The 72,089-nt window shown below is 43.8% G+C and overlaps 1 protein-coding gene across 2 annotated transcripts; it reads left to right on the top strand.

Annotated features, from left to right (window-relative positions):
- Nucleotides 1–25,485: 25,485 nt before the first annotated feature.
- Nucleotides 25,486–71,455, top strand: RAB22A (RAB22A, member RAS oncogene family). 2 transcript variants are annotated; one of them, XM_068987232.1, is made up of 7 exons: nucleotides 25,486–25,577; nucleotides 26,573–26,652; nucleotides 57,087–57,168; nucleotides 65,397–65,468; nucleotides 65,561–65,667; nucleotides 66,216–66,325; nucleotides 70,531–71,455. In XM_068987232.1, the coding sequence occupies exons 1-7, from the start codon at nucleotides 25,542–25,544 to the stop codon at nucleotides 70,626–70,628; spliced, it is 585 nt and encodes a 194-aa protein (XP_068843333.1). In that variant the 5' UTR covers nucleotides 25,486–25,541; the 3' UTR covers nucleotides 70,629–71,455. The 2 variants fall into 2 exon arrangements, with proteins under 2 accessions (XP_068843333.1, XP_068843334.1); XM_068987233.1 differs by lacking the exon at nucleotides 70,531–71,455 and adding an exon at nucleotides 66,782–66,822.
- The last annotated feature ends 634 nt before the right edge of the window (nucleotides 71,456–72,089 follow it).

Here is a 72,089-nt window from a genome sequence, read left to right as displayed (position 1 = left end):
GTGATAAGAAGTACACAAAAAAATATAAAGTATTGTTTTAAAAAAAAAAATTGAAGCAGAATCTAATCAAGTCTCCAGGTTTAATTTTCAGTTTACAGAAAATACAGAGAACAAAGGAACACATTAAATTACACCATGAGAATAATGATCACAAATCCAGAATGTGAAAAATTCTGCAAGACTAATGATCCCCTCAACAAATAAGTGATGTAGGGGGAAGATGAGAGGGAGAATCAATGAGAGAGTAAAAGAGATTTAATATCAAAAGGAAAAAAAAAACTATAAACAAAAAATAAGACTTGAGAGACAACATCTATGTAATGAAATGTGTGGACTTTATTTGGATCAGGATTCAAATCAACCAACCATTAAAAGGCGTTTTGAGACAGTCAGGGGAAATTGGGATGCATTACTGTTAATTTTGCGGACTGTGATAATGATATTACAGTTAAATTTATGTCTTTAGTTGGATAAAATTATATACTATCTAAGATTTGCTTTAAAATGCACTGAAAAATTCCATGGACAGAGGAGCCTGGTAGGCTACCATACAGGGAATGCCAAGAGTCAGACACTGCTTAGTAACTAAACCACCACCACACTAGCAAAAGAACATAAAAGTTCTACAGAAAAATGATTAAAATTTTACTGGAACATTAAAGGAAACCTAAGTAAATGGAAAGATACACCATGTCTATAGATTGGAAGTCTAAATATTGTACTGTATTGAGGGCAATTCTCCCCAAATCGACATAAAGATTCAATGTGAGCCCAATCAAAACTCTAATAGGTGTTATTTTTGTTTTGCTCTATTAAAAACTGATGAGCTGATTTTGGAGTTTATATGGAAATGCAAAGGACCAAGACTAACAAGTTATGTCAAAGAAGGAAGACAAGGTGAGAATTCTTTCTCTATCAAATATAAAGACTTACTACAAATCTATAGTAATCAAGACGGTGTGGTTCTGGTTGCAGGGGAGACAAATGGACCACTGGGAAAGGAGACAGTCCAGACAGTCATGAACAGACATCAGATCATAACAGGCGGCACTGGGGAGAGGACGTATAAAGTGTTATTGTGACAAGTTAAGATGAACCAAAGAGCTTCTTGAGGAGGGTGAAAGAGGAGAGTGAAAAAGCTGGCTGAAAACTCAACTTTCAAAAACTAAGATCATGGCATCTGGTGCCATCACTTCATGGCAAACAGAAGGGGGAAAAATATAAACAGTGACAGACTTTATTTTCTTGGGCTCCAGAATCACCACAGACGGTGACTGCAGCCATAAAATTAAAAGACGCTACTCATGGGAAGGAAAGCTATAACAAACCTCAACAATGCATTAAAAAGCAGAGATACCACTTTGCTGACAAAAGTGTATAGTCAAAGCTATGGTTTTTCCAGTAGTCACGTACAGATATGAGAGGTGGACCAAAAAGAAGTCACAGAACAATTGATGCTTTCGAATTGTGGTGCTGGAGAAGACTCTTGAGAGTCCCTTGGACAGCAAGGAGATCAAACCAGTCAATCCTAAAGGAAATCAACCCTGAGTATTCACTGGAAGGACTGATGATGAAGCTGAAGCTCCAATACTTCGGCCACCTGATGCAAAGAGCCAACTCATTGGAAAAGACCCTGATGCTGGGAAAGATTTAAGAGAAGGGGACAACAGAAGCTGAGATGGTTGTATGGCATCACCAACTCAAAGGACATGAGTGTGAGCAAACTCTGGGAGACAGTGAAGGACAGGGAAGCCTGGAGAGCTATAGTCCAAGGGGTCACAAAAGAGTCAGACACAACTCAGCGACTGAACAACAATAAATTGTGACAATTAGGAAAATGAGACTTTCACAGTTTCAGACCTAAATGTGAAAGGAAAAAAAAAAAAAACAACTAGAGACTTTAAAGCAATATGAAAGAACATGCTTATGATCTTCCGGTAGAGGAAGACATTTTAAGGACACTTCAAAGTGCATTAAAGATAAAAGAAAACAATAAATTTAACTACATTAAAAGGAATAACCTCTGGTCACCAACAGAACACCATAACGAAAGCTAAAACACAAGTCACAGAATGAGAGAGGATGTCTGCCATACACAATTGAGAGAGGGTTGAAATCTAGAATACACGAAAAACTCCTTTGTCCATTCACTAGATGACAGTACTATATCAAACTTAAATTTTCTGATTTTGATAACTGTCCGGGGATTATGTAAGTGAGTGATGAATGTCCGTGTTGGAAAAATTCACACTGAAGGATCTAAAGGAGAAGTAACAAAAAGTATACAACTTACTCTTTTATAGCTGAGAAACAGAAAGGAAGGATAGAGATATGAATCAAATGTGGCCAAGCGTTAACAGCTGACAAATCTGGGTAAAAGTTACACAAGAATTCTTTCTGCTGTTCCTGAAACTTTCCTCAAAGTGTGAGGTTATCTTTGAAACTTTAAAAATAATCTCCTGGCAAAACAGGAATATAAAGAGACACAAATCAGAAATACAAATTTTCTTAAGCTGATGAAAGGCAGCTAACAAAGAAATAAAACAAGATAGGAAAGGAAGAAATAAAACCATCATTTTTCACAAACATCACTGTAATCTGTAAAAAACCCAGAGAATCCACAGGGAAGTTCTTAAAGTTAATAAGTGAACTTAACATAATCAACGGAGACAAAATCAGAATATAAAAATCAACTCCATGTTCATAGGTCAGCAACAGTTATAACTTCTAAGAAAGGATACAATTTATATTAGCATAAAAGACCAAACACCTAGAACTGAATTGAACAAGATATGAAAGATGTCTACAACAGAAAACTATGTATTATAGCTTTACAGTTGTTTATGTGGATGTGTTATACATATGTGTATATACATGTATATATACACAGAGAAAGAAATTGAAGAAAAGCTTAAAAAATGGAAGGAATAGAAAACTAAGTATGGTAAAGATGCTAATTCTCTACATACTGATTTACAGATGCAATGCAATGAGATGAAAATTGAAGCACATTTTTTGTTTTGTTTTCTAAAATTGACAAACTGGTACTAAGATACATTTGGAAATGCCAAGGGCCAAGAGCAGTCAGGATAACTTTGTCCTTCCATGAAGCACTTCCTCTACCTGATACCAAGCCTGGGACGACACAGCTGCAGTGATGAAGGCAGAGTGCTCCTGGTGCAACCACAGATAAATGGCCCGATGCAACTGACAAGGGAGTCCAGAAAGGGACACCTGACGGAAGGCAAAGGGGGCAAGCAACAGGGCTCAGTGAGCAAAGCACTTTCAATAAAGAGCACTGGATTAACTGGAGACTGTAGAGGGAAACGAAACTTGGCTCCCTCCTTGCATCAGACAGGAACAAGAAGAGCAACTAAAGGTGGACGGTGGATCTGGTGGTGAAAGGGAAACGATAAAGTTTCAGGGTGAGAAAATACGCTAGTGCCTTACACGGGATGTGAAGAGCAGCAACGCTAAAAGAAAAAGCTGTTAAATTGTGGACCACGTTTCAGTGAAGAGCGGCTCATCAAGGACACGGCTCAGAGTACCCTCATTTTCCCATCTGTTAAATTGGGATAATAATTGTGGCAATTGCTGCGAGCCTTCTATCATTTAATAGATGTAAAGCAGAGAATATAATTTTTTAAAGAGTAGCAGAAATAAGAAAAGACACTCAGTGAACAGAGTAGGAACCAGTCTTGACAGAACCTGTCCTTCAGGGAAGATGCGGGAGGCCCAGGTGGACCCAGAGGACTGTTCCGAGTGAGAGAAGTGGAAGGAAAGGGCTGGTAGAAGGGTGAGAAGGAGGAGACAGGAGCCGGGGGACAGAGCTGATGCCAGGAACCTGAGCACACCCTCCTCTCTGAGGCGGGGGCAGTGCTGGCAGACGTAGGTTTGGGCGGACGGTGAACTGACAAGCCATGTCTCAGCTTTCTGATACAACAGTCAGGGTCAGCTGCTGAAGGGAAGAGGCATGGGCTGAGCCCGGGGGGACGGTCCTGCCAGCACCGTGAGGAGTGACAATGGAGCGTGCAGGACAAGCAGCACGAGGGTCCCAGAAGCCTGGTGCCATCAGGACACGAGGCAGGTGAGCAGCACGCCCACCGATGCGTCCCCCTTCCTGGTTGTTTAAACCCCATTACATTCCATCACTATCTCCTTTCCTGGCTTACCAGGTGGTCAGTAAGACAGTGACAAGAATAATCGGAGGGCCTAATAACAAGAATCCCAGCATCCAGGAAGAGCCTGTAGCCTTCTTCCTCCACATGCTCCCATGAGGCTGTCACAGACACGTGGCCACCAGTGGCCACCTAACCGTGCGGAGGCCGGGTGCAGCTTACCAGTTGAAGATGTGACTGCTGAAAAAGCATACTTTTGCAGATGAGCGAGGGGAAGCAAGTTGTCCTGGCCTGGAATGTCCAAGAAAGCTGTCACCCTCATGCCATTGCAGTTTTTGAGGGCCATACCCCTCAAATCCATCTGGAGGGGAAGAAGGGGACCACACTGTAAGTTCGCATGAGTGGATGGGTCACACCTGGGTAAGATGTGGCCACTTGCATGCCTTCTGCTCTCGCAGGTCTTTCCAGCTGAAGCTGCTGACAATTCGTTGGGGATGACACGGGCAGGTGTCTAACCAGAAGAAGGTGATAAGACCAGAGCTGTGGCACAGGGCCGGACGCCACCCCTCTGGGCTGCGGGTCTGATGTCAAGTCACCTGTCACTGCTGTGGAGGGGACCCTCCCCGCCATCTGGGATGCAGAGAATGTTCATTCACAAAGTATTCACCCCTGTGAAAACTGGCCACGGAGCTCTACACAAACATGATGGTTTAAAACAGTCAAAAGAGAAAGAAGTCTGACACCTAAGCAAGAATCTGAGGGCAAGTCCACAGCACCATATCTTCTCTCAGTCTGAAAGTCCCACCATGCAGCTTCTCCCACCCTGTGACATCGATCCCCATCAAGTAAGCCCTGGCCTGGCAGCCCCCAACCAGACCCCCCTACATGGATGTCAACAGTGCCTCCAGCTCACCCTGGTCAAAAAGGAGCCTATGCATGCATGCTCAGTCGCTCAGTTGTGTCTGACTCTTTGCGACCCCATAGACTGTAGCCTGACAGGTTCCTCTGTCCATGGGGATTCTCCAGGCAAGAATACTAAAGTGGGTTGCCATACCCTCCTCCAGGAGAAGCCCACTGTCACGCTGACTCTTCCTCTTCAACCCTACTCCCCCTTGTCCCCACAGCGAGGCAGGCACCCCCTCCCTCCAATGTAGCGGGGTGGCTGAGCTCAGGGGCTCTTGAACCAAATGTTCCTGGAATGGAATGAATCCGCCAACTTCTATGCATCGGCAGTGTGACCAGAGTGACAGCCTGTCTACATTCCCATGTTCTAATATGCAGGGTGGGTGTTACACCCGACCTGGCCCTGTCCGGATGCTGGAACAAGTGAGTTCATGTGTGTCAAGACGGTGAGATCTGGCCCCTCAGGGTCCAGCCTTGAGCCTGGCCACCAACCTCTACGAACCCACGCTTCAGCGGTGGAAAGGCTTCCTTCCCTTCCCCAGCACAGCAACAGCTGAGCAAGAAGCACCATTGGAGCAAAAAAGCAGGGGATTCCTACCCAGAAGACAGAGAAACCCTTAGGCAATAACTGATCAGACTTGAGAATAAGAAATGACAAGTTTGTGCCTAGGTGCTTACTGTTCTTTGAAACATTTTTTTTTCTTAAAGATTTTTATATGTGGACCATTTCCAAAGTCTTTAATTTGTTATAGTACTATTTCTGTTTTATGCTTTGGTTTTTTTGACGGGGAGGTACAGGGGATCTTAGCTCCCTTGACCGGGGATCAGACTCACACAACCTGCATTGGCAGGCAAAGTGCTAACCACTGGACCACCAGGGAAGTCCCTCTTTGAAACATTAATCACATTTTTTTCTGAACTAATTCTTTTAGGCTAGTAGTTAGAGCCTATTAAAAAATCACACTGTGTAATAGTGACCCTGAGCACTCTATTAAAGAATTATAGGTTTGGAGAAATAATGTGTGTGACACCACCAACTATGTCATTTCTCTGCAGGATCCCTGATGGGGAGGACCAGCCCCCCAACCACAGGTGCTTTGCATGAGCTTTTTTCAGTGCCTTTCAGGGACCAGGAGGAACATGCCAGCCTGTGTCCCACAGGCGTTCACAGAGCACTGCGGACTCGGCCTGGAGTGGGATTCAAGACACTGAGTTTAAAGCAGAAAGCTTTGGGACCGGATGATGTTCACAGACACACACACACTCTTTTCAAACACAACTTTTCATAAGGATCAAGTTTCAAAAGATTCTCTAAGGCCCAATTGTGTGCTTAATGGGTTAAGAACTCCTGTTTTAAAAGTAACAAACAATATCTAGGTTTTCTTCAGAAAACTCTATTTATCAGAGAACTAGAGAACCTAGCAATTAGTTCCACAAAAGAATAGTTGTTATTAGAGAATATTAATGATTCTACTAAACTAACTATATAAAACTATACAAATTATATACATGGGAGTAAAAGCCATAAGCCATAAAATATCAGATAATAACTAAACTTTATTGGTTACTTCCTGTAAGCCAGGAACTGTGCTAAGAGCTTTCTGTAGAGCAGTAGTTCACTGAACCCTGACAATACCGTATTAGTTTTGTTAAGGGAACTGAAGCTCAGCGAGGCTAAGAAAGTTGCCAAAGGTCACACAGCTAGAGAGTGACAGAGTCAGAATTTGAACTCAGTCAAACCCTAGACACTGCACTGTGTTGTACTACCAGAGAGGAAACCAAAATTTTAATTTTAATTTTCAAAGAAGTCCCTCCCTCCTCCCTATTTGGGATTCAGCTAATGAGGCGTTCCCTTAGTTCTTCAAATGCACTGAAGGCTTCATCTCAATGATTTTGTCCCACTGCCTGAGAAACTATTGCTTCTTAATCCCTACACCCTACCCAAGCCTGGGCAGTGCTATCCAAAACAGCCTTTCCCCGGCCTCTAGGGGAAGGCCAGTCTCCGGCAGCAGCCCCTCCTGGAGCTGCAGCTCTCCTGTCCTGACCCCTCATCCCAAGAAAGCTGCTGCACCAGGATCTGTGACTGCTTGTGTTCATCCTCCAGCAGCTCTGCCCGCTCCAGGGAGGGGCTGTCAACACAGCACCTAGTATGGCACCTGACAACTAACAGGTGCTCAATAAAAGTACTGAAATGAAGAAACACCAAAAGAAACTTGAATGAAAACAAATATTAAATTAAAAAAAAAAAGAATGTTATAATATGGAATCATAAAGAAGCAAGAAGGGACCTTAGAACATGCCTTGATAAATTCCCTCATTTAAGATTCAGGGCCCCCATTGCCAGCAGCAAAAACTGGGATTCTTAGAATCTAAATGTTTTGCATTCCAGCCCAGTGTTATTTCAAGAGATGAGCAGAAAAACCTACAGAGATGAAGGCTGACAGAACAACAAAGCCAAAGGGAAGGGTCACGGCTTCTGAGGCGACTGAAGCAAGGAAAGAAAAGACTTTGCTTCCATTAGGAAGGTAAAAAGACCTGCTAGGTTAACACAAGCAGAAAGCGAGGGGCGGGGGGTGGGGTGGGGAGGGGAATCAACGAAAGGAAAGTTTTCAGGTGCTGGACAGCAAGCAGCCCAGTTCGAGGATACCTGAGAGAAGGTCTCTCTCTCTCCTTGTTTGTGCCCAGGGCGGTAGCAGCTGACCGCCTAGAGGGTTTCCAGCCACCGAGCAGGAAGTGAGAGGAGGCTGGGGAAGGGAGGGAGCCACAGAGATCAGCAAAGCAGCCCCCTGGAAGATAACTATTTCTGCGTTGCTAGGAAACAACTGCTCAGCAAAAGCTGACACCCTACGGTCAACATTTAAGACCTACACACAGGTAGGTCTAAGGCAGTAGACTTCTGGGGATAAAAGAGAGGGGTGGTCAATTTGAAGCCAAGCCTCCTGTAGAAGACAGCTGTGGAAAGAGGATACAGTTAAGGTGGGAACAAGGTAAAGGACAGTCGCTCCTGAGAAATCAAAACCACAGCCTCGCACGACCCATGGGAGCAGAGACCAGACCGACCCAGCCTACAGAGCATAGGAACCTCTCTCATTGAGCAATTGGGAGGCTCACTGTCCAGAATTAGTCCAACACCAAGTATGTCTGTAGACGCACCCAAGCTGTTCTAAAGAGACTTCCACAATTCAGTAAGCATGTGCCTTCATCACATGATTCTTGCTGAAGATAAATATGCAATAAAAAAAAAAAAACCTTCAAACTATCACCCAGAGGAAGAGAGAGCAGACACAACGAATGAGAACTTGCACCCCAAGATGAGAAATATGAGAAAAAAAAATCTGAAATAGACTATCAAAATAATTATGCATAGAATGAACAGGATTTTAAAGTAGATATCATAACGGAAAAAGAGGAGAGCGAGGGGTAGGAGGAGCAGGCGCGTTTGAAAAAGAACCTAGTGGAGATGAAAAATAGAGACAATTTAATTAAAAATTCAGTAGCTGGCTTAAATAGCAGTTTAGACACAGCTCAAGAGAGAGTTAGTGAGCTGGAAGATTGAGCTGACAAATCACCCAGAACTCTGCACAGAGAACTAAAGGCTGGGAAATCTGGGACAGCAATTAAGACACCTGAAGAATGGAATGCTCAGGTCTAAGATAAGCCCAAGAGGAATTCCAGGAGGGATTAGTGAAAATAGGGAGAGGCAATAGTCAAAGAGATAATGGCTAACAACCTTCCAGAATGGGGGAGGGGGGAGGGGAAGTGAATATTCAATTTGAAGAACTACAGATCCTGAACTGAATGATTAATAACAAGTCCTTACTTAGAAGCCATGTAGAACACCAATGGCCAAGAAAGCCATCTGAAGAAAACAGAGAAAAAATTAAAGATTAAATCCTGGGCCTCTCACTTAATAGACATCAGAGGCATAACGTATGTTCAATAGGAGAATGAGTCAAAATACCTGATCTGAAACCCAGCTCTGCCTCTTAGAAGGTCCATACTCCAGATAAACAGCTCACCTCTCTGATGCATAGTTTCTCACTCTAATAAAATGTATGCCTACCAGTGATGACTATTGTAGTGTCGATTAAAAGACAGTAGTAGATAGTTAGATACAGTTATATAGCATATGACATACATACACACTTTGAAAATGTCAGCTGCTATTATTATTACTAAATCACTGCATACACTATATTATTGACATTGTGTATGCTTTTATCTCCACAGTTTAGGGCAACCACAGCCACCAGAAAGTGTGTGTGTGTGGGGTAGGAGTTGGGGGTGGGGAGAACCAGAAAGGAAAACATCATAAAGGGGAAGTCTTCGCATTAAACTGGCCTGGCCCCTAAACCATGCATTTGTGTGGCAAGCTCCAGCACAGCTAAGACTAAGGGAATCGAACTGAGATTGGGGGTACTCTCCATTACTGGAGAGACAATGGGAACAGGTGGAACTGTCAATCTGAATGCCTAATGAAATAAAACAAAACAAAGAAATCAACACTCTTTGGAGGCATACAGCAGAATCCAGGGACCTTTTTACAGTACAGGCTATTCACTATACCTAGGGTACAATCCAAAGTTACTCAGTAAACAAAGAAAACATAAACTAGCTAACAGAGAAAAAAGTCAAAGCAGACTCAAAGGATCCAAATGTTGGAATTATAAATATTTTAAAACAACTATTATAAAATGCTTATGGATGTAAAAGAAAATATGCCTTTAAGGATGTCCCTGGTGGTCCAGTGGTCAAGATTCGGGCTCCCAATGCAGCAAAACCAGGTTCAATCCCTGGTCAGGGAGCTAGATTTCGCATGCCACAACTAAAGAACGAGCCCTCGTGCCACCACTAAGACCTGAAGCAGCCAAATAAATACAATTTTTTTTTTAATGAGAAGAAAATATGCCTATAATGACTAAAAAAGCAGTAAGTCTCAGCAAAGAAATGTCCACTATAAAAAGACACCAAATAAAATTCTTAAAATTGAAACAGTATCTCAAATTCAAAAATTCACTAAGCAGACTTAACAGGATAAAGATGACTAAATAATGTCCAAGAATTCCCCAAATTCAATGAAATAAATAAGTACATAAATTCAAGGATCTCAGCAACATCAAGAAGATAAATACAGTTGCCCCCTGAACACGTCGGGGTTAATCCGAATAGAACTTGAGAGTCTGTCCTCCAAATGAGAGGTTCCTCTGCATCCACAGATTCAACCAGCCACAGACCATGGAGCCCTGGAGGTTTTACTACTGAGAAAAACCTGCCTATAAGTGCACCTGAGCAGTTCCAATCCAAGTTCTTCGAGGGTCAATTGTACTCGGAAAACTACAGCTAGACACATCACACTCAAAATGCTGATAACCAAAGGGAATCTGGAAAGCAGCCAAGAAAAAAACAAAAAATGACGTACAAGGAGTGATGGTCGGGGTGTCTCCTGACTCCTCAGCCAGAAACAGTGGAGGGAGAAGACCATGGAAGTAAACCGCTGAGGCACCAAAAGAGAAAACATCGATCCAGAACTCGACATCCAGTGACACGGCCTTCAGGGAGGAAGATGAAACAGAGACGCCATCAGACAAGAAACAGGAAAAAGCACGCACCGAGAATTTATTTAATACATCCTCTTAAACATTGCCAGCTAATGCAGACTGCAAGAAACACTTGAGGAAGTTCTGTAGGCTGAAGAAGAACGGGATCACCTGGAAACTTTACCTTCAGAAAGTAAAGAGTGCTGGAAACGGTGTATATATATGGGTAAAAGTTTTAAAAACTATTCTTCTGCCTAATTTCTTCAAAATGTACATGATGGTTTAAAAGCAATACGAACCAAACCTTATAACTTGGTATCGTAGAATTTATAATTTACACAATGCTATCCTTTAAATGGATAACCAACAAGGTCCTACTGTATAGCACAGGGAACTCTGCTTAATGTCATATGGCAGCCTGGATGGGAGAGGAGTTTGAGGGAGAATGGATATATGTATGGCTGAGTCCCTTTGCTGTCTACTTGAAACTATCACAACACTGTTAGTCGACTATACTCCAATGTAAAACAAAAAGCTTTTTTTTAGAAAAGAAAGAGAAATAAAGAGATTATCAGACAAAAAAAAAAAGAAAAAAAGACTCTGCCTTAATGCAGAGGGTGCGGTTCAATCCCTGGTTAGGAAACTAGAATCCCGTCTCACGATATGGCAAAAAACAATTTAAAAAAAGAAAAGAAAGAAAGCAAGCTTCTTTTCACACTGGTCTGTTTTAAACTGGCTCATCTTCCTTTCGAATACAGAGCAGATCTCACACTTAGATCTTTACCAGACAACTGTGTCTATCTAGAGTTTTATCATGTCATTTTACTTCTGTCTTATTCCCTGATGGCTCAGTTGGTAAAGAATTACCTGCAGTGCAGGAGACGCAGGCTTGATCTCTGAGTAGGAAAGATCCCCTGGAGAAGAAACTGGCAACCCACTCCAGTATTCTTGCCTGGAAAATCCCGTGGACAGAGCCTGGCAGGCTACAGTCCATGGGGTCACAAAGAGTAGGACTCATACAAGTTTCTCAACATGTTTTTAAACAAAAGAAATTAGCTGATATAAAGACAATTACAGGTAGTATATAGATAAAGCAGAAATAAGAAAAGTGGTACATAAATGACTGACTCCTGACAATTACTGGATTTGTTTAATCCAGGGAAAATATTCCCACTAATAGGATCACATTCGTATGCAAACAATAGTATCTTTTATTCCAAATTCCAAATGTAGGTGAACATTTTCTTTTGTGTGGATCAACATGCTGGCCCTTTTCAAAAATCCTACTTGAAACCATATCAATGAGAGTATTACTATTTACTTGTAAATAAAGTATTTAAATTGTTTAACTACTCCATAAAAGCAGCAGAGTTTACTGAGAAGAACATGCAAGGCCGATGTGGAACCCCTTCCCATAAAGGGAATGAAAAGAGCCAGCAAGTTCAGTGTCAACTCTGATGGCATTCTGACCAGACACTGGGATTAATAACTTCTTCCTATGACATTTTAGGGCTTCCCTGGTGGCTCAGAGGGTAAAGAATCTGCCTACAATGCAGGAAACCTGGGTTTGATACCTGGGTTGGGAAGATGCCCTGGAGAAGGGAATGGCTACCCACTCCAGTATTCTGGCCTGAAGAATTCCATGGACAGAGGAGCCTGGTGGGCTACAGTGCATGGGGTCGCAAAGAGTCGAACATGACTGAGTGACCTTCATACTATGACATTTTAATTTTTTTCTAATTAAGTCTTCAAAGACAAAATCAACCAACAGCGGATGACCTATGTAATAACAGAGCAGGGTTTCTCAGCCCCGGCAGGAGTAGCGTGGTCAGTCTCGGTTGTGGGGCTGCTCTGTACGTCACAGGACACCCCGTAGCTTTCCTGGCCTCAACTCACAGGTGCCCAGGAGCACCCTGTCCCCACTCTGAAAATAAGAACGTCTCCAGACATTGCCACAGGTCCCTAGTTAAGAACCACTTTGAGAAAGAAAGACATGTCAGGTGTCGTTACCTGGGCAGCCCCTGGTTGAGTGGATGGTCCCATAAGGGAAGGGGCTTCAGGTCAGCAGGAATGCCCCCTTGGCCCTCCTTGGCCTCTCAGACCTCACCTCCCACTACTCCTGCCCCCACCCCCACCCACCCTGTCCTCCAACCACGCAGCTCCTCACTGTTCCCCGACTCTGGTCACTTCCCTGGTGTGGGGCGTCATTACACGACCCGGGGCTTCCCTCCGCCCAGAGGTCTGCTTCCCAAGGTGTCCTCTTTGATAAAGTCCTTCTTCTCAGTTAAATCTCTGCTCCCTCATCTTCTCACTGAGGTCCGCCCTGACCACCTGATTTTGAAACTGCACGCCTCCCGCCTATGCCCCACCCTACCCTGATCCACTTCTCTATTTTTTCAGGGACTGGATCATCTCCTGACACAGAGAACATTCTCCTCCTACATCTGCTGCTTATGGTGGGTCCACCCCCACAGCCCCGCCGCTGCACCCAGGGCAAAAATCTGTCACTGACTCTTTGACATGCCTGGCACACAGCTGGCAATCGGTAGAAGCTGCTGAATGAACGAATGGATACATGGTAAAGAACTGTCGAGCTAGCCTGCTGTGCCTTCCTGACAGTGCCAGTAACACACAAAATGGCCCCTGCTCAGAAAGAATTTTCTAGGATGTACATTTCTAGCCACTGCCCATGGAGCAAACTGTCTGGCAACTGTTCACGGGAATAAGAAGTAAAGGTCTAATGGACACGGTGACACCAGGAGCAGCTGATTATTCTGAAGCTCCACGAGTCCAGGTCACCCAGAAACATCAGGAATCTCAAGCATTCAAGCTAGAAATGAAATATGAAGTCGGGTATGAATTTGTTCAAATTTATACTTTCTCACATTTGAAAAAAAAAAAATTTACCTACCCCATTCATGAAAGCTTAAAATAGTATGGAAAAGCAAAGACTTCTTAAGAAAATAGACTCTAATAACTTCAAGGCTTCTTGGTCCCATGTAAAACATTTAAAAAACAACACTGATCATGACTGGCTTCATTTGCCATCTATGCAATGACTTTCAAGCAGCAGCTGCTAAGTTTGTGCCATGTGTTAGATTCATTGGCAAGTCTACACAGGACCACACTGACTTCTTGGGCTCTGATTCCTGGTGGCTCAGACAGAAAAGAGTCTGCTGCAATGCAGGAGACGCAGGTTCAATCCCTGGGTCAGGAAGATCCCCTGGAGGGATTGGCAACCCGCTCCAGTATTCCTGACTGCAGAATCCCATGGACAGAGCAGCCTGGTGGGCTACAGTCCACAGGGGTTACATGGAGTTGGACACGACTGAGCGGCTAACACCTTCACCTTCACTGATTTCTTACCAAAAAATGACAAAGAATGACAAAGGCTGAAGAGCTAAGAAGTGGCTCTTTGCCTTGTAGGGGTGAGGGCCCCCTCCCACCACACCTTCTGCTCAGCACCCTGTCCCCCACTGCACATCTCCATACCCACATGGTTCCTGAACTATAGGGTCCATGTTCCCATGACTCTGGTGCATATCAGCCAGTAGCTGTGGTGGCTACCTGCCCTCCAGTGGAATGGTCCAAGTTTAAAAACCCAGCTGACCAACTAAGAGATATAATGCTCATCCAACCAAAGCCAGAGTGGCTGTGGAGCAGTAGTCTTAAGCTCACACAACCAGAGATGAGGTTGGCTTCTCTTCAGTGAGGTCCCGGTCAGTTCACGAATTATAATAGCACTATTACCCTTTGACCCTGGTGCTAGGTGACTAAGTAGAAATAACAAACAAAACTCTTTTCTCATTAACTATATTTCTGAAAGTTATAAACCTGGGGGCTGGGGTGGGAAAAGGGGTTTATAGCCTCTTCTATACTAACTGGTTACTCAAGGGTCATCTACCAAAAATAATACACACTGTCAGTATATTCATCTTTTAAAACAGGCTGGGGCAAAGAATACATTGGATGAGGCAGCTCTGGCCAAAACACACAGTGGACATCTGCGTGTGCATCAGTGCTTTTCAGAAGACACGAATCTGTCTTAAAACAGGCTGAGTGTGAACTAACACTTCAAATATAATGTTAGGTGGATGTGACGTACAGGTTCAAAGTACATTAGGTACAAGCTAATAAAAAGAGGGAAAGAAAAGGAATGTTACACATCATTTCCCATCAAGAAAAGGATTAGAGGATCTAGTACAAAAAAAACAGAAGGTGTGTTCACAGCAGACCCATTGCAAGCACCCTCTTCTCTATCCACCGTGGTTGACTTCAGGAGACGACAGTAAACCATAATTCAACAGAGTACTGGAGATTCAGAGATGGCAAAGGCATGGTCCCCAGACTCCAGAGGCCCCCCAGGGAACAAAGACCTTCCCACATGTAACAACACACAATCCCCCTGTGACAAGAGCCATGGAGTCCAGGTATAAACAAAGCAGGGAGGAGACTGGCTCTGCTTACAGAAGGAGGTGAAAGGAAGTGTTTCCCTAGGACAGAAGGGTATTTGAGTTGGACTTTGAAGATTGAGTAGGAGTCCACCAGAGAGGAAGAGAGAGGGGATCTGGGAAAGGGAGAGATGATTCTGGATGAAGGGAAGAGCACAGCAGGGGGAAAAGAAAGGCTGTTGCTGCCTCGGAGTGGCTTGGGAAGCCAGAGACTTCCCTCGAAGCGACCAAACCCTGGCTGAGCAGCTACCCCAGAACTGGTTGGAAGCAGAAAGGTGAGAAAAAATAAACACAGTAAAACATGCCCAGAGAGATAACTTTATTGGCCCAGACATGAACAGGAGTAGAAATGGAGGCAGGATATTAGAGCATGACTAGCCCAGTAAGTGTTTTCATTAAGCGTTCCTTCTCCAGACATGCCCAGAATTTAGGGTTCTCCATTCAATGTGCCATCTTGTCACTATGACTCAGTGAGACAGGCCACCCTGGGCCAGCCCAATTAGCCACCCAATCTCAATTTTCCATTCCTTAACACAGCACTCGGGGACACTAGTTGAGAGAAGATGACAGATGGGCCCCCGTCTGTGTCCGTTTCAAAATGTGAGAAGACTGGTTGATGACGGCCGACAAGGAGTCTAGCCTTATTTGCAAAATGTGCACTTAAAAAAAAAGGGGGGAGAGAGTGATAAAACTGAATTAATGTAGAACTTACATAATTGATAATTCTTGCGCTTCTCATTAGCCACTCTTCAATGAACAATAACTAAGTCTCTGCAAGGCCTTAAATGATTTGGGGGAAGACAAGAGTAAACCATCCATTAATGTATTATTTAAAGTGGCTTCATCCTTCTTGCTAACAGGCTTATAAATACTAATGCGAATTCTTAAATTGGGACTATTTCTAAAAGCTAGACTAGACAAACCCAACCCATCTGAAAAAGAAAGCGAATTCTTGATTCTTCACTGGCTTTGGGGGAGGCGGGAGAAGGATCGACCCCTGAACACTGCAGGTCCTTGTTGACTTAACTAAATTTCAACAGCAAGTTGCTCAGGCAAACTTTCTCTGTATAAATGCCATTCTCTAACAAGACCCACACAGATTTATTAGCTCCTGTATGAGCAGATCCGTCTGATGCATAATATTCTCTATCACAAATCTTGGAGGGCTACTGATGGTTGTTACTACTAGCACTATGGGTTGGCTGAAAAGACCAACCCAACTCACAAGACGCTGGCCTTTCTACACCTTGCATACATGGAAATTCCTCTTTGATTTGTGGCTTTAATCACAGCGTCCAAAACTTGGCCATTATTTATGAGTCTGACTTTTACACCGACAGTCAAGGGGACACACTGACTCAGGTTACCTGACAGGCAAGCCCTCTTTAGCTCCCAGCTGCCATGGGCTCCACGGTGATATTACACATCTCAATTTTCCTGCCGACCCACCTGGCTGGGGATAGAACTGGAGGAGGTGGGGGTGAGGGGGCCAGAGTCTACACAGCGTTAATGAGTGCAAGAGTGCTGCTATAAAATGCAGTGATTTTCCCCCCCCAGACATGAGGCAGATTTGAAAAGGAAAAAAGGTTGGAAAAGAAAAACAACAACCTCGGGGGTGAGTGTTATGGGTGGGTGCATGTGTGTGCCGAGTCAGTTCAGTCATGTCCAACTCTTTGTGACTCTATGAACTGCAGCCCGCCGGGCTCCTCTGCCCATGGGATTCTCCAGGCAAGAATACCAGAGAGGGTTGCCATGCCCTGCCCCAGGGGATCCTCCTGATCCAGGGATCCAACCCGAGTCTCTTATGTCTCCTGCACTGGCAGGTGGAGTCTTGGCTCTATTTTCTTGCTGCTCAAGATACTTGATGCAGTCAAGCAATGCGGGCCGACATTACACCACTTTCCTAACAGTCACCTTGGCCAAGTTGCCAGGAGGGTCACCTTTCTCCTTGTGGAAAGAAGCACACTCCTCTGAGGATGTGCTAGTTTGGATGCGCGTTTGGATGCACGAGTTCCATGCCCAGCTCACATGTCCTGCCCTGCCCTCACCTGCCCCGCTTGCTCTCCACCATCTTCCTCTTTGCACTGACCCTCTCCCCCCAACCCATGGCTATGCTCTCCCCTGTGCCTTTCATTAAAAAGCAATGCTTTTCAGAAAAGTGTATAGCTAGTAAGTGATCCACATGACAAACTTTTAAACTGAATATACTCAGCTCAAGAATCCTTCCAGCTTCTCCAACCTGCCCTCCCCATCCCATTCTCCCTCCCACTTTCTGCCTTACATGTGTTGGGGGGGTGGGGGCACACTCTCCTGCCTTCTTCATCAGATTACAGAGATTGCCGTGCCATTTCTGCGCTCTGTGTAAATAGTCATGCAGTCTCTACCTTTTGTGTATGGCTTCCTTCACCGACCACTATATGATGTTCATCCGTCTTACTGAGTGAAGCTGGAGATCACTCACTCTTACAGCGGCATTGTTTCCATCGTGTGAACATAACTACACTTTATAATCCATTGTACTCAATGAGGACATGTGGGTGGGTTCTAGTTTTTAACTATTAAGAACAGTGCAACTATGACCCTGTCTTCTTTCCTTTATTGGCTGTGCTGGGTCATTTTGGCATGTAGAATCTTGTTTCAGCATGTGAACTCTTAGCTGTGGCATGTGGGATCTAGATCCCTGATTAGGGATTGAACAGGGATCCCCTGCATTGGGAAAGCGGAGTCTTAGCCATTGGACCACCAGGGAAGTTCTGACAGTGACTTTTTGAAAACATGTGTTCACATTTTGTTGGGCAAATAACCAGGCTGTTGATTTTTTTTTTTTTTATAAGATTCTCAGAATAGATACAAATAACACAAATCTGTTCTGGGCTCTTCTATCTAAGAAGAAAAGCTAATGATTTCAACCTCTCTAACCTCTCCAACTGCTTCTTCTGGAAAGGGTCTGTTTTCCCTGCTAGACTGGGAGCTCTCCAAAGCAGTGACTATTCCTCAAAATGCCCAAAGGCCAGCCAGCATCTGGAATACAGTGGGTGCTCAATGCATGATCACTGAGCTACAGGACTGCAGGCCAACACTGCCTCAACCCCTGGAGCCTTCCCAACTCATTCTGGCCTGGCTTCTGCTCCTTGGCTTCATTGGGAAGTTCTCACTGAGGTCATTTGCCCATGGCCCTCCTGGGCTTGAGCCAAATCAACCGGCACCTCCCGTCTGCGCCATCGCTACTCTTGCCTGCCCTCTAGGTGGGAGCAGCTCTGGGATGGAGCCCAGGGATTCTTCATCCCTCTTCCCCCAGCACCTCCCGCAGGCTGGTGCCTGGGAGGTGCCGGAGGAACTCTATTACCCAGATGATTTTCCACACAGGGAAAGTGAGCACCTGCCCTCATCTCTAATTTTTTTTTCCCCAATCAGGTTAAGGCTAAGTGATGTTCTGAAGCTCAGAATTGCTTCCTCTTTCATTAGCTAGACTTTGTTGCAGAAATTTCTGCTTTAAAAAAAATCTTAATTTGTGGTGTAGAAAGCCATATAAAACTCTCTTTTTAAACAGAGAAGATTCCAGGGAATCTCTGGGGTTCATCTGTTTTTCTCACAGGAAATGGAAAATACAGAACAACTGGAGTAAAATGCATTACGATTATCAGACAGGAAGCAAGGCTGACTCTGCTCCCACCACACTGACTCTTACAATAGCCTATGACGGGAAAGAATCTGAAAAAGAATATCTATAAGATAAATATATAAAAGATTTATATACATACATAATATATATATAACTGAATCACTTTGCTGTACACCTGAACCTAACGCAACATTGTAAATTACACTTCAATTAAACCACCCCCTCAAAAAAGGGGGGTAAAAATAGAATCAAGTTTGATTTAGAGCAGAAGGCCAAATCCAGCCCACTGCCTGTGTTTGTAAATAAAACTTTATTAGCAAACAACTATGTCCATTACTGAACTGAACTGTGGGTGCTACTTGGAGAAGGAAATGGCAACCCACTCCAGTATTCTTGCCTAGAGAACCCCATGGACAGAGGAGCTTGGTGGGCTGCTGTCCATAGGGTCACACAGAGTCAGACACGACTGAAGCGACTTAGAAGCAGCAGCAGCAGCAGTGGGTGCTACTAGACTACAATGGCAGACTTGAGTGATTGCATTAGGACTTCAGGTCAGCAAAGTCTAAAATGTTTACTGTCTGATCCTTTATGGGAAAAAAAAATGCCCATCTCTGATTTACAGACCAATCTAATGCCTGGATTTCATTCTATTTCCCAACTGTTAATACATTCAAGTTCCTGTTCAAACTAGTTCACTCAACAGGGAGGTTTTTACTTAAAAATTTTTTTGACAATCTTTGATTCAAGTTTATGTAATAGTTCAAGAAAAAGTTCAGTGGTTTGGTTTGGGGCTCAAATTAATATAGTTTCTCCGCCTGGTTGTGGTCCTTGAGCACAACGTTGTTACAAACCTGACCAAAGTGGGCAGGTGAAACAGAATGCTTCCTTCCTGCTCTAGAGGGTGTCTTTTATTCAAGCTTGAACATACTCCACTCCTTCTATTCCAAGAGTCTATCTGTATTCCTCAAACTTAGCTAATCCTATTTCCAACAAAGAAACACACACCATTTGTTGGCATCTAGTTTTCTTCATCAATAGGAGTATACCTTTTTCCAACTTCTTTCATAGCTACCTCTTAAAACCTGAACATTTGGAAAGAAATACACTGTCCCGCAAATACTAATACATTTTCCAAGTCTGTCTTTTGAAGCTAAATATATCTTACAATAACATGGCGGCTGACTTCAGAACTGAAATCCAGCATTAAACTCTTCATATAGATGTTTGATCATATATGAAACTTTCACCTAATTTTTTTAAACTTTTTATTAAGAAAGTTTTCAAACATATGCAAAAATATACTAATATAATAAATCCCCACACCCTTAACCAGCCAGTTTCAACAAGATAAATAGTCTGCCTATTTTTCCCACTCATCTTTCTTTCCAACTTGTTGATTATTTATTGTTTGCTGCAGTATTTTAAAGCAGACCTCACAGATCATATTGTTTTACCCACAAATGCCTATTTGCTTCTGTTAAATAAGGTCTTTCTCCTTCAAACAAAACTATGACACCACTATCACATCTGACAAGATTAATAATAATTCTTAATATAACCTAATACCTGGGTCAAGTTTAATTTTCCCCACTGCCTCAATAATGTCTTTTTATAGCTCGTTTGTTCGACTAAGGATCCAAATATGACCATATATTATATTTTATTGATAGGTCTCTTTATATCTGCAACAGAGTCCCCTCACTTTTTTTCACCCACCACCAGTACACATTTAAATTCTAATTGGTCAAGCAAGCCTTACCTGGAGTGACACCTCTTTAGTCCCCACATGCTTTAATCAACCCAGCCACTGACAGGCTATAAGCCCTTGAGGGAGAGATGCGTCCAGCTCCACCTTCCACGTGCAATCTACCACCAGGACCACTGTGTCTGGCCATCTCACACATTTTTTGCTCTCAAGAGAAGGAATTTGGGTTGCTTCAGCAGGCTAATTCATTAAAATTAAGTCTTTTTTGTGCTCCAATGGCCTGGAGACTGAATGATTTTGAAAAAACATGGCAACCTTTCCTGATGGCTTCTTTTTGAAGTGAGCCAATTTAATCAAGAAATCACAAAGTAAATCAGACAAGCCTTGTAATCCATCTTGGTTACCAGTAATGACATTAATTGAACGCCTAGATCATGGAGGACACTAGGTTATAAAAAGGATGAGCAGTGTCCCTGCCCAAGGAGACTTACAGCCTAGATGGAACGGCTATCCCATCATTTAGACCAAAAAAAGTCCAAGGAGGACAACAGATGCAGAACCCACCCAAACCAACAAACTGTGCCCTACCATTAGCTTAAGAATATTTGTGAGATTGATCTCTGTGATGGAATAAAAAAAGGAAGAGTCAGGACTAGTCAAACCAGTCTGATTGCTAGTTTTGCTAGTTCTATCATTTATGACCTATGCCGTACTGAATAAGTTACTTAACCTCTCTAATTCTGTTTCATCATTTATAAAATAGGAACAATCTCGCCTACCACACAGTAGCAACCCTTAACACAGGAACAGAAAATCTTACATGAATCCCTAGCAGTAATGATGACAGTTAAAATAATAACAGTAATAATCACTGAATGTAATACTCTATGCCAGGCACAGGGCTGTCTTTTTTTTTTAATAATTAATTAATTATTTATCTGCTGGGTCTTAGTTGCAGCTCTTGGGATCTTCAATCTTTGAGGCATGTGTGATTTTTTTAGGTGCAGCATACAAACTCTTAGTTGGGTAATGTGAGACCTAGTTCCCTGACCAAGGATGGAACCCAGGCCCCCTGCTTTGGGGGTGTGAGTCTTAGCCACTGGACCACCAAGGAAGTCCCTAAAACATTTTGTGTCTTCTGTTTCATCTAATCCTCGTATCAGTCCTATGAAGCATCTCCAGTTGTCAGGTCTTCCAGATGAAGAAAGTGAACAAAGGTGAGTGATCGGCTTATGCTGACTCAGCTAAAGACAGGAATGGGTCATTGGACCTCAGGGTTTTTGCCGTAATCACAGTGTAATAATGCCTCCCTAATACCACCACAGTAAAGTGTAAAGGTGGGACCTAGGGCAGCGTAAGTTACTGGGGGGAAAAGGCCCTCTTATTACGGCTATTAAGTAGACCAATTATATTGTAATTTCATAGATACAGCATCCTGAAGCCTCCACCTCTGTGCAATAAGGAAGCCTCAGGAGGCGCCCCGAGTGGCCCTACCCATGGGCTGGGTGTGTTCAGAGCCATGATGCTGGTTTCCTTCTTTACCAAGACAAGTCTTCAGCAGTCTCCTAAACAGTATTGAATGCATTCTTTATTACAAGTGTCACCTAAGATATGTACAAACAGACCCAAAATCAGAATTATTTTCCTATATAATCTCTTAATTCCTTCCTGTACACATATACAGAAAAGACAAAAGGAAGTTAGCTGCCAGAAGAGATCCAATTGCCTGCCACCATCACCCTTTGGGCTGGAAGAAGCACAAGCTGGAATCAAGATTGCTGGGAGAAATATCAATAACCTCAGATATGCAGATGACACCACCCTTATGGCGGAAAGTGAAGAGGAACTAAAAAGCCTCTTGATGAAAGGGAGAGGAGAGTGAAAAAGTTGGCTTAAAGCTCAACATTCAGAAAACGAAGATCATGGCATCTGGTCCCATCACTTCACGGTAAATAGATGGCGAAACAGTAGAAACAGTGTCAGACTTTATTTTTTGGGCTCCAGAATCACTGTAGATGGTGAATGCAGCCATGAGATTAAAAGACACTTACTCCTTGGAAGGAAAGTTATGACCAACCTAGATGGCATATTGAAAAGCAGATATATTACTTTGCCGACTAAGGTCCGTCTAGTCAAGGCTATGGTTTTTCCAGTGGTCATGTATGGATGTGAGAGTTGGACTATGAAGAAAGCTGAGCACCGAAGAATTGATGCTTTTGAACTGTGGTGTTGGAGAAGACTCTTGAGTCCCTTGGACTGCAAGGAGATCCAACCAGTCCATTCTAAAGGAGATCAGCCCTGGGTGTTCTTTGGAAGGAATGATGCTAAAGCTGAAACTCCAGTACTTTAGCCACCTCATGCAAAGAGTTGACTCCTTGGAAAAAACTCAGATGCTGGGAGGGATTGGGGGCAGGAGGAAAAGGGGACGACAGAGGATGAGATGGCTGGATGGCATCACCGACTCGATGGAGGTGAGTTTGAGTGAACCCTGGGAGTTGGTGGACAGGGAGGCCTGGCGTGCTGCACTTCATGGGGTCGCAAAGAGTCGGACACGACTGAGCAACTGAACTGAACTGAACTGAACTGAACTACCCTTTGAAAGTCCAAGCTAGCCAAGTGGAAGAAGCAACTGTGGAACTGAGGCCCCGATCTACAGTTCCAGCAGATATCCTTGCCAACAGCCAGGTGAGGAAAGCCATTTTGAACCCTCCCATCTCCCCAGAGTTCCAGAGAACACATGGGGCTTCTGTATCACCCAGTCAATGCACAGAATTGTTATGCTGTTGATTTAAACCACTAAGTGTTCAGGTAGTTTGTTAGTTAGATAACTGAAATAGCCTAAAACCAGCTTTTCCAGCCAGGCCAAATGTTAAATCTGTGAATGAGAGGTGCCTTAATAGCACCTTCTGTTGCTTATTAAGAGCAATGCTACATTCCTTTCATTCAAAGACACCCATTGGCTGAAACATTTTGTAAACCCACAGCCCACATTGTACCTTGCTCCACAGTAGTCAATAATTATGAATAATGATCACATCAATAAGAATGGCAGGTAATATTTACTGTTTCTTATGTACAAGACTTCATGCTAAACCTTTTATTTTTTATATATTTATTTGGCTGTGCCAGATCTTAGCTGCAGCACACAGGATCTCTGATCTTCATCAAGGCATGCAGGACCTTGTAATTGCAGTATGCAGGATCTTGAGTTACGGCATGCAAACTCTCAGTTGTGGCATGTGAGATCTAGTTCCCCCACCAGGGATTGAACCTGGGCCTCCTGCATTAGAAGCACAGAGTCTTAGCAGCTGGACCACCAAAGAAGTTCCTAAACCTTTTATTAGTTAACCTCTACTAAAGCCCTCTGAGGTGGACCATTATTACGCCCATTCTACAGATGAAGCCAGTGAAGCTCAGAGAGGTACAGTAACTTGGCCAGGAACACACAGCCCGTAAAGACTGGCTCAGGACTTCAACCACTGGCCCCTTCAAGGGTCATTTTACTTTAATAAAGTTGCCTCCTTCTGAAAGAAATGATGTGTATAAATTACACATGTTTCTGAAAGAATAAAATACACATATTTCCAGAAATATGTGTATAAATAAATGTGCCTGACCTATGGTGTTTTCCGTAAACCCCAGTTCTTGTTAGTAGGAAACTTGTAGATGCAGAAGGAAAGAGCACAGTAAGCCCCATTGATGTTGGTTACTGTGATGGTCTGTACAGGCTTCCTTCATCAGCAAGCACCCAGGGTTTGGTAATTATCTGTTTACAAGTTGGCTCTCTCCCTGGCCTGTGAGAGCAGTCACAGTCTCAGGTTCATCTTTGTAGCTTCTGGGATCGGCACATGGCCTGGTCCAGAAACAGGAGGTCCTCAAGAAAAGTTTGCTGAATAGAAAAGAAATGCTTCATTCACCACCAGTGGGAACTTGCCTTAACAGGTACATCTTCTCCACCCATCAGTCCTTAAAGTGAGTCTAAAGGAGAGGGCAGGAAGGTATAGGAGGGAGACCCATCCGAGAAAGGCGGGTACCAGTGGGCTCCTCAGGATGAAACAGGGCTGGGCTTGTGGCCAAGACACTGGAGAAGTCTGTGCGAGTCTGTGGCCGGCCACATGGAGAGCCGGACCTCCCAAACTCCCTGGCATTCTGAGAAGTCCTGGGGGAAACTGGAGACCCTTGCTGGAAGCCCCCCGACCCCGGAGGGGACCACCCCTCCTCCCGCCGGGAATCGCCAGGATGAACGAAGGACTAGCTCTCCCGGGCCACAGCGGGAGGAGGAGGAGGAGGAGGAGGAAGAGAAACAAAGTAACAGGAAGTCAGAAGTTTTCCAACAACAAAAATCCTCTCCACGGCGGGGAGGGCTCCCCGTCCTCGGCCGCCCCGCCCAGTGAGGAGGGACCGCCACAAGTGATCAAGGCAATTGGGGGTCCCCCTAGTCTGGTTCCAACACGAAGAGCCCAGCCTGTAGATCCCACACCCGGCTTCTGAGCACCCCTAATTCTGCGAGAAGTTCCCAGGGAGGGGCGGGATGCCCCAACTGTTACTTACAATCGTCTAAGTCATCCTGCAAGTCCACAAAGTTCAGGGGCATCTCTGAAAACCAAGAGACACACAAGGAGTTACGAGGGGGATGCGGCAGGTGGGCTCAGGGACGGGCGGGGGGGGGGTCCTCGGGCCTCGTGGGGTGGTTCCGGCTGAAGGGGAGGGGGGTGCCCCAGGAGCTGGACCCCCCATTCACCCGCCATCTTGGGATGACCTGGAGGCGGGGCCGGCGCCCGAGGGGCGGGGCCTGAGGGATAAGGGCGGGGCATATGGCGTAGTGTCCCGCCCCCTCACGGCCAGCCCGGCCCCCGAGCCCGGGCCTCCCCGCGAGCCTCGCTGCGCCGGCCGGCCCCGCCCTCTCGGCGAAGGTGGCTGCCGAAGTGGGCGGGGAGGTCAGGTGACCCGGCCGGCGTCCCAAGATGGCGGCTGCGGTGGCGCCCGGGAACCCGCGGCACCGTCCGGGCTGCTAAGACGGGCCCCGCGCGACTGGCGACGGACGGCCCGGGCCGAGGGCCAGCGAACGGGCGGCCGCCGCCTCTGCGCGCCCCGCGGCCGGGGCTAGGCCGTGTGGCGGCGGCGCCGGGGGATGCTCGTGCTGGGCCGGGCCTCTCCCTTCTCAACTTAGGGCGGCGGCGGGCCCGCGCCCCTGGCTCCCAGGCCATGGCGCTGAGGGAGCTCAAAGTGTGTCTGCTGGGGGTGAGTGGCGGCGGGCCGACCGGGAGGGCCGCGGGAGGCCGGGCGGGCCGCAGACCCGGGCGTGCCCACGTCCCCTCCGCCCCTTCCCCCAGACTGGGTGCGGGACACCGCCTACCTGCCCAGACCCTCGCTTCGGTCCCCTGGGCCGTCCCGCCCACCTGGCCGCACCCTCCTGAAGGATTTGCAGTCGGTAGGGTTCACCCTTGTCCCTCCCTGGTGCCCAGGGACTCTTCCTGCCCCACAAAGGGTGAAGAGTCGTCCCTGCCCTTCCATTGCTTCTGGGTTAAGAGCACTCTTAAATAGTTTCCCCAGGTACTGGTTAGGAGTTGGCCAAGGCTTGCAGAGTAAGACTAGGAACAGGTCTCTATGTTTTACAAGCAGCATTAGTCTGCCTTCCTGTCTGCTTGGCGTTTTTGAACTTGTGGAATATCCCTGATACTTCAGGCAGATTTACCTTCCTGGGGCGGGAGTGGGGACATTCAAATCAGAAAGCCCCCAAAACTGGTTTGAAGCTTCAGCTTCCTAACTTGTCAAGGCAACTTTGCAATTTCAGAGCATACTTTCTGAAGTTGATGCTCTCTTACCAGAGTTGCTGCTTTAAAGACTGAGAAAGATTTCAATTACTAGTCTTACCCCTTCCCAGATTGGGTGGGGCTGGGATGTATCAGGAATTACTCAGAAGTAGTTCAGGAGTTCATTCTTAACATAGACTTGTTAGAGAGCAATTGAGTTTGTCACTTTGCACACTGGGCAGAAACTTGGGGTCTTTCAGAAGATCCTCACATCTTTTGTAAACTCAGATATCCTCTCCTACAATACATTTTGAAATCTTTATCATTACTCCACTGAATTTTTATGAAAACCTCCTTTACGTTTCTTTAAAATTCACCTATCCAGGATGATTCTTCCAAAATCCTGAACTTAGGGCACAAGGCAGGTTTTGGTAAGTGCCAGCAAGTAACTTTTTCTTCTTCACCTCTCTCATTGTATTTCAGGATACAGGTGTGGGTAAATCAAGTATTGTGTGGCGGTTTGTGGAAGACAGTTTTGATCCGAACATCAACCCAACAATAGGGTAAGAGATTATGTTTACTGAATATGCATCTAAGGGTGTACTGAAAAGTCCTTTCAAACAAAGATGTGTTATGAGGGTAGGCGTCCCCATTCTAAAAGCTAGTGAATTTGGAGACAGTGATTACCATCATCTCTAGAACTTGAAACAGTAGAGCAAGGATTGATGTGTTTTAGGAAAATCGTCTTTTAACTTGTGAGGAGTGAAAACTTGAAAGTGAAAGTATGGAATTAAAGTTTTACTTACTAGAATATACGTAGAGCCTTCGATCTGTGAATAGGAACAGCAAATTTCACCTTGAAGTAAGGCAGAGGAAGAGAGGTCTTAATGCTTTTTTTCCCTGGCATGTCAACTAAAAGATACTTTAGATGGCTTTAGCTCTTCCTGAAAAATAGTTTGGAGTCTGAACCCTTCTCACACATTTCAGCACTATGGCTGCACATTCCAGTAGCAGTGATGAATTAACAGAGTAATATCAAAATGTAAGCCTTTTGGAGGTATCTGGTTCATAGGAAAAGTGAAACTGACTGGCTATAGGTTTTTGACTCTAAACTTTTCAGGCTGTTTAAATATCGTACTGTTAATACTTCCTCTGTGAGAAGTTGTGTTTTGTGTCTTTTAATACTCTTGTTAAGCTTATAAAACTAGGTAGTTCCTATGCAAAGCCTCACCCAATTGGTTGTTTCCACTTAAAGAAAAATTCTGTTCTGCCTAATTGGGAAATAATTCACAGCGTGCACGTCCACGTTTGAAGGCGTCAAGATGAAACAACCACTGACTCTCTGAAATTCAAGTGACTTTGAATGTTCTTCAGGAAAGGACTGGGCGTGTCTGCACGTGTAATGTGTGAACTCATCCTCCTCTAGGCCTGCCTGTCACTACCTGCGTGGGAAAGTGAAGGGACAGGAAGTGACAGGCCTTGCTGCTGCCTCAGGGAGTGACACACCTCACGCTAGTCAGCGCCCCAGACCCCACCGCCAGCTTGGTTAGAGGTGCTGCCTCACCAGAGAAGAGGGGGTGCTGAAGGTCTCTCTGGTGCTCACACGGAGGTCCGTGGCCCTGTTCTGAGCGGCCAGTCCTCCCCGTTTGACCGCGTACCCAGTCCCCAAGCCCAGCTGTCTTCCCCGTTTAGTCTGGGTGAATGTCTCACAGGCAAGAGTGATGTGAGGCTTTCCCGTCATCTCCTCCATCCTTCCCTGTTTCTCTGTCCTTGGCATGTGTCTTCCTCCTTTACGATCAACCCCATGCACGCCTGAGCTCAGGAGCAACCCCCGACTCCTTCCCCAGCCCTGCCTACAGACCTGCTCCCCTGAGACAGGGCCATTCCCCAGGCCTGCTGGGCAAATTGGGGGCTCTGGAACAAGAGCTTACTGCTTCTTCAGCCCCCTGCCAACCATCCCACCCCTCTGCTCTGCTGAAATCACCTTCCCTCAGGACCTGCTTCTGTCTCACTGACAAAGCCAAGGGCTGTTTCCTTTCATTATTGCTCATCCAGTGCCGGCTGTATGCCAGATGCTAGCCTGGGTGCTGGCGATTCGGAGCAGGGCTCAGCAGACCCTGGCCGTTTGGCCCACTTCTCGATTCAAAGATAAAGCCTTACTGAGACACAGCATACCTGTTCATTTATATGTGGTCTCCGCTGCTTTTTGGCTCCAGGGCAGAGTTGAATAGCTGTGACTGTGACCCCATGGTCCACAATGCCCAGAGTATTTATTATTTAGAGCTTTTCAGGAAAAGTTGACCAGCCCCTCCTGCCCTCAGGTACCTGCCAAGAAGGAGAGAGACATGCTGTGTAACCAAAGCACAGGAAGTGAGTTCTTTGGCCATTTTCTGTGCTCTGAAGGAGGAATGTGGAGGCCCAGTGAGAGCATGTAGCCAGGGCCTGACCCTGGCCCAGGGCTCTGCCAGTTCCCAAGGTGCCTTGCGGTGAAAGTATGAAGCACTTAGAAGCCCTGACATCTCAATATTGATAAATGAGTAGATTATATTTCAGAAGATAGTTTAGAGACAAAAGTTTCTGAAGAGTGGAAGGTAGCTGTTTGTGGTGTTGAGGGCGGTGAGTAGCATGGGGGACAGGGCATGTTGGACGGGCGGCCCGGAGGCGGACAGGCTGCAGGCCCAGGCCACGGGTGTTCTTTCTCTCCCTGTGTGCTCGCGTGCTCTTCAGTCTTCTGCCTGCCCCTCCTCCTCTGCTGAGTTCACACCTGTAGGTCTTCCTGATGCATCCTGCCTGACTCCTCTGTGCCTTTCCCAAACATGTAGGGGCTCTGCATATGCGTGACTAAGCTCAGGAGCTCCCCATCAGAGGCCTGGCCCTCTGCGCCTCTTTCCATGGACCTTATGGTAGAGAAAAGGCATGTCCTCAGGTACTCAAGCCAGAACCCTGGGCATCCTTTCTAGATCCCCTCCTACTGTCGCTTCTCCCTGAGAGAGGGACAGTGTATGCATGTTAACATGCATACTGCTAATTCTTAATCCCTTCTCTTCTCCCCTACCCGATCCCCCAGTTTTATGCATTATCTAGTGCTTGTTTTCTTGGGAGATGGAAACTTAGTAATCCTGCTTCTCTTACCTCTCCTGCTTCATTTGCCCTCCTCCTTCCGTGTTTCCATTAAAACTCTAGCACTGAGCGGCAACTCCCTGAAGCCAACATGAGTCACTTGCTCCTGTCCAGGACTCTTCAATATCCTTTCATCCCTGTTACTTTGTTGACTTCTAGACCTTCATCTTCCCTGATGGTGGTCCAGACATGGACATTGCCACCTACCAGCTGGTTAACTCTGAATCTGTTTCCCCATCAGCAAAATCGTAGTAATAACTGGCACCAACTCTGTATGAGATACGTCTTTTCAAATGTTCAGCTAAGTGCCAGGGATACTGGGGCTCAATACATGATAGCGTTGTTTTTAAAATATTTAGATCTTCTTAAAACCTTTCAAAATTACTTTTACCAAAGTAATGTGTGTGTGGTTTTTTTCTGTAATAGCGAGGCTTATAAGTTAAGTATTAACAGTTCCCTGGTCCACTCTGACTCACTCCCTAGAGGCATCTACTTTTGTGATGGTTTTAGCTGTTTTTTTTTTATGATCTTTCCTCCAGATTTTTTGGTTAACATGCATATACTGCTAATTCTTGATCCCTTCTCTTCTCCCCTACCCCATCCCCCAATTTTAGGCATTTTCTAGTGCTTGTTTTCTTGGGAGATGGAAACTTAGTAATCCTTCTTCTCTTACCTCTCCTGCTTCATTTGCCCTCCTCCTTCCATGTTTCCATTACAGCTCTAGCACTGAGCGGCAGTGTAGCGCCTGCAAGGTCTCCAGCTGGTCTAGCTCCCTTCACATCCCAGGTCTAACACATAGTTGCTCTGTGGCCTTGAGCAAAGTATTTAACCTCTTTGTGACTAAATTTGCACATTGGGGATAATTAGTTGCCTCTAATTATAGAGCTGTGAAAATCAAGTTAAAATAGGTAAAAATTGCTTAGAATGGTACTTTCATATGGTAAGCATTTGTTATTCCTTAGCAACTGATATTTTTTGATAAACTTCTAACACTCCAGTACTCTTGCCTGGAAAATCCCATGGACAGAGAAGCATGGTAGGCTGCAGTCCATGGGGTCGCTAAGAGTCAGACACGACTGAGCAACTTCACTTTCACTTTTCACTTTCATGCATTGGAGAAGGAAATGGCAACCCACTCCAGTGTTCTTGCCTGGAGAATCCAAGGGACAGGGGAGCCTGGTGGGCTGCTGTCTCTGGGGTCGCACAGAGTCGGACACGACTGAAGCGACTTAGCAGCAGCAGCAGCAACTGATATTTTTTGATAAACTTCTAACACTATAGTTTTTTTAAACTGTATTTAAATGGAATTAGTAGATATTGTTTTGTATCTGCTTGTTTTATTCATACTTTGTAAGGTTCATCTGTGTCATTTCATGTAATGATACTTTATTCTTTTTCATCTCTGTACAGTAAGTATCCCATTGGATAAATACACTAAATGCACCAGTTCATTCTACTGTCAGAATTGTGGTTGTTTCTAGTCAGGGTTTGGGAATTGGCGGGGGAATTCCTGGCTCAGAAGGAATGTGTATCGTAACTCTAGTAGATGTTTTCTGAAGTATTGTGTCAGTTTATGTTCCTGCCAGCAGTGTTTGGGAGTTCCAGTTGCTTCATGTCCCCTACAACATTAGCTGTCATCAGTCTCAATTTAGCTGTGTTGGAGGATTGGTGGTACTGCCTTATTCTGGTTTTAATTCCTGTTTCCCATAAGACTGCAGCTACTGAACACATTTTCATATCTTCATTGGTCACCTGGATACGTTGCCTGTTTGAGAATCTTGTTCATTTTTCTGTTGAGTTGTTAGTCATATTCTCATTGACTTATGGGTGTGATGTATTCTGGATATTGTAGATTCTGTGGTCATTTGTTGCATCTGACTATTGCAGATACTTTCTCGCACTCTGTGACTATCCTTTTCACTCTCTGCATCTTTTAATGAAGGGTTGTTACTTTTAATATATCCATTTGATCAGTCTTTCAATGAAAGATATTATGTTAGTGCTTTTTATGTCCTTTTAATAAACTTTGATTTACCAAAGTCATGAAAATACACTCCTGTTATCCTATAGAAATTTTGTTTTGCTTCTCAGATTTAGATTTAATTTTTACCTAGGATTAATTTCTTTATGAGATGTAAAATTAGGTTGTGGGGGATTGTCTTTTTTTTTTTTCTTTTAATTCTAGCAGAGATTTACATCTCACTTTTTTTTTAAAAAAGATTATCCATAATTCACTGTTGTGTACCGAGAGCTGTGACTGTCATAAATTGATCATCTGTATTTCTAGTGCACTTTTTATGGATTTTTTTAATTGTATCCCATCGATCTGTGTTTTAGTTTTTTTTGTAATTTTATTTATTTGTTTTTATTTCTGACTATGCTGGATCTTGGTTGCCGCCTGGGCTTTTCTCTAGTTCCGGCAGGCAAGGACTGCTCTCCAGTTGCAATGCCCAGGCTCTCGTTGCAGTGGCTTCTCTTGTTGTGGAGCACAGGCTCCGGGGTGTGTGGGCTTCAGTGGTTGCAGTGCATGGGCTCATTAGTTGCGGTTCCCTGGCTGTAGAGCACAGGCTCAGTAGTTGTGGTGCACGGGCTTAGTTGCTCTGCGGCATGTGGGATCTTCCCTGACCAGGGATTGAACTCTTATCTCCTGCATTGGCTGGCAGAGTCTTAGCTGCTGAGCCACCAGGTAAGCCCTGATCTGTGTTTTTAATTGACTGACTCAAGTATAGTTTACATACAATAAAATGCACCCATTTTTAGTGAACATTTTGATGAATTCTGACAAATTGGGGAAGGAAATGGCAACCCACTCCAGTACTCTTGCCTGGAAAATCCCATGGACGGAGGAGCCTGGTAGGCTGCAGTCCATGGGATCGGTGAGAGTCGGACACGACTGAGCGACTTCACTTTCACTTTTCACTTTCATGCATTGGAGAAGGAAATGGCAACCCACTCCAGTGTTCTTGCCTGGAAAATCCCACGGACGGAGGAGCCTGGTGGGCTGCCGTCCATGGGATCGCTAAGAGTCGGACACGACTGAGCGACTTCACTTTCAGTTCCTTTAATAGTTATGGGCCTATTCATTTCTTCCTGAGTAAGTTTTGGTATTAATAGTTTGTGTCTTGCAAAGAATTTGTCCATTGTTTTGGTCTTTTAATTTATTGGCATAAAGTTGTTCATAATATTCCTCTACTATCATTTTAATGTCATTAGAATCTGTCTAGCTATTTTAATGGTCTTCTCAAAGAACCAGTTTTTTATTGTATTAATATTTCACAGTTTTTTCCCACTTTCCTTTATCATTGATCTTTACTTTTATCTTCATTTTTTCCCTTCCTTTTCTTATTTTGATTTAATTTCTTCTTTTTTAGTTTTTTTTCAAGTGGAAGCTTAGCATATTGACTTTTAAGGCTTTTTACATGTATGCAATTAGAACTATAAATTTGTCTGTAAGTACTGGTTTGGGTGAAATATCATAGATTTTGATGATTGTATTTTCATTTTCATTTAGTTCCAAGTATTTCTTTCCCTTGTGACTTTTTAGTTGTTTGGAAGTATGTTTTCTAACTTCCAATTATTTGGGGATTTTCCATAAATTTTCAACTACTATGATTTGTAGTTTAAATCCACTGGATCAGAGGACGTAACTCATTAAATTATTTCACACCTCTTTACATTTAACGCTTATTTTATGGCCTAGCATGTGATCTTCATGAATGTTCCATGTTTAGCAGAAAAGAATATGTTTTGCGGCTGTAAATGTGTTCTGTAAATGTTAAACAATCAGCTTGACTAATAGCACTGTTCCTTTCCTCTGTATATTTAACTCATTCTTTTCCCCCTCATTTGCAGGGAAAGGGGTGTTTGAAATCCAACCCTAATTGAAGATTTGTCTAGTTCTGTTTTTAGTTTAATCAATTTTGGTTGATATGTTTTGAAGCTCTTACTATTGAGCATATCTATTAATACATTTTATTTATTTATTTTTATTTTTATTTTTACTTTATTTTGCTTTACAATTCTGTATTGGTCTTGCCACAAACATTTTATTGTTTTTATTCTTGATAGCATGACCCTTTTGTTATCATGAAATGTCCCTCTTTTTCCCTGGCAACAGTCCTGAGTCTGAATTCTTCTCGGTCTTATATGAATACACACTCTTCAGCTCCGTGTTGATTAGTGTTTGCATATCTTTTCCCATCCATTTACATTCAGCCTATTTCTATCTTTATATCTAAAGTGAGTTTTTGCAGATAGACAGCATTATGGGTCTCACGTTTTAACTGGAGTAGTTGCACCAGCTGTCTAATACAGTTGTAGGTAGCTGCATGTGACTATCTGAACTTAAGTATAAATTTTATCTTGAGTTCCTTGGTCACACTAGCTACCGTTCAGGTTCTCCTTGTGGAAGGCTCTGTTGTACAGTACTGGTTTAGACCATTTTTATTTTTTATAGCTATCAATATGGCTTGGCTTAAATCTGCCATCTTGCTGTATTTTTCTACTTGCCCCTTATTAATGGTTCCATTTTCTCTCTGCTACTGGCTTTTTAGCCCTACCTCTTCTGTTGTTTTAGTGGTTGTGCTTTGATTTGCAATATACTTCTTTATCATTCTTCCTTCAAATAACGGACAGTTTCACATATAGTATAGGAACCTTACAGGAGTATGCTTTCATTTCTCCTCGCTGATCCATAGTGTTATTACTGTCATATATTTTGCTTCTGCATCTTATAAAACCCACAGTACAGTTGTTTTTTTGTTTTGTGGGTTTTTTTGCCTTAGTCAGTGATCTTTGAAAGAGACTATTAGTCCTTTTTTTTGGTCCTTGTCCCAGTGTCACAGTTTCTTAATTCCTCTATCTGTGTAATAAGTCTCTCTGTCCAGTGGAGTGAGTACTTCTGTGTTATTCTTCAATAATTTCTTGGCTATTCTTGGCCTGTTACATTTCCATGTGAACATTCGTGTTCTCTTTTTTCATACCAACACACTAATTCCCATTGTGTTTTTGATTGACGTTTCATTGAATTTATAGATTGGTTTGGAGAGAAATGACATCTATATGATATTGCATCTCTAATATATGAAATGTATTCTTCCATTTGTTAGGCTTTTTTAATTTTTCCTGAGCATTTTTTCTGCTTTTCTGTTTAGTGGCCTGGTACATCTTTCGTCAGATTTTATCCAACTGGTTTGATGTTTCAATGTAGTTTTCTGCTGTTTTTGTGCTAAATGGTATTGCTTTGAAGTCTTCATTTCTAATCCTTAAACTTTTTGTATCTTTTAATGAGTTGAGTAGGATCTCTAGTTCAGTTTTGAATAGAAATGATCATACTGGATATTCTAATCTTAGCAGGTAAGTTTTCACTATTATGCCACTAAATATGTTTGCTGTAGGGTTTTTATACACACACCTTAGCATATTACAGAGTGCCTTTTTTAAATCATATGCTGGAGTTTTTTTTGTTGGTTTTTTTTTAAGTGTGAAGTGTGGATGGAGATTTTTATTCATTTATTGGCTTGATTGTGTAATTACTTTTTTATGCTATTAGTGTGGTAAATTGTTGAATTTTCATGGAATAAATCCACTTATATTGTGATATATTATTCTTTTTACATATCACTGGCTTTAATTTACTCTCTTTTAGAACGCCCATGTATGTTTATGAGTAAGATTGTCATGAAGTATCCCTTTCTGTAATGTACATGTCAGGTTTGGTATGAAAGTTTTGCTTCCCTGATGAAACTATTAATAGTTGAGAAGCTCTTTTATGAAAGAGTTTGTAAAAAAAAAAAAAAAATGCTGCTATGACTTTTAAATGATTAGCAAAATGCATGTGGGCTTTGAGTTGTCCTTGTGTAATAGGGTTTAAGAAGTCAATTTCATTCATAGTTGTAAGGTTATTCATTTTCAGGTTTTCTATTTCTTGCTTTGATTTTAATAGATTGTGGGTTGTTTGTTTAAGGATTTTGACTATTTTCATATACTTCTCTCAATTTATTGTCAAAAAGATGTTAACATTTTATTCTGTTTACATTTTACACATATCCCTTTTACATTTCTGATACTGGTTTTGCCTTTGATGAGCTCTACAGTCTTTCTTCTTTATTTCATTAATCCATGCTCCTATTCTTTATAGTTTCTGTCCTGTTCAACATGCTAATTTTTTCTAAATTCTTGAGAGAGATAGTTATATAATTGATTTTCACTCCTTATTTTCAGTTGCATTCCTTGTTTTAAAACTGTAGTCATCGCTTTTACCAGATCAGACTAGTTTTTATAAAATATCATCTCAGTCATTCATTTCGAAATATTTTCAAGTTTCTATTATGATTTCCTCTTTGATCCAAACATCATTTAGATGTGTTTGTTGAATCCCAAATATAGGGAAATTTTCTAGTTAATATTTTTAGTGATTACTGCATAATTGCATTGAAATTAGCAAACATATTTAAATCCTTTATTACTGATATAATTTGCAGTTTGCCTGGCATATGTTGATTTTGGTAAGTGTTTCATATGTGTTTGAAAAGATGGCATACTTTATCTGTTTTGCAGCTGCATTAAGTACTTAACAAATCTAGAATCCTATATCTTACTACAGTACAAACCTTCTACCATCTGAGCTGTTCTCTTTAGCTCTGGCAACGCACTTTGCCTTGAGGTCTAATTGTGACTGTTAATATAACAGCACTATTTCCTGTGGTCAGTATTTGCGTGGCGCATCTTTGTCTCTTTTTTGTTTTTTAACCTTTCTGTATCTTTTTACTTAAGGTGGGTTTCTTGTAAGCAGCTTATGATTTGAATTTTATAATATTATATATATTCCATATAACCACCCCTAATCAAGATCCAGAGATTTCCATCATCTCAGAAGTCTGTTTCTGTGAGTCCCACTCCCCATAAGTGGCATCTGTGCTGACTTCAGTCACTGTGGATTAATTTGGCTGTTCTTGAATTTTACGTAAGTGAAATAATACAGAATGCACTCTTTGGTGTCCTGTTTCTTCCCCATAAAACAATGTTTCAGAGATTCAACCATATTGTTGTATGTATCATAATCTTTTTTTTTAATTGGTGACTGATACTCTCCTATGTGAATAGGTAACTGTTTGTTTACCCATTTTCCTGGTTATGGACATCCAGGTTGTTTTCAGTTTGGGGCTGTTATGAATATAGTACTGTGATCATTCTTTTACAACGCTTTTTGTAGTCATAGGTTTTCATTTCCTTTGGGTAAATAACTAAGAGTAGAATTTCTAGTTCATAGGAAAGTTGCATTTATAGAACTTAGTATGAAGTTGTCAACTTGGATGTATCATTTTACCCTCCCACCTGCAGTGTACAGAAGTCCAGTTGCCCTACATCCTCACCAGTTGTCTTTTTAACTTCAGTTTTCCTAGTGGATTTAAAATGGTATCTCATTGTGCTTTTAATCTGCATTTCCCAGATGACTAGTAATATTAAGCATCTTTGCATGTGTTTCTTTGTCATTCACTATGAAGCCACTACTCAAGTCTTTTGCCCATTTTTTCTTACTTTTTGCCTTATCTCTTACAGACGTGTAGAAATTCTTTACATATTACAAATAGAACTCTTGTCAGATATATTTATCGTGAATATTTTCCTGCATTCCGTGGCTTGCCTTTTCATTTTCTTAATGATGTCTTCTAATGAGGAGTTTTGATTTTAATGAAGTCCATACTAGCAATTGGTCTTCCTGGGTTCATGCTTTTTTTGGTCCTCTAAATAAACACTGCTTGCCCTAAGTTCTCAAAGATGTTCTCCTATGTTTCATCATAGTTTTAGCTTTACTTTTAGTTGTTTTAGCTTTAGTTTTAGTTCTTTGATCCATCTCAGATTAATTTTTCTGTATTCTGTGAAGTAGAGGTAAGATTCATTATTTTCTGATGTAATTATCCAGTTGTCCCAGCATCATTTGTTGAAAGCCTTTCTATCCCCATTGAGTAGCCTTGGCATCTTAATAAATCATAATATTGAGTCTTCTGATCCGTGAACATGGTGTCTTTCTCCATTTACTTAGGTCTCCTTTAGTTTGTCTCTGCATCATTTTGTATTCAATGCAGGAGTCTTAAAAAAGTGTTTTTGTTGAAAAATCTTGCCTAAGTATTAATGTTTTTTAAACTACTGTAAATGGAATTATATTTTTATCTGCAGTTTTTTGTAGAAACACCATTGAATTTCACATGTTTACCTTGTATACTTTAATACTGTTAAATTCACCTTTTTTTGATAACTGTTTTGTAGAGTCCTTATAATTTTTTGCATCCATGATTATGTTGTCTGAGAATAATTCCTTTTAATTTTTTCAATACCATGCTGCATTGTCTAGAACAACCATATTGAATAAAACTAGTGAACAATATCCTTGCCTTTTCCCAGTCTTAGTGGGAGAGCATTTAACATTGTACCCTTAAGTATGATGTCCACTGTAGGGTGCTCATTGTTAAGAAAATTTCTTCTTTTTCTGGTTTGCTGAAAGTTTTTTTTTTTTTTAATCAAGAATGGGTCTTAAATTTTGTCTTAATACTTTTATGCATCTTTTTAGATGATACTATGGCTTCTTGCCACCATTTTTCTGTGAATGTGGTGGATAACTGTGGTCATTATCAATTGCTAAGTAACTAATTATGCCAATACTTAGATTATCCCAATACTTAGCCACTTGAAACAACAAACTTTATTCCACATTTTCTGTGGATCAGGAATCAGAGTGGCTTATCTGGCATGGTTCTGACTCAGGGCCTTTTGTGGTGGTGCAGTCAAGATGTCCCAGTCAAATCAGAGCTACAGTCATTTGAAAGCTTGGCTGGGATTCAGGATCTGCTTCCAAGATGGCACACTCACATGGCTTTTGGCTGGAGGCCTCAGTTTCTGAAATCTTCACCATGTAGGCCTCTCCAGTGGGCTGCATGAGTGTCTTCACAACAGGGTAGCTAACTTTCCCCAGGACAAGTGACCCAGGAGAGAGCAAAGAAGAATCTGAAGTATTTTTATGACCCCTTGGAAGGAAGTTACTAATAAGCCCATTCCAGACTCACAGGGTACGGAATTAAGCTCCAGTCTAGAAGGAGTATCAAAAGGCAAAAAATGAACATACTTTATTATAACAGAATCACATTAATTTGATTTACATTAATTTAATCATTATTACTATATAATCATATCATGTGTAAACATTAGACAAACTCAGATTGAGAAACTGTTCACAAAATGACAGGTGTATAATCCTCAAAAGTCTCAAAGTTTAAAAAGCCAAGGAAAGACTGAAAAGCGGACCCAGACTGAAGGAGCCTCAAGAGTCATGACAACTAAATACAGCGTGTGTTTTGAACCACAAAGGATATTATTGGAACAATTGGTAAAACTCAAATGGGCTCTGAGGACTAGATGGTAGTAATGTGCTGGTGTTAATTTCACAGTTTTGATTATCTTATTCTGCTTATGTTTGTAGGAAAGATAATCTTGTTTGTAGGAAATGTCCACTAATGTTCAGAGGTAATGAGGCAACTTACTCTCAAATGGCTCAAGATAAGTAAATTCTGTATTTGTAACTTTTCTCTAAATTAGAGACTGTTTCAGTGTTTTTTAATGATGGCTATTTTACTGTAAATAAAGGCATTAAGAGACAACCAACTGTTATCTCCCTAGTGTCATGAAAAGACAACTGATTGCTCGGTATGAAAGAGTATAACGTTGAGCTGCTGATGCCCTCATGCTGTCTCCATGAGCCTGGGCCACCCCAGCCCTTGGCCACATACCTCCCTGCTTGGCCCACCTTACAGGGACTCTGAGATTGAGTAATTATTCAGGGTAGGGAAAAGAAGGAAATGCAAAACTCTTTTCATTTTATTTGACACACATGTTACCTGTGTCCATGTCCCTTCATTCCTTCCTAGAGTTGACTTTTTATCTGATGTCATTTCCCTTCTGCCTAAAGAACTGTTTCAGCATTTCATGTATTCTCAGGGATACTGGTAATAGATCCCTCAGTTTTTGTTGCTCTAAAAAAGTCTGTATTGCATCCTCACTTTTAAAGGATATTTTTGCTAGGTAAAGATTTCTGGAATGTTCCCCCTTTTTGTATTTTGTTTTGTACAGCATAATGATTTGATATTAGAAGGTATTGTGAAATGGTAACATAATAGCTTTAGTTTAAACATCCAGTTACCACACATTGTTAGAAATTTTTTTCTTGGGATGAGAACATTCAAGATTTACTCAGCAACTTTCAAATACACAGTATGGTATTATTAGCTGTAGTCACCATGCTGTATGTTACGTGGGTGAAGTGAGTGAAGGTGTCAGAGGTACCTACTTCCAGTTATGCAGTAAATAAGTCCTGGAGGTATAATGTACAGGCTTTTTTCTTCTAGCATTTTGAAAGTGGTCTTCTGCTGTGTTATGGCCTCCATGGTTTGTGCTGAGTGGCTTGTCACCATCCTTAGCATCATTCCTCTGTATGTAACATCTTTTTATTACCTGGCTGGCTTTAAGATCTCTGTTTTTTTAAATTAATTTTTGGTGCAGTGTAGTTGATTTATAATGTGTTATTTTCTGCTTTACAGCAAAGTGAATCAGTTATATGTATGCATATATCCATTCTTCTAGGTTCTTTTCCCATGTAGGTCACAGGAGAGTGTTGAACAGAGTCCTCTGTGCTCTACAGCGGATCTTTATATGTTCTAGGATCTCATTGTCTTTTGTCTTCCGTTGTTTACTGTTGTATACTAGGTGCTTGTTGTCCTCTGGGGTGACTGAGTTGCTTGGATTAGAAATACGATGGCTTGGGACATTTTCAACCATCATTTCTTTAAATATTTTGTCTACCCCATTCTCTTGCTCTGCCTGTAGGATTCCAGTTATTTGAGTGTTAAGCCATTCAGTATTATTCAAGCAGGTGACTGAGCCCTAGGTTTTGTTTCACTTTGTTTCTCCATCTTTTTCTCTGTATTCTTAGGATCACATTGTCTCTGTTGATCTGTCTTTAAGTTCAGTTGATCCTCCTACTGCCTTTTAAGCACATCCTGTATATTTTTTTCACTTCAGATACTGTCTTTAATTCTAGAATCTTTATTTGGTGGTTTTTAAATACTTCGTAAGCTTCTCTGTTCACTCAATATAACTCCTTTTCTTTAAATCCTGATTATAACAGCTTTTAGAGCATTTGTCTACTAGTGCCAACATCTGGATCAGCTCATGATCTGTTGGTGTTTACTCTTTTTTTTTCTCTTGACCTTGGATCACATTTCTTTGCAATTGTAGTAGTTTTTCTTTAATTATTGTTGTATGCTGACTGCTGCAGAAGATATGTTGTTGTGGGGATTTTATATTATCTTTTGCTAAGGAGTGCTGAGTATCCCTTTGAACTTGTTCAGGTTTGGTTTTACACTGTTAGGATGGTTCCATTGGAGTATTTAGCCTCATGGCACATCCTTAGTCTGGGTGCATGGTCTTTACTTCTGAAATGTGGCCTATCTGGGTTTTGATCCTTGGCAGGATCAAAACTGCCAACTCTTCCTGTCCTGCAGTTGGCAGCTGCTGAAATCTCTGCCTGGCTTTTACAGTATTCCAGTCTTGCTGTCCTTGCAGCCCACCCCTCCCACCCCCAACTGCCATGTGTGAGTGGTTTAAAGTGACTCTGGATTTGAGCGGATTTGATGTGTGCATCTGAGGCTTCCTCTGCACCATCTTCCTCCCAGGGCACTCCCTCTCCCTCTCCAGCACAATGGTAGCCCCAGACCCCGTCGTCTAGCCGGCAGTTTTCTGCTTGATCAGTTGGGGAGGGTCCTCCCCATGCAGGTACCACCACCAGTCTGGACTCCAGAGCTCTCAACTTTGACTTTTCATTTGAATCTTTAATTAATTTTGCTTTTAAGATAATTACTGGTGTATTATGTTTAAATACAGCAGTTTTACACTTTGCTTCTTATTTACCTGGTCCTGTGTTCTTTGGACTGAATTTTGTTTTGGTTTTAATGCCATGTTTCTGAACCCTTAGTTATCTCGGTACTTACACATTCTTCTCAGTCAGTCTCTCAGTCATGTCTGACTCTTTGCAACCACATGGTCTGCAGCACACCAGACTTCCCTGTCTTTCATGGTCTCCGAGTTTTCTCAGACTCATGTCCATTGAGTCAGTGATGCTATTAAATGGTGATGCCATTTAGTTGTTAAAGAACAACTAAATAATTCATTAGTTGTTCTTTAACTCTTTACTCTCACCATCATCTTATGTATCCTAGCCTTATTCCAGTCTAATGTAAGTTGCTTTCACCACATTCCAACAACGCAAGAATCTCAAGTCTAATTTCTCTATCTCCTGGATTGTATGCTCTTACCTTGTATTGTAATTCCAGACCTCACAGGACCTTTATTATTGCTACACAGTCACCATTCCTGTCCCTTTTTTCCACATGTTACTTTTACTGTTGCTTTACATTCCTGCCTGCATTTCTGTCCTTCCATCTGGGTTATTTACTTCATTCTGAAGAAACACCATTTCATATCTCCTTTACTGTACTCTTCTGGTGCTGGGTTTTTTTGTTTGAAAATGTCTTTATGTCATCTTTTTTAAATTGAGCTTTTATTTACATACAATAAAATGTGTAATTTACCTAGTCTTTATGTTGTGCTTAAGTGCCACCAACCTATAGGACATTTCTATTACCCCAGAAAGCTCCCTTCCTGCTGTATCCACCTTTGCCTCGCCAACCTAACTGCCATCTGACTTCTATCATGGTAGAGTAAACATATGTTTTTAAACTTTATATAAGTGGAATCTTACTATATGTACTCATTTGTGCTGCCTTCTTTTGCTCACAATACTGTTTTTGAGAGTCATCCATGTTTTTGCATGTATCAGGAGTTTGTTCCTTTTTATTGCTCACTAATATTGTATGAATATACCACAATTTGTTTATCCAGTCTCCTGTTGATGGGCATTTAAATGGAGTCCAGTTTTAAGCTCTTATAAATAAAGATGCTTTGAATAATTGTATACATTTTTGTGTGTGGAGTAAACTCCCTTCTCCTCCCCGCCTTCAATCTTTCCCAGCAGCAGGGTCTTTTCAGATGAGTCAGTTCTTCCCATCAGGAGGCCAAAGTAGTGGAGTTTCCGCTTCAGCATCAGTCCTTCCAATGAATATTCAGGACTGATTTCCTTTAGGATGGACTGGTTGGATCTCCTTGCAGTCCAAGGGATGCTCAAGAGTCTTCTCCAGCACCACAGTTCAAAAGTTATTAATTCTTTGGTGCTCATCTTTCTTTATAGTCCAACTCTCACATCCATACGTGACTACTGGAAAAACCATAGCTTTGACTAGACGGACCTTTGTTGGCAAAGTAATGTCTCTGCTTTTTAATATGCTGTCTAGGTTGGTTGTAACTTTCCTTCCAAGGAGAAAGCATCTTTTAATTTCATGGCTGCAGTCACCATTTGCAGTGATTTTGGAGCCCCCCAAAATAAAGTCTGTCACTGTTTCCATCTATTTGCCATGAAGTGAAGGGACCAGATGCCATGATCTTCGTTTTCTGAATGTTGAGCTTTAAGCCAACTTTTTCACTCTCCTCTTTCACTTTCATCAAGAGGCTCTGTAGTTCTTTTTCGCTTTCTGCCATAAGGATGGTGTCATCTACATATCTGAGGTTATTGATATTTCTCCCAGCAGTCTTGATTCCAGCTTGTGCTTCATCCAGCCTAGCGTTTATCATGATGTATTCTGCATCATGACAGAGTACATAAGTTAAATAAGCAGGGTGACAATATACAGCCTTGATGTACTCCTTTTCCTATTTGGAACCAGTCTGTTGTTCCATGTTCAGTTCTAACTGTTGCTTCCTGACCTGCATACAGATTTCTCAAGAGGCACGTCAGGTGGTCTGGTATTCCCATCTCTTTCAGAATTTTCCAGCGTTTGTTGTGATCCACACAGTCAAAGGCTTTGGCATAGTCATTAAAGCAGAAGTAGATGTTTTTCTGGAACTCTCTTGCTTTTTTGATGATCCAGCGTATGTTGGCAATTTGATCTCTGGTTCCTCTGGCTTTTCTAAATCCAGCTTGAACATCTGGAAGTTCATGATTTATGTATTGTTAAAGCCTGGCTTGGAGAATTTTGAGCATTACTTTGCTAACGTGTGAGATGAGTGCAATTGTGTGGTAGTTTGAACATTCTTTGGCATTGCCTTTCTATGGGATTGGAATGAAAACTGACCTTTGCCAGTCATGTGGCCAGGACTGAGTTTTCCGAATTTGCTGGCATATTGAGTGTAGCAATTTCACAGCATCATCTTTCAGGATTTGAAATAGCTCTACTGGAGTTCGAACACTTCCACTAGCTTTGTTTGTAGTGATGCTTCCTAAGGCCCACTTGACTTCGTATTCAAGGATGTCTGGCTCTAGGTGAGTGATCACACCATCGTGATTATCTGGGTCGTGAAGATCTTTTTTGTACAGTTCTTCCGTGTATTTTTGCCACTTCTTCTTAATATCTTCTGCTTCTGTTAGGTCCATACCACTTCCTTCCTTTATTGTGCCCATCTTTGCATGAAATGTTCCCTTGGTATCTCTGATTTTCTTGAAGAGATCTCTAGTCTTTCCCATTCTGTTGTTTTCCTCTATTGCTTTGCATTGTACACGTTACTTTTGAGCATATACCTGAAAAGTGTATACTTTTGAGCATATTTTTTATCATTGTATAACAGATTAACCTAAGCTTAGCAGCTTAAAACAACAATGAATATGTATTGTCTCACAGATTTTGAAGGTTAGAAATCAGGAGCAGCTTAGCTGGCTATTCTGCTGACCCCTCTATAGGGCTGCCTGAGTGTCCTCCCAACACCGGAGCCCGAGATGGAAGCCACAATGTCTGTGTGACCTCACCTTCATTTCCGTGATACCCTCCTGGTTACACGGGACAGCTTCACTCACTGTGGGTGGGGACTACACAAGGACATCCATACCACGAATACCCTTAGGGCCGTCTTGAATGCTGGCACCGCAGTAGGTTTTAAGGCATGTTTATAAGAACTTGTTGTTTTCCAAAGTGCTTACATACTCTTCTCTGTTCCTACCAACACTACATGAAAAGTCCGTTTGCTCCACACTTTCATCAGTTGTTTTTAATTTTAGCTATTTTGGCAGATTGCAATCATTTTTTGAGGCCTGTTTTCATTAGATACAGAATTCTCAGTTTTCAGTTATTGCCTCTCAGGCCTTTGACTATAATGTATCCCATTTTCATATGACTTCATCTGTCTTGATTGAAGTCAGGTGTTAGTCTTGTTGCTGTCTCAATATTAACGTGTCATTTTCTTCTTCTGGGAGCCTTTGAGATTTCCTCTTCGTCTTTAGGTTCTGGCAATCTATCTTAGATATGCTTAGGTGAGATTTTTGGTTTATTCATTCTGCTTGGGTTCATAGGATGTCTTGAGCCTGTGGTTTGATGCCTTTCAAGTTGGAAAATTCTCAACCATTATCTCTTCAATATTGCTCCATTTTCTCTCCTCACGTTCTCAGGCTGCTATTACAGATAGTTTAGAATTTGTGTGTGTGCCTCTTCCACTCTTCTATATTTTCCTTTTTTTTCCGCCATGCCTTAGACTAGGTATTTTCTCCTAGCCCTTCATCCAGTTTATTAATCACTTTTTCAACTAATTCTAATCTCATTTTAAACCTATCTATGAAGTTCTTCATTTCAGTTATTATTTTTCTAAAGTTCTAGAATACTGTTGATTTTCTTTAGCATACCTTTTGTTTGTTTGTTTGTTTTTGCTGAAATTACTGTACTAATCACTGTTATGATACAAACTTTTGTTATCTTCTTAGTAAATATTGAAAACTATAGTCATTTTTCTATTTATTTACTTACTTTTTGTCTGACCCCACCACTCCATAGTTCTATGAGAACGGGAACCTTATCCAAAATAACCACTAATGTATCCTCAGTGCCTAGCCCTTAGTTATTTGCTCAGTAAAAAAAAAATTTTCTTTAATTAAAAGATTTTTATAGTTGAATACAGCCATTATTTCTCTTTACCAATCTAATTGATTTCAGATCCTCCTCTTATCATCTTCTGCCCTGTTATTTCACTGAAACCACTGTTTCAGAGTTTAACATCAACTCATGAATGGCCATTTGATTGTATTTGTCCTCTCTAGAAGTATCTGATATTCTTTTTTCCCTGCAGAGCCTCTTATTACCTGGCATACAGTTCTGATTCTCCTCCTTCCTACCTCATGGGATGGTCCTCTTTTTTCTGTTTCTTGGCCTTGGCATCCAGTCCTAAAATGTGGGACCAGGGAGGGTTTCTGCCATGGTCCTGGGTCTTCCAGGTGACTTCATTCACACTCACAGCCTTAAGAAGATCCCCTTTCTCCAGTGACTCTGTATGCCTGCTGTGTCGCTACAGACACACTCTGGACACCACATGTCCGCCTCTGACCTCCTCTCCCCACCCTCTCATCCCAGAGGCCTCAGCCTGCCTTGTCAGTGAGTCCACCACAGAGTGGAAATTGGTACAAGCACTCCATGCTGCAAGTAATAGTGATAATGTTCATCATATTCCATTCTTCAAATGTGGTCACTTAACCCTTAAAACAGCCCTGTGCACTCACAGTTCAGATATAAGAAGTCAGAAGATTCTCGTCCAAAAAATAAGCAAAATTAATTTTTAAAAGCCCACTAGACATCTGAGCTCACAAAGAAACCTAAATGAACGCAACTTCAGACAGTGACAAGCCACTCAAAAGAGAGACGTGACCCCTGGCTGCTGTCCGTCTCTACAGAGACAGAAGTTGTGGGAGCTGCTGGAGACGGGCCCATGGGCTCTCAGCTGTGGAGGCTTGAGGCCACGGGCGAATCCAGAGAAACCTCTCTGAGGGAGTCCCCATCTTCACTGGACATTGGGTGACTGGAGCCAGGGCACAGGCATCCAGGCGGGGAACTGGAGCGCCAAGATAACTCCTCAGAATTGTGATCGCATTTACTGATCCTTCCTCCACTGCATCCAGTTAGCCATGAAGCTCATCTAGTGAAATTTATATTTAAAGTCAGGTCAGGAGAGGACTTCCCTGGTGGTCCATTTATAGGAAACCAAAGGCCAATCAAAACTCATCTGTGAAGTAGAGGTCAAAAATGGTTTGCCTGAGGTAGGTATGAGACTTAGCTAGAAATGGGCATAAGGAAACTTTCTGGGCTTAGGGAAATGTTCTGTATCTTGCTTTAGAGAGTAATTACACACAGAGTGGGTAATCTGTCTAAAAAGCTTGCATGCTTAGTGAGAATGCTGTTGCCTCATATCCTTGCCCAGAAATTCTACTTCTAGGACTTTATCTTTCAGATAAACTTAGTCACGTAAGTTTTAGACAACAAGGGCAGTAACTGGCCAAGGTTAGTAATTGCAGCACTGTTGATTAGCAGGGATCTGATTATATAATTTATAGTATAATCACTCGATAAAATGTGATACAGGGGGAAAGGCCAGCTTGAGAGAACTTCCTGTGCTTACATTGGATGACCTCCTAGGTTGTAGCACAGGGTGAAAGAATCAAAAGTGTGTTTTATGTTCTACCATCTGTGTTAATAAAGAAGGTTGCAGGGGAAACTGCATGTACATATACTGTGTAAACCATGGGTGTATTGGAAAGGCGACCTGAGAAGCAGATGAGATAGTTTCCAGGGCGAGGAGTTGAGTGGCTGGAGAGGGGGGTATGCGGGAGAGTTCAGTCCAGTGCACCCGCTCTGTGCGCTGTGGGTCATGAAGCCCGTGAGCATGTTGCCTGTTCTGAAAATCAAGGTGCAGAGTACAGTTTGGAAGTACCTGAATAGCTCATCTCACACACTGCTGCCTGAGCCAGCAGAAGCCTGCCTCAGACTTCTTAGAACTGTCCCTCTCAGCAGCCCACACCTTGTGGCTTTAGGGGGTCAGCCTCATGGTGTCCCTTCACACCCATCGAGCCAACCCCATCTTTCTGCAGGACCCTCTCATGGCCTCGGAGCTCACCTCGTTTTCCCTCCGTCTTGTTTGAGCACTCAGCAATACTCAGTTTCCCTGGGTTTTGCCTAGAATTCCATCTCCACTTCTGCCCCATAAGGTCCTTAAAAATAGCTATCCATCTCACTCACCCATGGATTATTAAGGGCTTGGTATCTGGCTGAAGGACCAGAGGCCTATTGTGCGCTTCCAGAATTCAGCTTTCAAATAGATCTGATGACACCATCCCTTCCTCCCCTTGGGGCTCCTTGCACTCTCAGCTGTCTCTCCCAGAACGTCACCCTTCAGATAACTCCACACAGTGCACAGGTGGAAGTTTTAAATTTATACTGTGAAGTATTTCATTGTGTATTAGAAAATACAAAACTAGTCCCTGAATCCTGTGGGATTTTAATTTTACCAGTATTAATGCTCAGACAAGTTTAAGTTAAAAAACAATAGAAGAATGAACCTTTTCACACCATTCAGCAGTAAGTAATAGCACAGGAGCACGAGTGTGGCAGAAATGGTGATGGTGACGTCCTGGCCTTTGGGAGATCCTGATGAACAGGAAACAGGGCCTCACGGAGCCGAGGCTCATCAGTGTGAAGTGCAGCGTCTTGCCGACCTTCACCCCACATCTGCCCCCACCCTTCCCAGAGCCTTTCATGTGGTTACCACCCCAGCCCTGCCTCACCAGGCTCACTCTGCAGAACCACTGGCATTCTTCTTGCACATTTTCGTCATTCTCTGCTTCTCTTCCTGCTTTTTCTCTTGTAGAATGTGTCCCCACCCCCTCTCAGGTCTTGTTGCTGGGCAGGCACCCCCCTTAAACTTCTGGGTTCATGAAGTCCTCCTTGGTGTAGTAGTTTCCATTTGCTGCTGTCACAAAATATAGCAAATTTATCATCTTATAGTTCTGGAAGTCCAAAATCAGTTTCTCTGGCTAAAGCCAGGGTCTTGACAGAGCTGGTTACCCTGAGGCTGTGAGGAGGGAACTGGCTTCCTTGACCTCCAACTTCCAGGGGCGTCCTGTCGTCCAGCCTCTGTCGGCATGGGCAGTGTTTATTGTTAGGTGTTAAGAGTGCAGAATAGTAACAGATCAGAAGGCTGGGGGAAGAAGCAGGGCATGGCTCTCCTCCTCCCATGCCAGGGCCCTGAAACCAGGCCAGGTGCTGGGCCCCTGGTCACTTCAGGCCCAGCACCCTCTGAAGAACAAGCTCCAGTGCAAGAGAGCTCCTCACAACACAGGGGAAGGGAGCAGCACCCTGGAAGATGCCCTTCACCCATCTTCAGGGCACACAGCCCTGCTCTCTACTCCATGTTACATCACCATCTCTGGCTCCAACTTCTGGTCTCCTTCTAAGGACTGTTGTGATTATGTTGGACCGTCTGATTAATCCAGGATCCTTACCCCAACATGAGATTTTTAACCTAATTGTATCTGTAAGGACCCTTTTGCAGTGGGAAGTAACATTTTCACAGGTTCTAGGGTTGGAATGTGGCCATCCTCTAGGGTGGGAGTGGGGGGTGGGGCGGGGCGGTCATCCAGCCTCCCACACCTGGAGTCGCCGCTCCCCTAGGGACTCAAGTGTGGCTTTACCTGTGAGCCTCCTGAGGATGGGGGTGAGGTCGCCGCCTCAAGTTCCTGCTCAACAAGAGGAGGCATGTGTTTGAGGGAGTCACCCCCCTGTCCCCCAGCGCACTACAGTCCTGTGGTGCTGTGGTTCCAAGACCAGGCTCAAGGTCTTGCCTGATGAGGGTCCTAGCTGCACTGCTGTCCTCCTCCATCCCCTCCACGCTTGTCTGCAAACTGGTGCTGACGAATCAGATCCACCCCAGAGGCTCACATGGACTCACTCAGTGGGGCCACATGTATGATGGACGAGAAGAGCACTCACCATGATGACCACTCAAACGGGGCAGCTCATTCCTTCCCTGTTACTGTTGATTTTACTGTATGTGATTGAAACGGTTTTCCTATTGGGTTAAGTTATTCTTAACAAACTTAGGAAAAGAGATGCTAAACTCTTCATTATTAAATTTAACTATCTTTAGGTTTAGAGTAATGTCTTCATTGAGTTTAAATATTTTCACAAACAGTCGTAGAATGACAACAATGTAGAAGGTCCTGGAGAATTTGCTCAGGGTGACCCATGAATGAGCCTGCAGATTCAGCCATCTCATGTGCACCCACAGCTCTGGTGCAGGTGGGCAGAGCCGCCTAGGAGGGGGCCCTCTGCAGGGTGGTACGAAATGGCACATCAGCCCTTAGATCTCATGAGTCTGAGAAATGGTAGAGTTTAAAGGTACATGAGATTCTGGAACCTGCATACAGAGCTGAAGTTATGGACACTCATTAAAAGGCACCACGTACCGTTATGAGGGGGTTTCCCTGGTGGCTTAGCTGGTAAAGAATCCACCTGTAATGCAGGAGACTTGGGTTCAATCCCTGGGTTGGGAAGATCCCCTAGAGAAGGGAACGGCTACCCACTGCAGTATTCTGGCCTGGAGAATCTCATGGACTGTTGAGTCCATAGAGTCGCAAAGAGTGGCACACGTCTGAGCACCTTTCGCTTTCACCATTATGAGGATGACAACATCTGTGTATCATTCCAAGAAAGGGCTCAGAGGTACTGGACTGTGAGGCAGGGCACACCTGTGTTTTGAAGGAGCCCAGCGAGTCCACTGCAGGTAAAGGAAAGGTGTTTTTAAAACCCCTTGTAGCAAGTACTTCCATTGGGAACTCATGCTCCCACCAAAGATTGTGGTGACGTGGAATGTCTGGAAAAATGGAGAAGTTTATGAAAGGCAGCCTAGCTTTAGGAAATAATACTACTAGGGATTTTAGATTAAAGAGGTAATAAGATCTGCCTAGGCAGAGTGAAGAGAGATGGTGTAGTAGTGAAAAATAAGGGTATCATACAAGTAAGTGGCAGGCTGGAAAATAAAAATGTGTCATTTGGATGGCAGGAAGCCATTGCCTGTTTTTCAGGATGCCAGATATGAACTTATCCTACCATCCGTGTCATTGAACTTGAACATTAAAGGAATGATCCTGGGATGGAGTGATGCTGGGAGGGAGAAATTGTAGTGATCCCGCTTGAAGATGAGGGTCCAATTTATGAATTTACCTCAGGGACTAAAGTTCAAGTGTAGATTAAATATGAAATGGAGAGCCAGACAATTCTCTCAGAGTGGATGGAAGTAACAAAGAAGAGCTGCAGACCAACGTTTGCATGGAAGGCCGACACCACGTTCTGATTGAGAACTCAGAACTGGAGACAGACTGCGGTGAGGGTGGCGTAGAATTAAGCCCTGTCTTCACTGCCTTTAGTGTGGGGACAGGGATGAAGTGTCCCGACGGTGGAGCAGAGCTGCAGTCAGTCAGATTCAGGAGAGCACGTCCTCCACAGATGAAACCCTGAAGCGAGGGCCATGCAGGAGGCCTTCTGCCTAGTGCGTCCCTGCGCCCCATGCCCACCCTGAGCCCCAGCGTCATCACTCTAGATCAGTCCAGCCAAATCCAAGTGCCGACCGGGAGGAAGTGGTCCTTGCTGGTGTGACAGGCCAAGACCTCTGGTTCTCAGAAATCCACAGAGATGCCTGTTGGAGTGAGAGGCTTCGGGGGCACGGGGAGGAGGGGTGTGGTCGTCCCATCACCACCACCTCCGCTGGGCCCCGTCCAGCATCGCAGCTGCTTCCTTAGCAGGGTTCCAGGAACCCATCTCTGGCAAGATGCCTGGCTGATGCACAGCAATTGGCCTAACAGCTGAGCGGGAGCAGGTCGTGAGGACGTCCCTGGGCGTGGTCAGCCCTGCTGGTGGCACCCCACCCCACCCCCTAGAGGCCACACTCCTGGCTCAAGAGCCCCCCGAGTCACCTCTAATCTCAGCTCTCTCTGCGCTTCAAAAGTACTTCTCACTGTGTGCTCTGGGGAGCGCTTGGCTGAGACTCCCTGGAACTGTGGACATCATGGAAGGCCAGGTGGCTTATAGCAACATAGTAGATGTTTTGCAGAATTCCAGGGTAGCCAGTGGGGAGGTGAGGAATATGCCCCTGTTACAGAGGAAGATGTGAACCGCAAGCTCCATACTTCCTGGCACTGAACAGATAAATTTAAAAATAGACAAATAAGCCAGGCAGACATTGTACAGGCCTTGTGGCAGACACTCCGAGGACAAAATGGAATGGTGTGTGTTGCAGGGTGAAGTTGAGATGCGAAGCCACCTGGCTTAGGTGGACCACACACATTTCTGTGACTGTCGGCAGTTGAGCTCAGACCTAAAGCCTGAGGAGCGTTTGGCCAGAGGGAAAAGCATTCATGGAAAAGGAACCATCATCATGAAGTCAGAAGCACGAACAATTAGAAGGATTCAAGTCTGGGGGAAGGAGGCCGGCTTGATGTCTGCAGTGGCCTAGGCAGGTTGTGCTGGGCTCATGGTCAGGGCAGAGGTGATAGGTGAATAAAGACAAGCAGAATCAGAAAAGTGGGGATTACAGCTGGTGTGAATGAAATGAGTGCATGGTCAAGTGGAAGGGTTGACTGGGGACCATGTTGGGGAGCTTGGGCGTATAACCTCTGTCTTCTCTGAGAAGGAAGAAACAAGCTGCTTCCTGGGAACAAGGGTGGCAGGCAGTGACCGGGGGCTGGAAAATAGTCAGTCATAGGGTTGTGGGGTTGTTGCTGGGTGAAGTGAGAGGCCTGGGATAGGCCCAGCTAACGTAGGATCATCCCTACACCAGTCCTCATGGCTTGGGGACTTTCCTCCAGTGAGACAGCCACTCCATCTGTGTGCAGAATAACCAGGGAGAGAGGCTGTCCTGAGTGGTTAAGACAGAAGGACAGATAAGACCCCTAAAAATTGGCAGTTTGGCCAGTGACACTGGCAGTGCAAGGACAAGAGACCAATAGATGTGGAGGCATAACAAGGAGTTGTAAAGGAGTTTTGTTCAGAGCATCCACAGGAGAGAAGGGGATGGATGGTCTAAGGTCACAGACCGGAAGTTGGGTTTAGTCTCATAACATCCTTACATTACATAGCAGCTGCTGTTTTGTCTGTCTTCTCTTGTCTGAGTCATGAATCTATACTCTCAGTAAAAGGGAGATGGTTGGCAGGTAGTTTGGACCTCAGTGAATTCTGATCCCAGTAGCGAAACACTTTTAACATTGCGTGTAACTTTCTCAGCTTTTCTCTCCTTGAAGCATATTTCTCCTCTTGTCCTTTGAGCAGTTAGTTTGGGCATGTTGGATGCTCTGGCTCCGTTTAAAGGCCCGGTGCCTGTTGTACCTCTGACAGCACAGCTATAATTGATGGAGGACTGAGTTGCAACCTCTTAGGACTAATATAGCAAAGTCTAAACTAAGACATTTCCTGGTGCTGCCTTTAAATAGTAATAATAACAATAATAATACCTTGTTTAGAGACACTACTTTATAATTTGCAGAGCATTTTCACTATATCATATCATTTCATCTTCACAATAACTAAGGCTTTTTGAAGGCTTCAATTCAGTTCAGTCGCTCAGTCGTGTCCAACTCTTTGCGACCCCATGAATCGCAGCACGCCAGGCCTCCCTGTCCATAACCAACTCCCGGAGTTTACTCAAACTCATGTCGATCAAGTCGGTGATGCCATCCAGTCATCTCATCCTCTGTCATCCCCTTCTCCTCCTGCCCCCAATCTCTCCCAGCATCAGTCTTTTCCAATGAGTCAGCTCTTAGCATGAGGTAGCCAAAATATTGGAGTTTCAGCTTTAGCATCAGTCCTTCCAGTGAACACCCAGGACTGATCTCCTTTAGAATGGACTGGTTGGATCTCCTTGCAGTCCAAGGGACTCTCAAGAGTCTTCTCTAACACCACAGTTCAAAAGCATCAATTCTTTGGCGCTCAGCTTTCTTCACAGTCCAACTCTCACATCCATACATGACCACTGGAAAAACCATAGCCTTGACTAGATGGACCTTTGTTGGCAAAGTAATGTCTCTGTTTTTTAATATGCTATCTAGGTTGGTTATAACTTTTCTTCCAAGGAGTAAACGTCTTTTAATTTCATGGCTGCAGTCACCATCTACAGTGATTTTGGAGCCCCCCAAAATAAAGTCAGCCACTGTTTCCACTGTTTCTCCATCTATTTCCCATGAAGTGATGGGACCAGATGCCATGATCTTCGTTTTCTGAATGTTGAGCTTTAAGCCAACTTTTTCACTCTCCTCTTTCACTTTCATCAAGAGGCTTTTTGCTTCACTTTCTGCCATAAGGGTGGTGTCATCTGCATATCTGAGGTTATTGATATTTCTCCCAGCAATCTTGATTCCAGCTTGTGCTTCTTCCAGCCCTGCATTTCTCATGATGTACTCTGCATATAAGTTAAATAAGCAGGGTGACAATATACAGCCTTGACATACTCCTTTTCCTATTTGGAACCAGTCTGTTGCTCCATGTTCAGTTCTAACTGTTGCTTCCTGACCTGGATATAGGTTTCTCAAGAGGCAGGTCAGGTGGTCTGGTATTCCCATCTTTTCCAGAGTTTTCCACAATTTATTGTGATCCACACAGTCAAAGGCTTTGGCATAGTCAATAAAGCAGAAATAGAGGTTTTTCTGGAACTCTCTTGCTTTTTCCATGATCCAGCGGATGTTGGCAATTTGATCTCTGGTTCCTCTGCCTTCTCTAAATCCAACTTGAACATCTGGAAGTTCACAGTTCACGTATTGTTGAAGCCTGGCTTGGAGAATTTTGAGCATTACTTTACTAGCATGTGAGATGAGTGCAATTGTGCAGTAGTTTGAACATCCTTTGGCATTGCCTTTCTTTGAAACTGGAATGAAAACTGACCTTTTCCAGTCCTGTGGCCACTGCTGAGTTTTCCAAATTTGCTGGCATATTGAGTGCAGCACTTTCACAGCATCATCTTTCAGGATTTGAAATAGCTCTACTGGAATTCCATCACCTCCACTAGCTTTGTTTGTAGTGATGCTTCCTAAGGCCCACTTGACTTCACATTCCAGGATGTCTGGCTCTAGGTGAGTGATCACACCATCGTGATTATCTTGGTCATGAAGATCTTTTTTGTACAGTTCTTCCGTGTATTCTTGCCACGTCTTCTTAATATCTTCTGCTTCTGTTAGGTCCATACCATTTCTGTCCTTTATCGAGCCCATCTTTGCATGAAATGTTCCCTTGGTGTCTCTAATTTTCTTGAAGAAGAGATCTCTAGTCTTTTCCATTCTGTTGTTTTCCTCTGTTTCTTTGCATTGATCGCTGAAGAAGGCTTTCTTATCTCTTCTTGCTGTTCTTTGGAACTCTGCATTCAGATGCTTATATCTTTCCTTTTTTCCTTTGCTTTTTGCTTCTCTTCTTTTAACAGCTATTTGTAAAGCCTCCCCAGACAGCCATTTAGCTTTTTTGCATTTCTTTTCCATGGGGATGGTCTTGATCCCTGTCTCCTGTACAATGTCACGAACCTCAGTCCATAGTTCATCAGGCACTCTATCTATCAGATCTAGGCCCTTAAATCTATTTCTCACTTCCACTGTATAATCATAAGGGATTTGATTTAGGTCATACCTGAATGGTCTAGTGGTTTTCCCTACTTTCTTCAATTTAAGTCTGAATTTGGCCATAAGGAGTTCATGATCTGAGCCACAGTCAGCTCCCAGTTTTGTTTTTGCTGATTGTATAGAGCTTCTCTATCTTTGGCTGCAAAGAATATAATCAGTCTGATTTCGGTGTTGACCATCTGGTGATGTCCATGTGTAGAGTCTTCTCTTGTGTTGTTGGAAGAGGGTGTTTGCTATGACCAGTGCATTCTCTTGGCAAAACTCTATTAGCCTTTGCCCTGCTTCATTCTGTATTCCAAGGCCATATTTGCCTGTTACTCCAGGTGTTTCTTGACTTCCTACTTTTGCATTCCAGTCCCCTCTAATGAAAAGGACATCTTTTGGGGGTGTTAGTTCTAAAAGGTCTTGTAGGTCTTCATAGAACCATTCACCTTCAGCTTCTTCAGCGTTACTGGGTGGGGCATAGACTTGGATTACTGTGATATTGAATGGTTTGCCTTGGAAACAAACAGAGATCATTCTGTCGTTTTTGAGATTGCATCCAAGTACTGCATTTCGGACTCTTTTGTTGGCCATGATGGCTACTCCATTTCTTCTAAGGGATTCCTGCCCACAGTAGTAGATATAATGGTCATCTGAGTTAAATTCACCCATTCCAGTCCATTTTAGTTTGCTGATTCCTAGAATGTCAATGTTCACTCTTGCCATCTCTTGTTTGACCACTGCCAATTTGCCTTGATTCATGGACCTGACATTCCAGGTTCCTATGCAATATTGCTCTTTACAGCATTGGATCTTGCTTCTATCACCAGTCACATCCACAACTGGGTATTGTTTTTGCTTTGGCTCCATCCCTTCATTCTTTCTGGAGTTATTTCTCCACTGGTCTCGAGTAGCATATTGGGCACCTACCGACCTGGGGAGTTCCTCTTTCAGTATCCTATCATTTTGCCTTTTTATACTGTTCATGGGGTTCTCAAGGCAAGAATACTGATGTGGTTTGCCTTTCCCTTCTCCAGTGGACCACATTCTGTCAGACCTTTCCACCATGACCCACCTGTCTAGGTTAGCCCCACAGGGCATGGCTTAGTTTCATTGAGTTAGACAAGGCTGTGGTCCGTGTGAAGGCTTAGATCTTCCTTAAAGTGAGAAGGCCTGGTGCACATTCTGATTTAACCATGGCAAGTGTAAAAAGTTTTTAAAACTAAGGATTCTGATACTTACGTAAGCTCAGTAATGCTTCAGAAAGTCATTCTATCGATTTCAGCTTGCACTTTCTTGAAAATTATGTAACTGCTACTTGAATGTCTTCAAAAATATTTCAGATTTAGAATATGTGAAAATGTCTAGCCATTGAGTTCATTGTCCTGATTAGGATGATGAGGGTGTGATTCCAAGAGCACAGCTTGACCCTCAGCCCCGGAAGGTTTGTTCAGTGGGAAAGAAGACATAATCATCTCTGGGTTCTTTAGCCAGACTGGGAAGCCCGGAGGAGGCTGGGAGACAAAGGACTTCCCAGCAGGGAGCTTTCTGGTGGGTTGGGAGGGTAAAAGGTAGCATTGGAGCTAGTGCTGGCCTGGGACAGGCCTCTAGAATCTTCGGCCAGGAGCCTCCAGAGGGTCTAGGCATGTGTTCCACAGCTCCTCACAGGTTCTCCCAAAAGCACAAGCCCCTGGCCCTGCCTTCAGAAGCCCCTGCATGGAGCAGTCCCTCACAGAGAGCAGGAAGACCTGCACAGGAGCATTCCTTCTCCACCCAGGACTGGGGTGGCCCCAAGGCCCTACGTGGCCCAGCAGGACAACCAGTGGGGGGCCCATCTGTTACTGAAACACAGAAGTGGTGATTGGGAGTCTTCCTGCTTCTTGTTGGCATTTTAGTTTTATTAACCCTGGTCTAACTCTAGCTCTTCACATGATCCTTTGGTTTAGGAATGGGCTAAGGACAAAGCCAAATGACCTCCTGCTCATTACTAGTGCACTCATTTCCTGGACACACAGGTTTGCACGAAAGTTTTCCCATGGTGCCATCTTTCTAAAGAACAGCTTGAATATATTACAAGGGAGGCTAATGTCTGGATTATCAAATTATCTCATGGTTCTTTTGATGTGAAGCTTAGGCAGCCACAAGCCAAAGAACCCTTCCGTCTTAGAGCATGCAGCCAGCATCTGAGTGTCTCATCAGTACTCCCAAGCGGACCACAGTCAGAATGTAGTGTGGAGCAGCAGTGTGAGAATTGTGGAGTCTAAGCGATGTTTCCAGCTGGGGCTGGTGACATCCTTTAAATAACTGTGTTCTGATCGTTTAGGTCTCTCTTTGTAGGGCATCTTTTATGACCAAGACTGTCCAGTACCAAAATGAACTACATAAATTCCTCATCTGGGACACAGCTGGACAAGAACGAGTAAGTCACTCTTTACATTACTGTGTGTTTTTCTGAGGCCCAGATGAAAGCACCAGTGCAACTGCTGGGTCCCATCACTTCACGTCACTCACTTCCCTTCTCTGCACCAGAGACACACACATTCCCATTTGTGCGGCCAGCCCTTTCCTTCTCAGTTGGAACCACGAAGTCCACGGATGGAGAAAGTGCTCATGGGCACTGAGGGCATTTTTATACATTTTAGTGTCTTCAAGTAAATTCTGACTAACAGGCCTGATGAAACCCCGCTCAGAGCACGGTGTGTAATTTGGGGGCTCCATCCTCAAGAGCAGAGATATAAAAGAATTAGTGGTAGGAAGCGAGAGTGAAGCACATCTCATAGCCGCCTTTTAAGAGCTAAAGAGGGAACTTTAACAGCATATAAGGTTTGAGACTTTAAGTGAAATGGATGAGCTAACACAGTGCCATGCAATAGTGCTTAAGAAACACCTAATGATAAAGGTGTCCTGGATGGCTGTCTGCCTCGGGAGGGCCTGGGCCAGAAGTGGGGCGAGGGCCATGGTACCGCGGTGCAGAACATTTGACAAAGCCCACCCAAATGGGACGGGACGGGAAGGTGGGGAAGGGTCTGGCTGCTGCTGCTGCCCCATTTTTCCCTGTGTTGAGTTCCCTGTTGAGGTGTGTCTGGCAGCTGCCCTATTATTCAGCTCCTGTTTAATTTTGTTTTCAAACAGTGTTATCAAAACAGAACATGTGATGGATGCACTGTGCTATCTTAAAGCTCTTAAAAGTATAGCGGAAGTAATCAGGAGAAATAGTCTGTCCTCACAGTCTTATCTGAGACAGCGTAGATGCTTCGAATGGTGTAAAACCCGACAAGCGTCATCACAGACAAATGGAGGAAAACACAACAAGCCGTTACTGTTGTCCTGGATGTAGACATCGCACATTTGTACAGATTTCATGTCTCAAGTTCGCTCTGTTTGGTTTCTTTTGTTTTGTGTTATTTTGTTAAACCACTGGATGTCACACCTTATGTCCGCTCCCTCATCCGAGATGTGTCTGCTTGGTCTCCAGTCCCCACTGCTCCTGCGTTGTCTGGGCCATGTGTTCTGAGGTGGGTGGGCCTTGGCCAAGCATCACTCGCCCATCTTTCAGAAGGGCCGCCTCCCACAGAGCCTCCCTGAGTATGTCCGCAGACATAGCTCTGGCATCCAGCCTATTAGACACAAACTCATGGCTTTTCATACCAGTAATATATGTACCCTTTCAGTGAATCCCACATCTCAGTTACCCCTCCCATATATTTAATGAGACAGCAAAGCCCTCATCATAAAGCATCCTACTGTCATATAGATTCCATTATGCCTTGAATCAGAGCCTGTCCTCATAGCCACAGTGACGTATAACATCTCTTTTTTTTTCTCAGAACGTAAAAAAAGAATAACACGAGGGTTTATGCGTCTCTCTTGCTGTTGCCATGATAGCAGGATTCTGTTAAGTTTTGTAATTAGCTGGTCTGCCTGCCTCTTGTTTCCCCACCTCTAATTGATTCTGCACCAGGAGTCATTGCTCTGAGATGCAAATGTCCCTCACCCCTACCTGGAGCTCGATCACTGAGCCAGCCAAGGGCTTGCGCTGGGAATACAGATGAGGCAGCCAGGCCCGGGAGGCCTGCCCAGCAGAGCCCCGTGCCGTGGAGACTGTCAGGAGAGGGACGCTGGCCGTGCGCCGCCGCTCCAGCTGATCGTTGCCAAATCATAGGGTTTAAGAAGAGCTCAACATCAACAGCGAATCAGAGACTGTTTGAAATGCAATGAAAATCCTCCAGGGCGCCTCTGTGAGCCTTTCCTGCTTGTTTGTCCCAGACAACAGCCTTTTGGGCCTGGATGGTGCCAGCCTCCGCCAGACTCTCCATCGTCACCTCCTCCCACCAGTTCATCCTCCAAGACCAACCAAACCTTTCAGATCTGCCGTCACCAGGCCAGTGCCTGCTTTCACACCCACGTCCCGTCATTCCCTCTACTTGGACCACCCTCCCTCCCGGTGTTAGCCTGGAGAACGCATGTTCAGCCTTCAAAACTCTCATCCCATGTCGCCTTGAGGGGGCTTTCCCCACCACCCCTGCCTTCCTCAGTTTGCCACAGGCCCGCCTCGTTCACGCGTGAGTCTGGAGGTGCTCCCTCCCCGTTAGCTGTCCTGACAGCTGCAGCTTCTGAGTCTACTCACTTCTCCCTGTGCCCGCTGTCAGCGGCCTGCCACCTCTCACTCTCACCCAAGAGCCCTCTCTCCTGGTCACTGCTCTCCCCACCTTTCCTCCTCCCAGCCCCGTCACCCTGTGTCCGTTGTCCTCACAGGACTAGGGTTCCCTTGTGAAAACCTGAATCAGACCCTGTTACCCTCCTGCTCACCTCCTCAGTAACTGCCGGCTGCCCCTCTCCTGGGAGCCGCACCCTGTCCAGGGGTGTGCAGAGCCCTCAGGGCCTCCGGTCCAGCCTCCTGTCACCTGCTGAGTTCCAGCCCAGGGCCTCCGTTCACTTCCTCAGACGCACCAAAGTCGGCCTTCACATATAGTATTCCTTGCACCAGAAGGCTGTCTCCCTTCACGCAGAGCATGGCTGTCTGGCTCCTTAGCAGCCTTTCCTTCCCAGCTTCAGTGCCGCACCCTCCCCGTTCCCCTCGTCCCTTGGCCCCTCAGCACCACCCCAGCTCGTCGTACATCACTGTGCTCTATTCATTTCCCTCAGGACCCTCATTCCAAGTTGTAAGTAGATACTTGCCCACAACCTCTCCCGACAGGCTCTCCCCACAGACGAGAAACTGAGAACTGGGCCCACGGGGTTATGTTCCCAGGGCCCAGCACGGGGCCTGACCTGGTGCTCCGGTATCAGGTAGCTTAGTTAGCAGGTAGACTCTTCAGAGTATTTCTTTATATCCTGAAGCATCCTTGGGATTGCCTACAACCCCCAGGTTGTTCCTCGTCTCCTTGCCTGTTTATCTTCTGTTAGCTCCTTGGGGGCAGGGCCTGTCCTCACATCTGTGTGCTCAGCCCCTGATGCTCAGCACTGATACCCGTGGATTTATATCATTTAATTGCAAGCCCTACTCTGGCACAGGGAAACAGGCCCAGATCCTCCCCCTACTTTTGTCATGTGAGTAGCGCACGCCTCAAATTAGGCATTTCTGACATCTATGTGTTTGTTATTCAGTTCTCTGTAATGAGATTTATCATGGAATCAGAAGTCATCCTAAGATGCAGCCATTCATGATGAACTGACCATTCGAACATCCTTCCCATTTGACCCTCACGTCTTCACAGATGGATTATCCTTGATGGTCCAGTCACAACTGATTGCAAAGTAATTTCATTAAGTCAGTGAAAGTGATTTGGAGAATTCCGCAGATGTTATACAAAGCCATTGATGGTAGGGAGCTTGTTAAATTAAGTGAAGAGAAAGCTACTGATCAAAATGATGGCATAAGTGCCCCAGAAGATAATGATTTGTGTATCAGAAGGCCTAGAGAAAACCGATGGGAGTCCTCACATACTTTGTAAAAGTTCCCTTTCTATGACAGGACTAGGAAAGGCAAACACAAAATGAAAAATAGATACCATATTGTGCCAGCATATGGTTCAGGGGAGCTTGGTGTGCTGCAGTTCATGGGGTTGCAGAGAGTCGGACATGACTTAGTGACTGAACAAGAACAACATGGTTCTATCAGAAGAATCATGGTCCAGTTATCAGTCAACTTGGACTCAGTGTTCATTCAAGAAACTGGTTGCAATAATAAACCAAAGTTTTTTCTAATATCAGATAAAATGAAACTTGTTTTCATAATTTTTTTTCTCAAGACAGAGCCTTTTCAGACCTTTTCATCCCTAAATGAATTCATTTTAAATGATCTTTTCTCACCAGTCTTCCTTCACCAACAAGGTCTCCTCCAGAAGCATAGTGACAGACCTAGCTGCTGCGCAAACATGCACCTCACATCCATGTCAGAAGTGCTCCATAATTGTAGCAGCAGTAGTTCAAATACTTGCCATTTGCATGTGATCATGTAAAAAAAAGCTTCTTAACCGAAGTCTAATAGACACTGCAGCCAGTCTTGAAGATTTATATCTCTGAATCCTAATGTGGTTTCTCCTGATGACCATTTCTAAAGGTCAGAGCGCCAGGAAGACTTGGAGTTGTCACAGGAGTCACATAAGGGATAGACTCAAGTTTGAAATCAGGAAAATGTGTACACATCGCTTAACATCTATGACCAAGGTCCACACTGTGGCTCTCAGGCCAGATCCAGCTTACTTCCTGTTTTTTCAGAGCACAGCCGTGCTTATTGGTTAACTTGCTGTCTGTGGCTGCTCTCTTGCTTCCATGGTAGAGTTGAGGAGTTGTGGCAACAGATCACATGATCCACAAAGCCTAACGTGTTTACCACTGGCCTCTCCCAGAAAAAGCTGGCCAGCCCCTGATCTAGGGCCTGATTGGGAGCAGAACCATGCTCACATCCTTTGAGTCTCTTTGTAAGCTGCTGCCTTCTTTTTTTATACCACAAGTACAGTATATAGAAAGTTTCAATGTCAGTCATGGAGGAGTAGCTTGTAACAGGCTAACCCTCACACAGATAACAGTTACATATAAACACTGGGCAAAGCATTAAAAAACAATTCTCTGAAGGTCCTGTGGAGCCACCAGATACAGTCAGGGACTAAAAGGGGAATGACATCAAATGAGACTCATGTTTTCATGGCTTTTCCCCCAGAGGGCACACCCACGACCATGCAGCACAGGGTAGCTAGAACTCAAGTGGGGCACTGTCTTTGTATTTGAGGGCAGAGGTTAAGGTTGCTAGAGCAGCTGGGAAAAGAGGAGGCACATCCCAGAAAAGATGAATCCCGCAAGGCAGGAAGCCCTGAAAATCAGCTTATAAATCCCTTTCCTGGCTTTGCTCAACCCTCAAATTATGAAAGCATGGGAGCGACAGTAAGGGACTCAACAGAAACCAACAGCTGGAGAGGTGACAGGACTGAGCAGAGATCCTGCTGCTGCTTGTGAGAGTAAGCAGAGTTTAGAGTCCAGTCCTGCCTGTTATGTAAGGCTTAATCAGTACCCTAGGGTCCCCCAGAAACTGCCAGAGGGCCATGTCTTAGGAGTAGAGACCCACATAGACCCACCCTAACCATGTGTAAAACCATCTTAGCATGATAAGCCAGTGTTTTAACACTTCAGAGAAGATAACGGAAACCAGATATTTTAAATATGTAACTACAGATGGGGAGTCTCCCACAAAATGGCAGCTGATAAATGAAAATGCTAAAACTGAAAACTGTAAGACCTAAAATGAAAAATCCACCAGATAAGTGACAAATTAACCAGTCAGAAGAACAGAGAGTAGAAATATAGGAACATGGTACCCTAGGGACAAATTCAAATGATCAAACATATGTGTGACTGGAGACCCGGAGTTGTTAAAAAGAAAAAAAATGTGGGGGGACAGAAAGAAAAGATGTTTTGAGAAACAGTGGCTAAAATTTTTCCATATTTTGGTGGAATTAACTCACAAATCCAAAAGTTTAGCAGACTCATAGATATCAAGAAATCTATGTCTATCATAGTCAAATTGCTAAAAATCAAAGTTAAAGAGGAAAATCTTGAAAGCAGCCAGAGGTGATATCATAGGCACATGCAGGACACACTAAGAAAGAGGACTAGCCTTCCACTGTCAGTGGAGGCCAGAAGGCAGTGGAGCCATTTTAGAGAGTCAGAATCATCCACTTACCAAAATTATCTTTCAGATATGAAGTCAAAGTCATGACATGTTTAGAAGAAGAAAAGCAGAGAGGATTTAGCAGCAGCGGCCTCAGAAAGGTTCTTAGGCTAGAGGGGATGCACCACCTCTAGCCTAAGTAATTGAGATCCAAGGAAGGAACAAGAAGCACTCGGAATGGTTAATATAAAAATCTGGGGATTTTTCTTTTTATTAAAAAGAAATTATTGGTTATTTAATGTAAAAATTATAATATTGAATTATGTGTTATCATATGGATTTAAAATATTTGACAGCAGCACAAAGGACAGTGGGATAAGAAATCTTGCATGGTTCTGATCTTTCACATAAGGTGGTGCATTTTAAAATCTAAGTCAGCTATGAGAGACATATATTGTAGTTACGAGAGCAACCACTTAAGAGAGTAATACAGGGAGGTATAACTAAAAAACCAATGGACTAATGAATACATTAAAAGTAAATAGTAAAAAATAGTTAATGCAAAAGAAGGGAGGAAAGGAAGAACAGGGCTTTATTTTGTTTTAATGTAACAAAATATAAAGCAAATAGCAAAATGGTAGTCCTAATATCAGTAAAAAAACAAATATATCAGGAAGTACATTAAGTGTAAAGGAACTAAATATTCCACTTAAAAGACAAAGGTTTTCAGATTGGATCAAAAGTCAAAATCAAACAATATGCTGGTTATAGAAGGGATTACCTTACATAGAAACCTAGACATCATGTGAAAATAAAGAGAATGGAAGTGGATATTCTATGCAGACCATAAGCAAGAGAAAACTGTAGTTTTTATATCAATGAATAGACTTGAAGAGAAAGGTTACCATCGAGAACAAAGAAGGGGTATAAAAAGAGTAGCACTGGGGAACTTTTTGTGTTGATAAAGACATTTTCTATCTTGGGATGGGACAGGATGAACGTATACATACACACTTGTCATTTTATCAAAATTAAGACCTTTTATCAGCCTTAAAATCTTTACACTTCTCTAAATGAATCTTACTTTACAAATTTAAATACCACACGCACACAAAATCCAACAACCTTGTAAAGGAAGTTGCTGGGATAATGCATCAAAAGTGAAAGCTAGTACCATAGCCTTTGCGCCATCTGTGTGCTTCTCTGACTGTCATCCCAGGGAGGGCAATTCAGAGTCTTTCCCACCTAATCATCTGGTTTCCTTAGTTTCTTACAAGTTTTATTGTTTTTTTCTCTCTCTAAAACTTAACATTTTATTGGAAGTTTTCCGACTCTGACCCCAGAGGCAGGGATCTTTCCCCCTGAGACTAGTAACGCTTAACCTGGATGGTATCACCAACTCGATGGACATGGGTTTGGGTAGATTCCGGGAGTTGGTGATGGACAGGGAGGCCTGGCATACTGTGGTTCATGGGGTCACAAAGAGTTGGACACAACTGAGCGACTGAACTGAACTGAACCTGGATGGGTGTTTGAGGCTGGCATTTATTTTGACATTGCCCTGCACCTAAACAGTTCTTAGGTACTCACTTCTGATAATGGTGTCTTCCTGTGTTTTGGAGGGAAGCCGCAGAACAGAGAGCAGGAGGGGAGTCCCGTAGTACCTCTCACATCACGTGTAGGGGTCAGGTTTCAAAGTCGGGATACGACAAAGATCAAGCACAAGTCAGTGTCTTGTCTCGTACACTGACCTCACATTCACTGAGCGGGAGGCTTGACCAATACACACACATGCCCAGAAACCAGGGTTGACTGGGGTGGGCACATCCCATTTTCCATCTCACACCCTATCAAAACAAATGGCCCGCTAAATCAGCCTCACTATTTAGATTGTCCTTCCTTCTCTTCCCTATTGTGTTGAGGGGAAGGGGAGAGCTGGAGGGTGATTGGTGGGAAGAAGCCCTGTACACAGAGTTAAATGCATGTAAATGGAATGAGATATGTACCCGCTTTGGGGAATTGCCACGTATGTGGACGATATCAAAAAAGCGAGTTACAGGCTCATCCAGGTCATGAATGTAAATGTATACTCATTTCTGTAGCACAGTCAGCATTTAGATTCCAGGTTATCTTTATGACACCCAAATGCAGGCACTTCTCTGGAGAACTATTTACAGCATTATTTTTATCTCCTTGTTAGTTTGGGGAGCCAAAGTTTAAAGGACTACTGAACAAATAAATTTGGAAATTATAACATTGAGTTCAATTAGCCTTTTCAGCTGAAACAATTGTTTATAGCACATATTTAATTCCCATAAAACTGTATTCTAAACTACCTTCTGAGTGGCATTTCAGTGTTAGATTTGAAGTTTTTGCCTTTGGTAATTACTGGTTCATTTGCTTTAAAGCACCATGTCATCTTTCTTGGCTTAAGAGAAAGATTACCTTTTGTGTGGGGATAATGGGCTTCAAAGTCGAGTAAGAAGCATATTTAACCAGTTTTCCCGATTTTGTTGTTTATTTTTCCCTCTTCTCTGCAGTTTCGTGCCTTAGCGCCAATGTACTACCGAGGCTCGGCTGCAGCTATAATTGTTTACGACATCACGAAAGAAGTAAGACCTGACATACCATCTTCTTGAGACTGTTCTGAAAACTCTGTTTAGGTCGCTTCAGTCTCCAGTTGCTTTCCTCCTTTGTGTTACAGGAGACATTTTCAACATTAAAGAATTGGGTAAAAGAGCTTCGGCAGCACGGCCCACCCAATATTGTAGTTGCCATTGCAGGAAATAAGTGTGATCTTATCGATGTAAGGTAAGTTATTAGTGCAGGAGATACCAGTGCTGATTGTGTGTTCTTCTGACAGAGCACTATCCAGTAGAAGAATCTAGTTTCTGTTCTGTCTCTAACATTGAAAAATTCCTTTTTGTTGTTTGGTTGGGGTCCTGAAGTTTCAAACTAAAATTAAGAGTTCAGACACTTGGAGCTCATTAGATTATGTATCAAGACAGGTGTGTAATTTATTTAAACGTCAGTTGCAGCACACTTGAACATGATCTGAGATTGATGTAGCCTCAGCTCCCGTAGCACAGGGTACTCAAATGGGGAAAGGATATTTTAAGGAAAGCACATCGATTGGCAGTTTCTCTGGACCACTTCCATGATCTTCCAAGCAAGGGCTCTAGTGGGGGAGGGGGGAGGGGAGAAACCATGGTGATTCTCTGACTGTTCCATTAGACGCATTGATAGTGGTTCCAGGTTCCATTCTGATCATCATAAATCTGGTTAATTACTGGGTAGATGGGGATCACATTAAGCTCCTGACAGGTAGAGTTTGTGATCTACAGTTTATTGTTTTCCAGAGAGGTCATGGAGAGAGATGCCAAGGACTACGCCGACTCCATCCATGCAGTCTTCGTAGAGACAAGTGCGAAGAATGCGATAAACATAAATGAACTCTTTATAGAAATTAGTGAGTATCCCTACCTCATGCATTTCTTCTGTGCGGAGCAGCTTAATGCAGCTTTATCTGGTCAGGGGGAGTTTCCTCCCTACACAGAGCAGTCTAGACTGGTGGTGTTCTCAGTGGAATGAGATTTGAGAATTGAAGAGTGATGACGGGTTTTCATATTGGGCCGTAATTGCTGGAGAGCTGCTGCCTGACGACTGGCCCTTCTTTCTAGGAGGAGTGTTGCTCCTGAATCAGTAATGTGCAAGGCCTTGGGGTCCTGGAAGCTGTCATCATCCTCTCTCTCTTTAAATGTGTTTCAGTTAGTCATCCAAAGTCATGGAGCGTGAATAAGATAAAAAAAGGGACATGGACTGTGTGTGTAATTCCCCCGTAAGAAAGTCCTCAGAAATTAATATGAGGCTCTTGCCAGTGAGAGGTTGAGACACTCTTCCCCTCCCCTCCTCTTTCCCTTTTCAGAAATGTTACAGTGATGACACTCAATGGGAGAGTCTGCCACATACCTCTGGGACCATCCATGGATCGTATCTGTTCATTCATTTCATTCCAATTCATCAGACTGTTCACTGAGACCTGTTTCAGACTCGGGGGAGACAGCAGCAAGCGTGACGGGGCGGCCTCTGCAGTCCACTGGGGGAGAGACAGCACACAGGGAAGCGAGACCCTTTCTGATGATGAGCAGAAATACAAAGTACATAAGATAGTCTGAAAGGAAAGAGTTTCTGCAGATGGTCAGGGAAGGCTTCTCTGAGGAGGCACTATTGGAGCCAGACCCTGACACAGCAGATGTGCAGAGCCCTAAGGTTCGTGTTAACTGAACAGGTCAGACTTGCACAAGAAGGATAGGAGAAAGCCACACTGAGATCTATCCTTTGGGGAGATCTGAAAGTGGAAGGGCGCTTGGCCAGCATGTAGAGGAAGGGCAAGCAGGGCCAGGCTGGGACGGCCCCCAGGGAAGCAGACCTAGGGGCACCAGGACCTGGGGGCTGCAGGAAGCCCTGGTGACCCTGACAGCTGGCCATGCAGGCCCGGCTCCAGCAAGTGGACAACAGTGGCAGGTAGGCCCCTGGCTACCTGGCCACCCCATTACTGGGGTTACTTTTGGTTTTATTTTTAATTTTTGATGTTTTTAGTTTGTTCAGAGATCTGAAATTTATGTAACATGTCACACTTCTTAAATCTGGCCACTTAAATATTTTCAGAGTACCATGCAGGCCTGCTGGGCCCATCTGCCACCTGGAACAGCTGGTAGACACTGGTGTGTGAGCTCTAGTCCAGCCCCTTCCTTCCAACATTAAATAGCAACAATATTTATCGTCTTCCTAGATTGTAAATAGCAGTTACTCAGATGCATTCCTAAAAGGCAGTGTGTAAAGGTAGTCGGGAATTTTTCACAGTTTAGTTCAAGCTAAAATATCTAGGTATGTGGTATCATAATTATCACTGTTTTTGTAAAGTGTTCTATAGCAATATTAAGAATAGGAAGGTAGTGAAGTCTACCAACAGTGAAAATTCCTATATAAAAACTAGCCTGTACATACTGATTTTAACTGTGAAGAATTAAAAAAAAAAAAATGTTTGTTCCAAAAGATTAGAAAAACTTAGATGTAAATTGAGTTTATTATTTACTGGGCATTGTAAAATCGAGTTAGCGTGGGGCCTGGATTTGCTGGCTTTTTATCGGAGTCTAATATACATGCTGCAGAGTGCTCCCATCAGAAGTATAATGCTCCAGGGGTGTTCATGGACTGAGTAGCCTCCTGGGTCAGCACACATGTGAACCTCACTCCTCCCCCTCCCACAGGGAACCCCCATCCTGACCACCAGCTCTTCTTGTTTTACCTGTTTTTAGACTTTATGCTTTTTAAAACGAACTGGGTTTGCTTACGTGTGTCTGGTGTGTTTGACTCTACATCACATCTGGTAGATAGGTCCCCATGAGCATGTGACACATTGTCATCGCGGTGGAGTGTGTGTCAGGACGGGCCACCTCCACAGGGCAGTTACCCGCCATGTGGATAGGCATCTGGTAGTTGTCCCCAGTTTCAAGCTATGACAAATAGAACCTCTGTGAGCATTCTGCTTCATGTCCAGTGTGTGCACGACGTGGACACTTTTTGTTAGGGGTCTGTTTACACCCAGGAGAAGATTTGCCGAGTCATCAGGTATGCGCACATTGAGTACAGGTTTACTGCCCAGCAGCCTTCAGGGTGGTCACACCCGTCAACACGGACACCAGTGGGATCTGAGAACCCCAGTCACTCCATGTAGGGCCGGCAGGGTCGTGACCCACCACTTTGGACAGTGAATGAAGTCAAGCACCTTTCCAGCATTTGTTTACATTTTTATGATATTTAGATAGCCTCTTCTGTGTAGTTTTGCCTGTATTCCTGTTGGATTTATCTGCCTTTGTCTTCATGTTTATAGTTTATTTTGGCTGTGAGTCCATTGTTGATTATGTCTATTGGAAAGCTCTACTCTGCGCCTTGACTTTCATTTTTGGATCAATTCCTTCCGTGAACTGGAGCTTTAAATCTTAATTGTATCCACTTTGTCCTTACTTTCTCTTGCATTTAGCTCCTGCTTAAGAAATCCTTCCCTATTCCCAGGTCACGAAGGTGTTCTCCTCTGCTTTCTTCTAAAAGTATTTCAGAGATGTCTCTGAAATACCAGCTGTGTTTTCAGCATTCATTTATTGAGAAATAAATGATGACAAGAGTCAGTAGAACTTTTAAATAAATTTGTGTTGTGGTCATAACAGTGCATGCAGGCATTTGAAAGTGCTTGTAGGACTTACTAGGGGTGCTTCCTCGCCTCGTAGGCACCATGCTATGTACTGCCCTCTCCCCCACCCCACCCCCCAGTTTGCAGGCTGCTGGACATGCTGGAGGCTCCAGTCTAGGCACCTGAGGACCTGGGAGTTGGCAGATTGCTGTTCTGCCTCGTTAATGCCAAACGTGGGTGTCAGTTCATCCCATGGTTTCAAAGTACCTCAGCACCAGGTGGTGTGCTGAATGGACACTGGGAACATAGAGCCAGAGGCATGCTGCTTTCCTCCAAGAGCATGGGGCCCCATTCAAGGGGTGAGGAGATCGCTGCCTGAGCAAACGCGGGATAATGGGCTTCTGGCTCCAGACTAATGTGAGCGTCCAAGGTGCTAGACAGAGTTAGGAACTGCTTCTTGTACCGGGAGCAGCCCTGAAGTTATCAGGGAGTGTGGGTGACTGGGTGATTTAAGGCTTCTCTCGAAACTGACACTATGCTTCACAAAGCAGTAAAGTGAAACCCATTCATTCTCATGCACTGTTGGTAGGAGAATAAAGTGGTGCAGCCTCTTCAGAGAGCAATTTGGCAGCATCTGTCAAAATTTAAATTGCACGTCCTTCCTGCATTTGTGCTGGATAGACCCTGGGAGTGCAGTGTCTGTCTCAGACGAACACCCAGGAGTGGAACTGCATGACCCAGCTCTTCCCAGCCAGTCCATTTATCCTATACCAAGATAGTCTTTGCATTGCTGTTAAAGACATCAGAATACTGGAAACAAGCTAACTATCTGTGAATTGGGGATCAATGGCAGGACATCCACAGACTCAGCATCACAGAGCCTTGTAGATGAACTCTGCTTGAGCAGTGCCCAGATGCATGACATGAGAAGAGTCTGTGCTCCTGCCTGGGTTTTAAGAACAGGGATGGGTGCGTGTGTGTTCCATGCACGTCTGCGCACACCTCTCTGGAAGGTGGCCTCTGCTACAAGACAGGACAGGAACGTTCTGATGCAGTTTTTTTTTAACATGTTAAATCTTTTTTACACATTTAAAAAATGTGTACTAAATGCCAGGTGATACTCCTCTTTGGACCCTGGGACCAAAAAAAAGGACAGGATATTAGTGGGAAAACTGATGGCAACAGAAAGTCTGGAGTTGGGTGAATAGTGATGTTCCAGTGTCAAGTTCTTCATTTTTGCCGAATCCCACAGTTATCCCATGAAGTCCCAAAACCGGGGGAGGCTGGGTGAGGGGACCCAGCAGTGCTGCATGTCACCTTTGCAGCTCTTCTGTACATGTAAACACCTTCCAAAGTTAGAGATTTATTACCTTCTTTTAATTTTAGTGAGACCTGTCAAACTGCAGGTGTAGAATGGTCATGTATGAGAATGAAGCCTGAGAAAGTGAATGCTCACTGCCCTCCCTCCTGTCCTCTTGGTTTAGGTCGAAGAATTCCATCCACTGACGCTAGCCCACCTTCTGGCGGAAAGGGCTTCAAACTCCGCAGACAGCCTTCGGAGCCAAGGCGGAGCTGCTGCTGACCGGGCCTCGGCCCCCCGGGCTTCCTGATGAAGTAGGTGGTCCTGACAGGTCTCGGGAGGGCTGGGCCCCGCCTCCGGGGATCACCTGCCAGTCTTGGATCTTCTTCGGGCAACAAGGATTCACAGGAATTGACCGGTTTCGTCTCCTCTTGGGAGACTGCAGCAATAATACGTCAGTCTGTGGACTTCCGTCCTGTAAAGAATCTCTGTACACAGGGACTGCATCGTTGGCTCCTGATCTTGCTGAGAAGGAATGTACAGTTGTGTGGATGGTAGAATGAGATCATTGAGTAGCTTTGTAGTCGAGATTCTATGTCACATTTGTAAAGGGAAAATTAGCACTTTCGTGGTTCTTGAGGGGAAAAAAAACGGCCTTGTGGAGACATTCCTTCCCTTGGTTTCCCATTGCCACTGTTAGAGGGAGTGGTAGCATTTAGAATGTGTGCAGTTACCACCGTGGAGAGATGGCAGTTACGATCGTCTGAAGCTAACGTGGGTGGTTTCCGGGGCTGACGGAGAGGCACCCACTCCTGCCGTCTCTGACGCACTTTCCACTGGGCGCAGCAGCCCAGGACCCTGTCGCACGCGTGTCCCCAGGCACGTCACTGGCACCTTTTTAGGTAAGCTCTGATGATCAAGATGGTGGTGGTAGAGAGGCTGCCTGGAACATGTTGAATTGCAGATTCAGTTTAAACTGACTAGCCATGTTTTCCAAAGGAAGAGAGGAAGCCCAGAAAGTGGAATAAATGCTGTCCATTTTTTATTTAACCGAGTTGTCTTGGTGGGGGAAACAGTTATCTGCCGCTTGCTCAGCACATGTAAAGTTGTAGTCATATATTTATGAGACCACTGCTTACAGATTATAAATTATGTAAATACATTAATAAATTCTATGTTTCGTTTACCACTCCATTTACTCTTGCACCGGCCTGGCGCGCGCCCCCCATTTCTCAGTTCGTGCACGGGAAGTTCCTTGAAGCACATTTTATGTGGTGCAGAAGCATAGAGCATGTGGCTCTAGGTTGTCAAGGGTTTGTCTGCCTTCCCTCCCACCACCCCTCCCCTGCAGTCCCATCTGGAAGCCACCGTGCAGACAGATGCCACTTGGAGAAGCCTGACGAGTCCCTCCTAGCCTCGGGGTACAAGACCAAGCTCCTGAGCCCATGTCATTTACCTGGTCTTGGAAATAAAGCTGCTGCTAGCTTTCACAGCAGCCTCAGACCAACTGTTTGGAGAGCGCTTCTTCTCCTGTTAACAATTCCGCGTCTCTCCCTTATTTTCCCCTGCCTCTCTTAGTGGTTAGCACTCTTTCCCCTCAGGGAGCCTAATGAGCTTTTTAATATAATCTAAAAATAAAGCACTGAAGTGAAGTTGGTGAAAATTTGTTCCTGGTCTAATCTGGCACCCTTCCAACCTGAGTATTGTAAGGGAAGGAAATTTACAAGATTAAATAGGAAATGA

The sequence above is a fragment of the Capricornis sumatraensis genome, chromosome 15 (assembly GCF_032405125.1).
Source record: "Capricornis sumatraensis isolate serow.1 chromosome 15, serow.2, whole genome shotgun sequence".
Classification (NCBI taxonomy): domain Eukaryota; kingdom Metazoa; phylum Chordata; class Mammalia; order Artiodactyla; family Bovidae; genus Capricornis; species Capricornis sumatraensis.
This window is presented reverse-complemented; position numbering and strand designations above follow the sequence as displayed.

What these genes read in the sequence shown, in the direction of transcription:
- RAB22A (XM_068987232.1), top strand. Translation starts at nt 25,542, where the DNA reads ATGGCGCTGAGGGAGCTCAAAGTGTGTCTGCTGGGG. An exon ending in TTTACGACATCACGAAAGAA is followed by an intron (nt 65,469 to 65,560) that starts GTAAGACCTGAC and finishes TTTGTGTTACAG; the next exon opens with GAGACATTTTCAACATTAAA. An exon ending in TGTGATCTTATCGATGTAAG is followed by an intron (nt 65,668 to 66,215) that starts GTAAGTTATTAG and finishes ATTGTTTTCCAG; the next exon opens with AGAGGTCATGGAGAGAGATG.